We start from the raw sequence: 52,405 nt of genomic DNA on the forward strand, positions 1-52,405 counted from the left end.
ATAAACAATACAGTGACTGCAGGTATCCCCATCCTTATAAACAATACAGTGACTGCAGGTATCCCCACCCTTATAAACAAGAGTGGTATAACGACTGAAACCAACGACCAGTTTCATATGCACATACGGTGTGACCATTAACTAGAGTTACAGTGGTTATGTGCACTATTCACAGAGGATTGGGGAATGGTTGAGGTCACATCATTGTAAGATGGTTCATAACATTACCCTACAACAATGGTGACAGATGTACTCCCCCCCCCCCCCACTCGGTTCAGGGATGGTCGTTCCCTCTTCACATACTAGATGGCTTCTTTGACTCCTTGTAACCCTGTTCAAACTATCGTTCCTCCCTATCAAGGATGTGCACATCCTCATCCTTGAAAGGGTGGCCAATGGCCTGCAGATGGTGTAGACTGTGGAGTCCTGGCCTGTAGATGGTGTAGACTGTGGAGTCCTGGTCTGTAGATGGTGTAGACTGTGGAGTCCTGGCCTGTAGATGGTGTAGACTGTGGAGTCCTGGTCTGTAGATGGTGTAGACTGTGGAGTCCTGGTCTGACGTCTTAGCTCTCCTGTGTTGTGTCATCCTCTTGGCCAGCGTGTTTAGTTTCCCCAATTTACAAGTCACTGCAATCCTCCTGGCACTTAACAGCTACATTATATTGCTGTTTGTGTCGGGACCCGGTCCTTGGGGTGGACCAACTTCTGGTGCAGCGTAGTGTAATGTACACGAATAAGTAGACATGTTAGCCCTTGGCTAACAGGTCGGACCATTTAGTCGACTGGTTAACGCTGCCGCCTGCGGTGTGGGAGATACGGGTTTCCGTCCCGGCTGTGGCGGTTCCTGGACTGCCCCCCATAATTCGCTGCAGTATTTTGGGGTTTGAAAGCAACTGAGATGCAATGTTTGGAAAATAAACATCTCAGCTTTTCCGACACTGCCGCTACATACAGAACCATCCCTGGTTTACGCTTAGACAGCTGTGGTCCTTCTCATCTTCGATCAGCTGGTGCACTGTTTGGGGTCTTTCTGGCTTTGACAAACGCCCAGTTAGGATAACCACACTTAACCAGGGCCTGTTTAATGTGGGATTTCTCCCCTTCCCCGGCCCCTGTGTGGGTGGGGACGTTGTCAAAACCTCTCCAGAAGAAATAGTTTTTAGTATAACAAGTGTTTTTATGTAATCATATTGTAAATATAACTTTTGGTTTCACAATGTTTTGGGTAATAGTGTCACCTACTGGTCAGATAAGTGAGCTACGTTGAATAGGCGGAGATAATGGTCACGTGATCAGGATACCGGTCATGTGGTCAGGATAATGGTCATGTGATCAGGATGCCGGTCATGTGATCAGGATACCGGTCACGTGATCAGGATACCGGTCATGAGATCAGGATACCGGTCATGTGATCAAGTAACTCATTTGAGAGGAGGAAATGCGTCCTTTGGCAGAACCGTGTTAAGTTACACGCGGAGTAAAGTGTCTGCAGAAGAAGAGAATCAGCGCGACATTAAAAGACAGTAGTGACTCCTAAATGTCTGGCCAGGAGGCGTGTGATTGGTTGTGTAGTGGGAAATGCCTGGGGATGTACTTGGAATGTTGCACTGGGCTCGTGCAGCTAGAGGACCAATCACAGGTTAGCTCGCGCTGTCACAGACGCAACTATATTAGACACCGCGGGAGAGACAAAGCGCCAGAACTGTTTAGTAACCATATCGTAGACTGTCACCTTAGCGTGGGATAGAGCAGGGAAACCTAGCGTATCCTGGGCTGGACAGTAGATACGGTGGCTAGCAGTGGTAGTGTTAGCAGCAGACTGCCTCGGTACCTGTAGCTAGCTGACTACCCCCGAGAGCTTCCCCAGAGAGACTGAGAGAGACATTCACCCGGTCACACCGGAGCCAGAGTACAGAGAGAGAGAGAGACACGCACCCCGGAGAGCAGCCATCCATCTCCTGCCCCGCCTAGAGCTCAGCCGCCCTGTTCCATCACCAGCCCTGGTCCCAAGGTGAGCTTGCTAACCCATTAGCACACGGCTAACTAGCTAACTAGCAGGCTAGCCCTAGCATTGGCGCAGCTATCTAGCTAACGGTGGTGAAGCCCGGTTTGTCGCACCTAAAAGTCCCCGCCTCCATCCATAGTTATCCGGGCTATAGAAAAACCGCGACAAGTGGTGTCAGAAGTGGGATAAAAGGTTGGGATTCGCCATAATCTCAACACCGGAGGATCCTGCCCCGGTCACATGGCGGCATAATTCAGCCTGCACACTGTGAGCTAACCCAGCTAGCAAGAAGCCATTTTGTACTTCTTCGTGAAGTAGAACCCCAACGAAAAAAGTGAATAAGAAACTTCTTTATGAAGTGGAACCCAAACGTAAATCAGTGGAAAAATAAAAATGTCACAGGACAAAGAAAATGTAAAAGAACAGCCTGAGTTGAGTCTGGATGGTGCTGGTGTGGGGACAGAAGACCCCGGAGAGCACGCCTGGATGAAGCTCCTCCTGGCGCAGATGGAAACCATGAACCAGACCCAGGTTCAGATGCAACGCCAGATGGAAAACATGGAACGCCAGACCCAGGTTAAGATGCAACGCCAGATAGAGATGCAGATGGAGGCCCTCACGGCGCGTATCGATGGACTAGCGGACGCGGTGGCTAAGCGATCTCGTCCCCCCACACCTCCCATTCAGCGCACCGATTGGGCCCGTCATCGTTCAGATATCCAAGGTGAGCCTCCCGGTTTGTCGCCCATCGCTCAAGTAGTGAAGCAAGGGGTTTCTCCTAGTAGCCCTCAAAGCGATAGTGGTGTAGGGTCGGCAGGGGCTGTGCTCGGAGAACGAACTAGCAGAACGGTGCAAGACATGAGCCTACTCTCGCAGTTCACCCCGGCCCGGGAGAACCCAGGGGCCAGACAGCGAGACGGCGCTGATCACCTGTTGCCAGCAGCTATGGCCGCAGTGGCTAACTTGAGCGACCGGCGCAACGAGGAGACGCCAGCCAGGCCGAGCAGCAAAGCGGCCCCAGCAGCCCTGCGCTATACAGGAAATGGACCCAGTGAGCCCGCACCACTTACCAGCACTCCGATCGGTCATGGTGGAAAAAATGGAGCGACTGCAGTACCACCCCCCGACGGGATGCAGGGTGGCCAAATGTCCCTGGACAGCAACGGCGGCCGAAACCTGCTGGATGACAGCGTTGGAGGGCAGGCAGGTTCCTCTAGAGGTCAACAGAGCCAGACAGGAGACCTTCAAAGTCGGAGCGGCAACCGAAGCTCACAAGGTCCCGACCGAGGACACGAAAATGACATCAAGCTCCTCGCCACTTTTGATGGTAAGGGCGACTGGGATAGTTTCGTTGGACCATTCGAACGGATGGCGAGGAAGAGGGGCTGGACCGACGAGACCTGTTTGGACGCCTTGTATCTCCGACTGAGGGACAACGCCATGTCTTTTGTCATCGCGCAGCCGGCTCCGATAAAAGATGACTACCACGCGCTCATCACCCAGTTACGCCGCCGCTACGGTAAAGAGCTGCCTGAGGGAACTGCGCGCCGTAAACTCAGCGAGGTTAAGCAGGCCAGAGAGATGACCCTCTATGAGTTTGGCGAGGAAGTGAGGAGACTTGTCACACTGGCATACCCGCAGGTTGGTGTTACACTGCAGGAGGCCTACGCTGCAGAGGCCTGTCTGCGCGGGCTGAAGAACCAAAACATCGCGTATGAAGTCCTGGGGGCAGAACCCAAAACACTAGCTGAAGCAATCAGGAAGGTTGAGGCACGCGAGTATGACTTTAAAGCGACGCTGGGGCGAGAGGTTGAAGGAAAAGGGAGAATCCGGCGAGTAGCATGGGAAGACGAGCGGCGTCGCGATAGCTCTCCAAGTCCTCCGCCGGTAGGAGACAGCATGAGCACCCCCGAGCTCAAGACCCTGGCCAGTGGCATCGACAACATTAACAAGGTGAAGTTGCACAGGCACATCAGCCCAGACCACCTACTCCAAGTGTGTTCTAGAGTATGTCCACTGCTGGAGAAAGAGGTTCCTGCCAGCGTGCCTGGTCTCCACAGCATCCTGGGAGCCGGCAGGCAGAACCTCCTGCGTACCAACAAGAGCTGCAAGCATGTTGTGTGGAAGGGCTCAGCGCTGGCTGCTCTGCACTGTGGACGACCCCCAGAGCCTCCTATTATCTATGGGAGTCCACCCAATATCGTGGAGACGAGCAATGGGTGTCGGCTCAATGGCTCCTACTGTCTGCGCGAGCTACTGCCTACAGCTGTCTACCAGCACATGAAGATACACAAGAGGATTCTGGGATATCTCTCCTCTGTCTACTGTGTCACCTTCGACCGCACCGGGCGACGCATTTTCACGGGCTCAGATGACTGCCTGGTGAAGATCTGGGGCACAGATGACAGGCGCCATGCTCTGTTGTCTGCTCCAGCACCAGCCATAGGGCCGCAGGAAACACCTGAAGGAGGTCCTCCCGCTGCTGACATGGAGGAGCCGGGGGCGCAGAGAACAGAGGAGTACAAAGGAGTGACAGAGCAGGAGGAGATCGATGAAGACCTTGATCTCCGGCTGGAGGACCTGTTCCACGCAAACGACGATGGAGGACCCAGCACACCAGGCTCCCCGGCTCGGTTCCAGCCGCTCCAACACACTGCTGCCAGCTACTCTTCAGGCGAGTCGACAATCACCCAACGTCGTGGGGCAGCAGCCTGTGCTCCGGGCGGGCAGTCCAACGCCCCTGACCCAGAAGGAGACGAAGCCGACGCCGCTGAGTCCCATCTCCCGTACACCACCAGACGGGGCCGGCCAGTCCGGAGGCCCGCCTGGCTCCTAGACTAACTTTGACGGACGTGACTAGTTGACTTGGGGGTTACTAGGCTAGTCACAAGAGTCCAGTATGGATAGCGACCACCCACATTTGTTTGACGCCCTTTGTTCCGGGCCTAGTTCATTTCGCGGGTGTTCTGTCCCGTTTATCGTGTTAGATTAATCAGACTGATCTTTGTAGTCTGTTGTTCATTTATGTTGAAGGGACTCAACAGTGCTGGAGGGGGGCAGTGTAGTGGGAAATGCCTGGGGATGTACTTGGAATGTTGCACTGGGCTCGTGCAGCTAGAGGACCAATCACAGGTTAGCTCGCGCTGTCACAGACGCAACTATATTAGACACCGCGGGAGAGACAAAGCGCCAGAACTGTTTAGTAACCATATCGTAGACTGTCACCTTAGCGTGGGATAGAGCAGGGAAACCTAGCGTATCCTGGGCTAGACAGTAGATACGGTGGCTAGCAGTGGTAGTGTTAGCAGCAGACTGCCTCGGTACCTGTAGCTAGCTGACTACCCCCGAGAGCTTCCCCAGAGAGACTGAGAGAGAGATTCACCCGGTCACACCGGAGCCAGAGTACAGAGAGAGAGAGACACACGCACCCCGGAGAGCAGCCATCCATCTCCCGCCCCGCCTAGAGCTCAGCCGCCCTGTTCCATCACCAGCCCTGGTCCCAAGGTGAGCTTGCTAACCCATTAGCACACGGCTAACTAGCTAACTAGCAGGCTAGCCCTAGCATTGGCGCAGCTATCTAGCTAACGGTGGTGAAGCCCGGTTTGTCGCACCTAAAAGTCCCCGCCTCCATCCATAGTTATCCGGGCTATAGAAAAACCGCGACAGTTGTTAATCATTCTACCTTTGTGTAATTCATGTATTGTTTCACAAGTTAATGTGAATGGAGGTTTCAGGAGGGCACTGATGCTGGTTTAGTAGGTAAGCTACATGGCTAACAAATCCTCATGGACACCAGAAGGGATCCATCCGTTATCCAAACCGCTGATCCTGCTCCCAGGGTCGCGGGGTTGCTAAGAGATGGCTGTTGGCTAACAGAGACTGACAATATGACAACATGTCATATTTACTTCCTGTCTGACGTTGTGAAAGAAGAAGACAGTAAAACACTTGTCGAACATCAGCCGGGTGGTGGTTTTGTCTGTACCAGAAGTACTTTGGGACGGGCGCAGTTACAGGAACCCACAGCACACCCATGCCAACAACAGTAGTAGTAGTAGTAGTAGTAGTAGCGAGACATGAAGTAGTGCTACTGTTAGTATTATATGAAGTATTAGTAATCATATGTGAAGTAATGGTGGCAGTCCTAACAGTAGCAGCACAAGTGCATGAAGTAGCACTACAGTACTTTTGGCAGTACTACCTGCTCATTGACAACGGTTTCCAGGCGACGGAGACAGGCCAGGCAGTAGGTGTGGCCACAGTGAAGTCGCCGTGGTGACCGCTCGCTCAGGTCAAACACCCCGAAGCACACAGCACAGTCTCCACCCCCAGCTCCGGCAGGCCCTCCTGGGCCCTCCTCCTCCTCCTCCTCTTCATTAGGCCCCGCCCCCTCTGGCGGATCGTCCCGCAAGTGATCTGACATTTTATCTGCCAGGCACGTAGAGAGATGGACAGACAGTCGGATAGACGGACATAGAAATAGATGGACAGACAGTCGGATAGACGGACATAGAAATAGATGGACAGACAGTCGGATAGACGGACATAGAAATAGATGGACAGACAGTCGGATAGACGGACATAGAAATAGATGGACAGACAGTCGGATAGACGGACATAGAAATAGACGGACAGACGGTCGGATATATCAATAGATGGACAGATACAGGGCTGGGCAGACGGTCAGATGGATGTGCAACAGAGAAATTATGGATGACAGGTGGATAAACAAATAGGTAGACACATTGATAAGCGACAGACAGGTAGATGGATTGGTGGATGGATGGATGAACAACAGATAAGTGATTGATGGCCAGATGGCCAGACAGATGGATGACAGAAAACGAGGTAGACAGGTGATGGACTGATAGGTAGACAATCAGATAAATGTACAAACAGACAGGTAGATGGATGGACAGACGGCTGGAGGGACAGAGGAGCGACAGATAGCTGGACGAATGAATAAACAGACAAATGAATGGTTGGATAGATGGATGAATGGATGGAGGAATGAATGGATAGACGGACAAGTACAGATGAAGAGTTAGATGGATGATGGATATTCTACCTTTTTCTGAGTACCTTCAGGTTCACCTCGTGAACAGCGATGTTGTGACTTCCCGCATCTCTCCTCCCGTCCTTTCACTCCTGTCTTCTCTGTAGACCGTCTCTTGTCGTCTAGAGACTCTGTCTGTTCTGGTGACAGACCTGTCTGTAGACCGTCTCTCTCCTGTCGTCTAGAGACTCTGTCTGTTCTGGTGACAGACCTGTCTTCTCTGTAGACTGTCTCTCTCCTGTCGTCTAGAGACTCTGTCTGTTCTGGTGACAGACCTGTCTGTAGACCGTCTCTCTCCTGTCGTCTAGAGACTCTGTCTGTTCTGGTGACAGACCTGTCTTCTCTGTAGACCGTCTCTCTCCTGTCGTCTAGAGACTCTGTCTGTTCTGGTGACAGACCTGACTTCTCTGTAGACCGTCTCTCTCCTGTCGTTTAGAGACTCTGTTCTGGTGACAGACCTGTCTTCTCTGTAGACCGTCTCTCTCCTGTCGTTTAGAGACTCTGTTCTGGTGACAGACCTGTCTTCTCTGTAGACTGTCTCTCTCCTGTCGTCTAGAGACTCTGTCTGTTCTGGTGACAGACCTGTCTTCTCTGTAGACCGTCTCTCTCCTGTCGTTTAGAGACTCTGTTCTGGTGACAGACCTGTCTTCTCTGTAGACCGTCTCCCTTCTGTCTGTTCTGGTGACAGACCTGTCTTCTCTGTAGACTGTCTACTGTCGTTTAGAGACCCTGTCTGTTCTGGTGACAGACCTGTCTTCTCTGTAGACCGTCTCTCTCCTGTCGTTTAGAGACTCTGTCTGTTCTGGTGACAGACCTGTCTTCTCTGTAGACCGTCTCTCTCCTGTCGTTTAGAGACCCTGTCTGTTCTGGTGACAGACCTGTCTTCTCTGTAGACCGTCTCTCTCCTGTCGTCTAGAGACTCTGTCTGTTCTGGTGACAGACCTGTCTTCTCTGTAGACTGTCTACTGTCGTTTAGAGACCCTGTCTGTTCTGGTGACAGACCTGTCTTCTCTGTAGACCGTCTCTCTCCTGTCGTTTAGAGACTCTGTCTGTTCTGGTGACAGACCTGTCTTCTCTGTAGACCGTCTCTCTCCTGTCGTTTAGAGACCCTGTCTGTTCTGGTGACAGACCTGTCTTCTCTGTAGACCGTCTCTCTCCTGTCGTCTAGAGACTCTGTCTGTTCTGGTGACAGACCTGTCTTCTCTGTAGACCGTCTCTCTCCTGTCGTCTAGAGACTCTGTCTGTTCTGGTGACAGACCTGTCTTCTCTGTAGACCGTCTCTCTCCTGTCGTTTACAGACTCTGTCTGTTCTGGTGACAGACCTGTCTTCTCTGTAGACCGTCTCTCTCCTGTCGTTTAGAGACTCTGTCTGTTCTGGTGACAGACCTGTCTTCTCTGTAGACTGTCTCTCTCCTGTCGTTTAGAGACTCTGTCTGTTCTGGTGACAGACCTGTCTTCTCTGTAGACCGTCTCTCTCCTGTCGTTTAGAGACTCTGTCTGTTCTGGTGACAGACCTGTCTTCTCTGTAGACCGTCTCTCTCCTGTCGTTTAGAGACTCTGTTCTGGTGACAGACCTGTCTTCTCTGTAGACCGTCTCCCTTCTGTCTGTTCTGGTGACAGACCTGTCTTCTCTGTAGACTGTCTCCTGTCGTTTAGAGACTCTGTCTGTTGTGGTGACAGACCTGTCTTCTCTGTAGACCGTCTCTCTCCTGTCGTTTAGAGACCCTATCTGTTCTGGTGACAGACCTGTCTGTAGACCGTCTCTCTCCTGTCGTTTAGAGACCCTGTCTGTTCTGGTGACAGACCTGTCTTCTCTGTAGACCGTCTCTCTCCTGTCGTTTAGAGACTCTGTCTGTTCTGGTGACAGACCTGTCTTCTCTGTAGACCGTCTCTCTCCTGTCGTTTAGAGACCCTGTCTGTTCTGGTGACAGACCTGTCTTCTCTGTAGACCGTCTCTCTCCTGTCGTCTAGAGACTCTGTCTGTTCTGGTGACAGACCTGTCTTCTCTGTAGACCGTCTCTCTCCTGTCGTTTAGAGACTCTGTCTGTTCTGTTGACAGACCTGTCTTCTCTGTAGACCGTCTCTCTCCTGTCGTGTAGAGACCCTGTCTGTTCTGGTGACAGATCTGTCTTCTCTGTAGCCCGTCTCTCTCCTGTCGTTTAGAGACTCTGTCTGTTCTGGTGACAGACCTGTCTTCTCTGTGGACTGTCTCTCTCCTGTCGTTTAGAGACCCTGTCTGTTCTGGTGACAGATCTGTCTTCTCTGTAGACCGTCTCTCTCCTGTCGTTTAGAGACCCTGTCTGTTCTGGTGACAGACCTGTCTTCTCTGTAGACCGTCTCTCTCCTGTCGTCTAGAGACTCTGTCTGTTCTGGTGACAGACCTGTCTTCTCTGTAGACCGTCTCTCTCCTGTCGTTTAGAGACTCTGTCTGTTCTGTTGACAGACCTGTCTTCTCTGTAGACTGTCTCTCTCCTGTCGTTTAGAGACTCTGTCTGTTCTGGTGACAGACCTGTCTTCTCTGTAGACTGTCTCTCTCCTGTCGTTTAGAGACTCTGTCTGTTCTGGTGACAGACCTGTCTTCTCTGTAGACTGTCTCTCTCCTGTCGTTTAGAGACCCTGTCTGTTCTGGTGACAGACCTGTCTTCTCTGTAGACTGTCTCTCTCCTGTCGTCTAGAGACTCTGTCTGTTCTGGTGACAGACCTGTCTTCTCTGTAGACTGTCTCTCTCCTGTCGTCTAGAGACCCTATCTGTTCTGGTGACAGACCTGTCTGTAGACCGTCTCCTGTCGTTTAGAGACTCTGTCTGTTCTGGTGACAGACCTGTCTTCTCTGTGGACTGTCTCTCTCCTGTCGTTTAGAGACTCTGTCTGTTCTGGTGACAGACCTGTCTTCTCTGTAGACCGTCTCTCTCCTGTCGTGTAGAGACCCTGTCTGTTCTGGTGACAGACCTGTCTTCTCTGTAGACTGTCTCTCTCCTGTCGTATAGAGACCCTGTCTGTTCTGGTGACAGACCTGTCTTCTCTGTGGACTGTCTCTCTCCTGTCGTTTAGAGACCCTATCTGTTCTGGTGACAGACCTGTCTTCTCTGTAGACCGTCTCTCTCCTGTCGTTTAGAGACTCTGTCTGTTCTGGTGACAGACCTGTCTTCTCTGTGGACTGTCTCTCTCCTGTCGTCTAGAGACTCTGTCTGTTCTGGTGACAGATCTGTCTTCTCTGTATACTGTCTCTCTCCTGTCGTTTAGAGACTCTGTCTGTTCTGGTGACAGACCTGTCTTCTCTGTAGACCGTCTCTCTCCTGTCGTTTAGAGACTCTGTCTGTTCTGGTGACAGACCTGTCTTCTCTGTAGACCGTCTCTCTCCTGTCGTCTAGAGACTCTGTCTGTTCTGGTGACAGACCTGTCTTCTCTGTAGACCGTCTCTCTCCTGTCGTTTAGAGACCCTGTCTGTTCTGGTGACAGACCTGTCTTCTCTGTGGACTGTCTCTCTCCTGTCGTTTAGAGACCCTGTCTGTTCTGGTGACAGACCTGTCTTCTCTGTAGACCGTCTCTCTCCTGTCGTGTAGAGACCCTGTCTGTTCTGGTGACAGACCTGTCTTCTCTGTAGACCGTCTCTCTCCTGTCGTTTAGAGACCCTGTCTGTTCTGGTGACAGACCTGTCTTCTCTGTGGACTGTCTCTCTCCTGTCGTTTAGAGACCCTATCTGTTCTGGTGACAGACCTGTCTGTAGACCGTCTCTCTCCTGTCGTTTAGAGACCCTATCTGTTCTGGTGACAGACCTGTCTTCTCTGTGGACTGTCTCTCTCCTGTCGTTTAGAGACTCTGTCTGTTCTGGTGACAGACCTGTCTTCTCTGTGGACTGTCTCTCTCCTGTCGTCTAGAGACTCTGTCTGTTCTGGTGACAGATCTGTCTTCTCTCTAGACCGTCTCTCTCCTGTCGTTTAGAGACCCTGTCTGTTCTGGTGACAGACCTGTCTTCTCTGTAGACTGTCTCTCTCCTGTCGTTTAGAGACTCTGTCTGTTCTGGTGACAGACCTGTCTTCTCTGTAGACTGTCTCTCTCCTGTCGTTTACAGACTCTGTCTGTTCTGGTGACAGACCTGTCTTCTCTGTAGACTGTCTCTCTCCTGTCGTTTAGAGACTCTGTCTGTTCTGGTGACAGACCTGTCTGTAGACCGTCTCTCTCCTGTCGTTTAGAGACCCTGTCTGTTCTGGTGACAGACCTGTCTTCTCTGTAGACCGTCTCTCTCCTGTCGTTTAGAGACTCTGTCTGTTCTGGTGACAGACCTGTCTGTAGACCGTCTCTCTCCTGTCGTTTAGAGACCCTATCTGTTCTGGTGACAGACCTGTCTTCTCTGTGGACTGTCTCTCTCCTGTCGTTTAGAGACTCTGTCTGTTCTGGTGACAGACCTGTCTGTAGACCGTCTCTCTCCTGTCGTTTAGAGACCCTATCTGTTCTGGTGACAGACCTGTCTGTAGACCGTCTCTCTCCTGTCGTTTAGAGACTCTGTCTGTTCTGGTGACAGACCTGTCTTCTCTGTAGACTGTCTCTCTCCTGTCGTTTAGAGACTCTGTCTGTTCTGGTGACAGACCTGTCTTCTCTGTAGACCGTCTCTCTCCTGTCGTTTAGAGACCCTGTCTGTTCTGGTGACAGACCTGTCTTCTCTGTAGACCGTCTCTCTCCTGTCGTTTAGAGACTCTGTCTGTTCTGGTGACAGACCTGTCTTCTCTGTAGACCGTCTCTCTCCTGTCGTTTAGAGACCCTGTCTGTTCTGGTGACAGACCTGTCTTCTCTGTAGACTGTCTCTCTCCTGTCGTTTAGAGACCCTATCTGTTCTGGTGACAGACCTGTCTTCTCTGTAGACCGTCTCTCTCCTGTCGTTTAGAGACTCTGTCTGTTCTGGTGACAGACCTGTCTTCTCTGTAGACCGTCTCTCTCCTGTCGTTTACAGACCCTGTCTGTTCTGGTGACAGACCTGTCTTCTCTGTAGACCGTCTCTCTCCTGTCGTCTAGAGACTCTGTCTGTTCTGGTGACAGACCTGTCTTCTCTGTAGACCGTCTCTCTCCTGTCGTTTAGAGACTCTGTCTGTTCTGTTGACAGACCTGTCTTCTCTGTAGACCGTCTCTCTCCTGTCGTTTAGAGACTCTGTCTGTTCTGGTGACAGACCTGTCTTCTCTGTAGACCGTCTCTCTCCTGTCGTTTAGAGACTCTGTCTGTTCTGGTGACAGACCTGTCTTCTCTGTAGACCGTCTCTCTCCTGTCGTTTAGAGACCCTGTCTGTTCTGGTGACAGACCTGTGTGTAGACCGTCTCTCTCCTGTCGTTTAGAGACTCTGTCTGTTCTGGTGACAGACCTGTCTTCTCTGTAGACTGTCTCTCTCCTGTTGTTTAGAGACCCTGTCTGTTCTGGTGACAGACCTGTCTTCTCTGTAGACCGTCTCTCTCCTGTCGTGTAGAGACCCTGTCTGTTCTGGTGACAGACCTGTCTTCTCTGTAGACCGTCTCTCTCCTGTCGTTTAGAGACTCTGTCTGTTCTGGTGACAGACCTGTCTTCTCTGTAGACCGTCTCTCTCCTGTCGTTTAGAGACCCTGTCTGTTCTGGTGACAGACCTGTCTTCTCTGTAGACCGTCTCTCTCCTGTCGTTTAGAGACTCTGTTCTGGTGACAGACCTGTCTTCTCTGTAGACCGTCTCCTGTCGTTTAGAGACTCTGTCTGTTCTGGTGACAGACCTGTCTTCTCTGTAGACTGTCTCTCTCCTGTCGTTTAGAGACCCTGTCTGTTCTGGTGACAGACCTGTCTTCTCTGTAGACCGTCTCTCTCCTGTCGTTTAGAGACCCTGTCTGTTCTGGTGACAGACCTGTCTTCTCTGTAGACTGTCTCTCTCCTGTCGTTTAGAGACCCTGTCTGTTCTGGTGACAGACCTGTCTTCTCTGTAGACCGTCTCTCTCCTGTCGTTTAGAGACTCTGTCTGTTCTGGTGACAGACCTGTCTTCTCTGTAGACTGTCTCTCTCCTGTCGTTTAGAGACCCTGTCTGTTCTGGTGACAGACCTGTCTTCTCTGTAGACCGTCTCTCTCCTGTCGTCTAGGGACTCTGTCTGTTCTGGTGACAGACCTGTCTTCTCTGTAGACCGTCTCTCTCCTGTCGTTTAGAGACTCTGTCTGTTCTGTTGACAGACCTGTCTTCTCTGTAGACCGTCTCTCTCCTGTCGTTTACAGACTCTGTCTGTTCTGGTGACAGACCTGTCTTCTCTGTAGACCGTCTCTCTCCTGTCGTCTAGGGACTCTGTCTGTTCTGGTGACAGACCTGTCTTCTCTGTAGACCGTCTCTCTCCTGTCGTTTAGAGACTCTGTCTGTTCTGGTGACAGACCTGTCTGTAGACTGTCTCTCTCCTGTTGTTTAGAGACCCTGTCTGTTCTGCTGACAGACCTGTCTTCTCTGTAGACCGTCTCTCTCCTGTCGTTTAGAGACTCTGTCTGTTCTGTTGACAGACCTGTCTTCTCTGTAGACCGTCTCTCTCCTGTCGTTTAGAGACCCTGTCTGTTCTGGTGACAGACCTGTCTTCTCTGTAGACCGTCTCTCTCCTGTCGTTTAGAGACCCTGTCCGTTCTGGTGACAGACCTGTCTTCTCTGTAGACCGTCTCTCTCCTGTCGTCTAGAGACTCTGTCTGTTCTGGTGACAGACCTGTCTTCTCTGTAGACTGTCTCTCTCCTGTCGTGTAGAGACCCTGTCTGTTCTGGTGACAGACCTGTCTTCTCTGTGGACTGTCTCTCTGCTGTCGTTTAGAGACTCTGTCTGTTCCGGTGACAGATCTGTCTTCTCTGTAGACCGTCTCTCTCCTGTCGTGTAGAGACTCTGTCTGTTCTGGTGACAGACCTGTCTTCTCTGTGGACTGTCTCTCTCCTGTCGTGTAGAGACCCTGTCCGTTCTGGTGACAGACCTGTCTGTAGACCGTCTCTCTCCTGTCGTTTAGAGACTCTGTCTGTTCTGGTGACAGACCTGTCTTCTCTGTAGACCGTCTCTCTCCTGTCGTTTAGAGACTCTGTCTGTTCTGGTGACAGACCTGTCTTCTCTCTAGACCGTCTCTCTCCTGTCGTTTAGAGACCCTATCTGTTCTGGTGACAGACCTGTCTGTAGACCGTCTCTCTCCTGTCGTTTAGAGACCCTATCTGTTCTGGTGACAGACCTGTCTGTAGACCGTCTCTCTCCTGTCGTTTAGAGACCCTATCTGTTCTGGTGACAGACCTGTCTTCTCTGTAGACTGTCTCTCTCCTGTCGTCTAGAGACTCTGTCTGTTCTGGTGACAGACCTGTCTTCTCTGTAGACCGTCTCTCTCCTGTCGTCTAGAGACTCTGTCTGTTCTGGTGACAGACCTGTCTTCTCTGTAGACTGTCTCTCTCCTGTCGTTTAGAGACTCTGTCTGTTCTGGTGACAGACCTGTCTTCTCTGTAGACTGTCTCTCTCCTGTCGTTTAGAGACTCTGTCTGTTCTGGTGACAGACCTGTCTTCTCTGTAGACTGTCTCTCTCCTGTTGTTTAGAGACCCTGTCTGTTCTGGTGACAGACCTGTCTTCTCTGTAGACCGTCTCTCTCCTGTCGTTTAGAGACTCTGTCTGTTCTGGTGACAGACCTGTCTTCTCTCTAGACCGTCTCTCTCCTGTCGTTTAGAGACCCTATCTGTTCTGGTGACAGACCTGTCTGTAGACCGTCTCTCTCCTGTCGTTTAGAGACCCTATCTGTTCTGGTGACAGACCTGTCTGTAGACCGTCTCTCTCCTGTCGTTTAGAGACCCTATCTGTTCTGGTGACAGACCTGTCTTCTCTGTAGACTGTCTCTCTCCTGTCGTTTAGAGACTCTGTCTGTTCTGGTGACAGACCTGTCTTCTCTGTAGACCGTCTCTCTCCTGTCGTTTAGAGACCCTGTCTGTTCTGGTGACAGACCTGTCTTCTCTGTAGACCGTCTCTCTCCTGTCGTTTAGAGACTCTGTCTGTTCTGGTGACAGACCTGTCTGTAGACCGTCTCTCTCCTGTCGTTTAGAGACCCTATCTGTTCTGGTGACAGACCTGTCTTCTCTGTGGACTGTCTCTCTCCTGTCGTTTAGAGACTCTGTCTGTTCTGGTGACAGACCTGTCTGTAGACCGTCTCTCTCCTGTCGTTTAGAGACCCTATCTGTTCTGGTGACAGACCTGTCTGTAGACCGTCTCTCTCCTGTCGTTTAGAGACTCTGTCTGTTCTGGTGACAGACCTGTCTTCTCTGTAGACCGTCTCTCTCCTGTCGTTTAGAGACCCTGTCTGTTCTGGTGACAGACCTGTCTTCTCTGTAGACCGTCTCTCTCCTGTCGTTTAGAGACTCTGTCTGTTCTGGTGACAGACCTGTCTTCTCTGTAGACCGTCTCTCTCCTGTCGTTTAGAGACCCTGTCTGTTCTGGTGACAGACCTGTCTTCTCTGTAGACTGTCTCTCTCCTGTCGTTTAGAGACCCTATCTGTTCTGGTGACAGACCTGTCTTCTCTGTAGACCGTCTCTCTCCTGTCGTTTAGAGACTCTGTCTGTTCTGGTGACAGACCTGTCTTCTCTGTAGACCGTCTCTCTCCTGTCGTTTAGAGACTCTGTCTGTTCTGGTGACAGACCTGTCTGTAGACCGTCTCTCTCCTGTCGTTTACAGACTCTGTCTGTTCTGGTGACAGACCTGTCTTCTCTGTAGACCGTCTCTCTCCTGTCGTTTAGAGACCCTGTCTGTTCTGGTGACAGACCTGTCTTCTCTGTAGACCGTCTCTCTCCTGTCGTTTAGAGACTCTGTCTGTTCTGTTGACAGACCTGTCTTCTCTGTAGACCGTCTCTCTCCTGTCGTTTAGAGACTCTGTCTGTTCTGGTGACAGACCTGTCTGTAGACCGTCTCTCTCCTGTCGTTTAGAGACCCTATCTGTTCTGGTGACAGACCTGTCTTCTCTGTAGACTGTCTCTCTCCTGTCGTGTAGAGACTCTGTCTGTTCTGGTGACAGACCTGTCTTCTCTGTAGACCGTCTCTCTCCTGTCGTCTAGAGACTCTGTCTGTTCTGGTGACAGACCTGTCTTCTCTGTAGACCGTCTCTCTCCTGTCGTTTACAGACCCTGTCTGTTCTGGTGACAGACCTGTCTTCTCTGTAGACCGTCTCTCTCCTGTCGTCTAGAGACTCTGTCTGTTCTGGTGACAGACCTGTCTTCTCTGTAGGCCGTCTCTCTCCTGTCGTTTAGAGACCCTGTCTGTTCTGGTGACAGACCTGTCTTCTCTGTAGACCGTCTCTCTCCTGTCGTTTAGAGACTCTGTCTGTTCTGGTGACAGACCTGTCTTCTCTGTAGACCGTCTCTCTCCTGTCGTTTAGAGACTCTGTCTGTTCTGGTGACAGACCTGTCTTCTCTGTAGACCGTCTCTCTCCTGTCGTTTAGAGACCCTATCTGTTCTGGTGACAGACCTGTCTGTAGACCGTCTCTCTCCTGTCGTTTAGAGACCCTATCTGTTCTGGTGACAGACCTGTCTGTAGACCGTCTCTCTCCTGTCGTTTAGAGACCCTATCTGTTCTGGTGACAGACCTGTCTTCTCTGTAGACCGTCTCTCTCCTGTCGTTTAGAGACCCTGTCTGTTCTGGTGACAGACCTGTCTTCTCTGTAGACCGTCTCTCTCCTGTCGTCTAGAGACTCTGTCTGTTCTGGTGACAGACCTGTCTTCTCTGTAGACCGTCTCTCTCCTGTCGTTTAGAGACTCTGTCTGTTCTGGTGACAGACCTGTCTTCTCTGTAGACCGTCTCTCTCCTGTCGTTTAGAGACCCTGTCTGTTCTGGTGACAGACCTGTCTTCTCTGTAGACCGTCTCTCTCCTGTCGTTTAGAGACCCTGTCTGTTCTGGTGACAGACCTGTCTTCTCTGTAGACCGTCTCTCTCCTGTCGTTTAGAGACCCTATCTGTTCTGGTGACAGACCTGTCTTCTCTGTAGACCGTCTCTCTCCTGTCGTTTAGAGACCCTATCTGTTCTGGTGACAGACCTGTCTTCTCTGTAGACCGTCTCTCTCCTGTCGTTTAGAGACCCTGTCTGTTCTGGTGACAGACCTGTCTTCTCTGTAGACCGTCTCTCTCCTGTCGTTTAGAGACCCTATCTGTTCTGGTGACAGACCTGTCTTCTCTGTAGACCGTCTCTCTCCTGTCGTTTAGAGACCCTGTCTGTTCTGGTGACAGACCTGTCTTCTCTGTAGACCGTCTCTCTCCTGTCGTTTAGAGACCCTATCTGTTCTGTTGACAGACCTGTCTTCTCTGTAGACCGTCTCTCTCCTGTCGTTTAGAGACTCTGTCTGTTCTGGTGACAGACCTGTCTTCTCTGTAGACCGTCTCTCTCCTGTCGTCTAGAGACTCTGTCTGTTCTGGTGACAGACCTGTCTTCTCTGTAGACCGTCTCTCTCCTGTCGTTTAGAGACCCTGTCTGTTCTGGTGACAGACCTGTCTTCTCTGTGGACTGTCTCTCTCCTGTCGTTTAGAGACTCTGTCTGTTCTGTTGACAGACCTGTCTTCTCTGTAGACCGTCTCTCTCCTGTCGTTTAGAGACTCTGTCTGTTCTGGTGACAGACCTGTCTTCTCTGTAGACCGTCTCTCTCCTGTCGTTTAGAGACTCTGTCTGTTCTGGTGACAGACCTGTCTTCTCTGTAGACTGTCTCTCTCCTGTCGTTTAGAGACTCTGTCTGTTCTGGTGACAGACCTGTCTTCTCTGTAGACCGTCTCTCTCCTGTCGTCTAGAGACCCTGTCTGTTCTGGTGACAGACCTGTCTTCTCTGTAGACCGTCTCTCTCCTGTCGTGTAGAGACTCTGTCTGTTCTGGTGACAGACCTGTCTTCTCTGTAGACCGTCTCTCTCCTGTCGTTTAGAGACCCTGTCTGTTCTGGTGACAGACCTGTCTGTAGTCCGTCTCTCTCCTGTCGTTTAGAGACCCTATCTGTTCTGGTGACAGACCTGTCTTCTCTGTAGACCGTCTCCTGTCGTTTAGAGACTCTGTCTGTTCTGGTGACAGACCTGTCTTCTCTGTAGACCGTCTCCTGTCGTTTAGAGACTCTGTCTGTTCTGGTGACAGACCTGTCTTCTCTGTAGACTGTCTCTCTCCTGTCGTTTAGAGACCCTGTCTGTTCTGGTGACAGACCTGTCTTCTCTGTAGACCGTCTCTCTCCTGTCGTGTAGAGACTCTGTCTGTTCTGGTGACAGACCTGTCTTCTCTGTAGACCGTCTCTCTCCTGTCGTTTAGAGACCCTGTCTGTTCTGGTGACAGACCTGTCTTCTCTGTAGACCGTCTCTCTCCTGTCGTCTAGAGACTCTGTCTGTTCTGGTGACAGACCTGTCTTCTCTGTAGACTGTCTCTCTCCTGTCGTTTAGAGACCCTGTCTGTTCTGGTGACAGACCTGTCTTCTCTGTAGACCGTCTCTCTCCTGTCGTTTAGAGACTCTGTCTGTTCTGGTGACAGACCTGTCTTCTCTGTAGACTGTCTCTCTCCTGTCGTTTAGAGACCCTGTCTGTTCTGTTGACAGACCTGTCTTCTCTGTAGACCGTCTCTCTCCTGTCGTCTAGAGACTCTGTCTGTTCTGGTGACAGACCTGTCTTCTCTGTAGACTGTCTCTCTCCTGTCGTTTAGAGACCCTGTCTGTTCTGGTGACAGACCTGTCTTCTCTGTAGACTGTCTCTCTCCTGTCGTTTAGAGACCCTGTCTGTTCTGGTGACAGACCTGTCTTCTCTGTAGACCGTCTCTCTCCTGTCGTTTAGAGACCCTGTCTGTTCTGGTGACAGACCTGTCTTCTCTGTAGACCGTCTCTCTCCTGTCGTCTAGAGACTCTGTCTGTTCTGGTGACAGACCTGTCTTCTCTGTAGACTGTCTCTCTCCTGTCGTTTAGAGACCCTGTCTGTTCTGGTGACAGACCTGTCTTCTCTGTAGACCGTCTCTCTCCTGTCGTCTAGAGACTCTGTCTGTTCTGGTGACAGACCTGTCTTCTCTGTAGACTGTCTCTCTCCTGTCGTTTAGAGACCCTGTCTGTTCTGGTGACAGACCTGTCTTCTCTGTAGACCGTCTCTCTCCTGTCGTTTAGAGACTCTGTCTGTTCTGGTGACAGACCTGTCTGTAGACCGTCTCTCTCCTGTCGTCTAGAGACTCTGTCTGTTCTGGTGACAGACCTGTCTTCTCTGTAGACCGTCTCCTGTCGTTTAGAGACTCTGTCTGTTCTGGTGACAGACCTGTCTTCTCTGTAGACTGTCTCTCTCCTGTCGTTTAGAGACCCTGTCTGTTCTGGTGACAGACCTGTCTTCTCTGTAGACCGTCTCTCTCCTGTCGTTTAGAGACCCTGTCTGTTCTGGTGACAGACGATGTGAGGGTGCCACCGAATGGAAAGAAATAATAGATTAGAAAGTCACAAGTGGACTCCACTTGTTTAAAGTTGGACCTGTCCTTCTCTTCTCTGCCTTTCTCTCCTGTCCTGTGTGTTCTTCTGTTCTCCTCTCTCCTCCCCTCTTCAATAATTCAGCGTGGCCGCTCACCGGAGAGAAACAATGGACAGAGAAAGCCAGAGACACCGACAGAGAGATCAGCAGAGAGACACCAGCAGACATAGAGAGAGAGAGACTAAAGGAACGATAGAGAGCCGCGGAGGCAAGTTAAGACAGTTTCTTGTACAGCACTTATCAGCAACAAGACACCTGAAGTACTTCACATACAACATGAAAGGCAAGAAAATGACATTTAAAAGAGTAAAATTGATCTGATGACGTCACATGTGTGTACCATTGAGCACGCACACACTTGGTCGCCATTTCTATAACTGCACTTTATTTGCAGGTCTCTGCACCTAGTACATACAGGCAGTAGCTGTATAGCGCCCCTACAGGCCACTATCGGTACATCTCCCTTTTTCTAAAGATTAAGATAAAGTTGATCGTGTTGCCACTCTTGGTAAGTACCTCATACGATCTTGGAGCAGTCTCCGTGAAGACTTGTGCGACTGGTCTGGTCTGACTCTCAGTAGGTCCTCTCGTTCCAGAGGTCTTGAGGGCCGTGCTCTTTTGTCATAGGCATGTTTGGACCTGTGCTCTCTCAGTGTGCGGTGGTCAGCGCGCTGGAGCAGGTGCTCCGCCGACGGCAGCTTTGTCTTGAGCTTCCTGTTCATCAGCAACTCTGCTGGCGAGCGGCCACATTCCAGCGGTGAAGCTCTGTAGTTGAGGACGGCCAGGTACGGGTCCTCACCCGCTTCCGCTGCTTTCTTTAGCAGCCGTTTGACGATTTGCACTCCCTTTTCCGCTAGACCATTTGACTGCGGGTACAGTGGGCTGGAGGTTACATGCTTGAATCCATACTGTTTAGCGAAGTCTGCGAACTCCTGACAACTAAACTGCGGCCCGTTACCACTTACTAAGGTTTCTGGAATACCATGCATTGCCAAAATGGACTTAGAATGAGTGATCACTTGCTTTGCTGGAGTATCAGACCACAGCGCATATTCCGGATAGTTTGATTGGTAGTCAACTATGATTAAATGGTCTCTCCCTTTCAGCTGAAATAGGTCTGCACCTACTTTTCTCCATGGCTCGGTCGGTTTGCTATGAGGCAGAAGCGGCTCGCTAGGCTGCATATACCTATGCTGTTGGCATGTCTCACGTCGTTGTACTAGAGTCTCAATATCTCTGTTCATGTATGGCCAACACAGTACTTCACGAGCCCGCCTCTTGCTTTTCTCGATTCCTAAATGGCCCTCACGTGCTAACTTAGCCATCTCTGATGTCATGGAGCTGGGAACTGCTATTTTTTTTTACCTTTTAGGAGTACCCCGTCGATCACTGACAGCTCATCTCTGGTGTGGCGATACGGACTTGGCAGTATCCTGGCCTCATGTCCGGGTGAGAGGATGGCTGCTATGACATCCTGCAGCTCTCTGTCGCTTGCCGTTTCCTGCGTGAGCTGGGCCCATTTCTCCTTTGATGCGGGCAAGTTTAGAGAGTTTAGAGAGAAAGGAAACAGTTCCGTGATGTGTTCTACTTGAAAGGGGCGATGTGGTATAATCTGTATACCCCCCCCCCATCAGATTCAGTAACGGTTTAGCCCATGCAGGGAATTCTGGGCCGGGCTTGAGCCTCGATCCTTTTGATTACTTACCTGCGTGGAGTGAGTTATACTGAATAAAGAGTACTGACCTGTTGAAAATATAAAGTTGTGTAGCATTACATCACCCATGCACACACAATTAAACCAATAACACGACACTGATGATCTACACACTGTACAGCCTAACATGCAGAGCAACAAAATGATATGTGATACCCTTTACATATGATAAATAACACATTCTCACAGTCCCATTTATTCTCTGAGTTTCTGAGCTAATTTATTTTCCTTATTATGGAAATTATCTTGCTGGAGCACCGTGAAGGAATGGCCGACTAGTGGAGAGAGACACTTATTGTACATGTGGTGTCTTTCAGTTGTGTTTGATTAGTCACTTTCCAGTGTGCTATATCCAGGCTGGCTAGGTTTCCAGTGTGCTATATCCAGGCTGGCTAGGTTTCCAGTGTGCTATATCCAGGCTGGCTAGGTTTCCAGTGTGCTATATCCAGGCTGGCTAGGTTTCCAGTGTGCTATATCCAGGCTGGCTAGGTTTCCAGTGTGCTATATCCAGGCTGGCTAGGTTTCCAGTGTGCTATATCCAGGCTGGCTAGGTTTTCAGTGTGCTATATCCAGGCTGGCTAGGTTTCCAGTGTGCTATCCAGGCTGGCTAGGTTAGAATTATGGTTAGGGTTATTAGGGAAAGAGTAATAGAAGCTAGGTTAAGAGGAGAGGTGATGATCAGTGAGCAGCAGTATGGTTTCATGCCCCGAACGAGCACCACAGATGTGATGTTTGTGTAACCTGCACGACAGGGGAATGGGCCTATGCTTGCCAGGGACAGTTTACAGTCTAATTTCGAAGTTCAGTGGAGATTGGTGTAGATTTTTTTTCTAGACCAGATTCTAGTACTCACCCCAAAGACAACACACACACTCGTGGGTATAGTTTACAATAAAAAAAACAATTTAGGGTTGCCAAGAAGCATTGTTACAACAAAGAAATAATCTACCAAACACACATATCCTTACTTTTGGTGCTAAGTTTATATATATAATATTTGATGCCAACCTCAGTTTGGACAATCAAATCAAACAAGTTGTTCAGTCTTGCTTTTTCCAATTCAAGCTAATCTCCAAAATTAGGTCATTTTTATCAGTTGTCTATTTGCAAAAAGTTGTACACGCTTTTATCTTTTCTCGACTCGCCTACTGTAATGCACTTTATTCCGATATCAGCAAGGGCTCCTCCCTCCACCGTCTGCAGCTGGTGCAAAACACCGATGCTCGGCTCATTACGAGGGCAAGGAGGCATGACCACGTCACTCCCGTGCTTGCCTCCCTCCCTACAGTGGCTTCCTGTTATATTTCGAATTGATGTTAACATTTTACTGCTCACTTTTAAGGCTTTAAGTGGTATTGCTCCTTCATGCATTTGTGATTTATTGACTTGGTTTGTCCCCCTCGACCATTAAGGTCTGCAGATGAAGCCCTGCTGGTTGTTCCCAGGGCTCGGTTGGTTACAAAGGGTGACTGGGCTTTTGCTGTTAGAGCCCCACACTAGGGACCTCTCTTCCTGCTGAGCTAAGACGAACTAAGTCTCTAGCTTCCTTTAAATCTCGTCTTAAAACTTTTATTTTTATTAAAGCTTTTACAAATGTTTGATATTTTTTTTTATTTGTACTGTTTTTATTCCTACTCTCATTTGATCTTATTCCTGCCTTGTCTGGATTATCTGTATTTGATATTTTTTTGTGAAGCACTTTGTAACATTGTTTTAGAAAGGTGCTATACAAATAAATTATAAATTATATATATATATATATATGTATGTATATATGTATATGTATATATATATAAGAACGAACACTTCCCCTGAACGGTCTTTTGCGTCATGACGTCAGAGGTTGACGTTTTCGTACGCCGCACACACGCTGTGCGGAAGCGGAAGTGCTTGAATCAGTCCTATTGTAAGGACGCGACAGATGAATTTGGTTTGGTTTATCTGGATTGTTGATGATGATGATGACGAAGATGGTGTATACCGTTTTGTTGTAAAACAGCTGGAAGAGGAAGTGGACGTTTATCCCCGTCACCGGATATGTGTCAGGTAAACTTTTGACGATTGTTTTGAATTTGTTAGCATCCAAATTAGCCTCTGACATTGTACAAGACGACGCGAGCCTTAGCATTAGCATGAGGCGACCATTAGCATGAGGCGACCCGGGTCAGACTAGGGTCGCCGGTTTGCTGAGATGTCCAGTCAAGTTTCCCGTGCGGTCATTTGCTTCTTCGGAGGGGAGAATTTCCTGTTTGAAACACAACCAAACAAAAACCGGTAACCCCCCCCTCCCCTCCTGGACGGCGGCACGGTGCCGCCTTCGCTCCACAGCAGGAGGTCCTGGGTTCGAACCACGAGGTTGTTGGGGTGACCTTGGGGGTCGTCCCGGGTCGTCCTCTGTGTGGAGTTGGCATGTTCTGCCCGTGTGTGTGGTGGGTTAGGGCTAATGCTGGAGTCAGTACTGCTGTCTGGTCCCCTGGCCGAGGCATGGCGAGGCGGACTGGAGGTGGTCTCCGGGCGCTGCACGGCGGCTGCCCGCTGCCGCTAGCTGCACAGCCAGGACGGCTCCATGCTGAGCCTGATTTCCCCACGGGGATCAGGGAGGTATCTCCAAATCCTGGTCCACGTAGTGTCAGCCGTTCACTCTGCAAACCACTGTCGAAAGGAGTCGCGACATTAGACATGGATTTTGTTGATTGATAGATGATCGATCGAGTATCAGTAACGATCGATTGGATGAATATAATCCAGCAGTTGTTAGCAGTGGGTGGTAGAGTTGGTTAGCACGTAACGCTAGTCTGTCTCCCTTAGTGTGGAGGCTTTATTGGCGTGACTGCAGTGTTGCTAAAGCACACTGCAGAAGGGAAAATGATTAGAGTAACTCCACATGTTATTAACTATACATATATATATATATATATATATATATATATATATATATATATATATATATATATCAACAATATGACGTGATGTAGCACTCACACAACATGGCGTAATATGACGGTAAAAGGTGCAATAAAGACAAACAATATGAGAGGAGTTGCAGATAACAATATCCATTTTACAAAGAGATACCCGTACATGTCGCACCCTGTCTTTCTCTCTTCACCTCTTTCCTTCTTCCCTTTAACTCTTGTTGGTACTCTTCTGTCACAAATCACTCCTGATACTCTTCTCCACCCACTCCACACCTTCTTCTCCACTCCTCAGGCATCCTCTCACTTTCCACAATTGTGTTAAACAATCTAGTTAAAAACCCCACTGCCATCTCTCCTAAACACCTCCATGCCTCCACAGGTATGTCATCAGGACCAACTGCCTTTCCACTCTTCATCCTCTTCATAGCTGCCCTCACTTCCTCCTTGCTCATCCACCGCACTTCATGATTCACTATCCCTACATCATCCAACCTTCTCTCTCTCTCATTTTCTTCATTCATCAGCCCCTCAAAGTACTCGTTCCACCTTCTCAGCACACTCTCCTCACTTGTCAGCACATTTCCATCTCTATCTTTGATCACCCTAACTTGCTGCACATCCTTTGCAGCTCGGTCCCTCTGTCTAGCCAATCGGTACAAGTCCTTTTCTCCTTCTTTAGTGTCTAACCTCTCATACAACTCACCATACACCTTTGCCACCTCTCTCTTCACTTTATGCTGCATTTCCTTGTACCCTTGTCTACTTTCTGGTGAAGAAGAGAGTGCAGGCAGGGTGGAGTGGGTGGAGAAGAGTGTCAGGAGTGATGTGTGACAGAAGGGCACCAGCAAGAGTTAAAGGGAAGGTTTACAAGATGGTGGTGAGACCAGCTATGTTATATGGTTTGGAGACAGTGGCACTGATGAAAAGACAGGAGGTGGAGCTGGAGGTGGCAGAGGTGAAGATGATAAGATTTTCACTGGGAGTAATGAAGAAGGACAGGATTAGGAACGAGTATATTAGAGGGACAGCTCAGGTTGGACGGTTTGGAGACAAAGCAAGAGAGACAAGATGGAGATGGTTTGGACATGTGTGGAGGAGAGATGCTGGGTATACTGGGAGAAGGATGCAGAATATGGAGCTGCCAGGGAAGAGGAGGAGAGGAAGGCCAAAGAGGAGGTTTATGGAGGTGGTGAGGGAGGACATGCAGGAGGCTGATGTGACAGAGGAAGATGCAGAGGACAGGAAGAGATGGAAACGGATGATCCGCTGTAGGGCTGCCAATGAGTGGACATGGGGGTGGGGACAGGAGGGTGGGAGGTAACGGCTATTTCACTATATCACTGTTACCACCATCACTGCCACAGGGTTTTGTTTGGTTTTGCTTGTTGTGTACATTGATGTGTAGCATTGTGGAATATATGTGCCCAACCAACCCTGTTCATTTTTGGTAAAAATTTAATAGGAATATTTTGAAAAGAAAGAAAATTAAATGCAGGTCAAGCTGAAGAAGTGAATAGTTCAACCACAACCGTGTGGTAAAGATAGCAGAGAGTTCACAACCCAACTCTGCAGCAGACCGAGTGACTTTCACTCTGGACAATCTGAAAAGTCCCATGTGGAAATACTTCAAAATACTTCAGATTTTGGTCAGAAAACGGAAAAATTGCTACAGTTAGCTAACATACCGTTATCTAACATACAGGTAGCTTACATACAGTTAGCTAACATACAGGTAGCTAGCATACCGTTAGCTAACATACAGGTAGCTTACATGCAGTTAGCTTACCATTCCACCACGAATAACCTGAGGACACATCTCGAAAATAACACATCAATTATGAATCATTCATCTCACTCCGAGACAGCATGTTGTCATTTCTCACTCCAGCACCAACCACCACACAGAGAGAGAGAGAGAGAGAGAGGGAGAGACAGAGAGAGAGACAGAGAGAGAGCGAGAGAGTGAGAGACAGAGACAGAGAGAGAGAGAGAGAGAGAGAGAGAGAGAGAGAGAGAGAGAGAGAGAGAGAGAGAGAGAGAGAGGGAGAGACAAAGAGAGAGAGCGAGAGAGAGGGAGAAAGAGACAGAAAGACAGACTGAGAAGCAGAAAGAGAGACAGAGAGAGAGACAAAGAGAGCAAGAGAGCAAGAGAGACAGAGAGAGAGCGAGAGAGTGAGAGACAGAGAGAGACAGAGAGAGAGGGAGAGACAAAGAGAGAGAGACAAAGAGAGAGAGCGAGAGAGAGAGAGAGAGGGAGAAAGAGACAGAAAGACAGACTGAGAAGCAGAAAGAGAGACAGAGAGAGACAGAGAGACAAAGAGAGCAAGAGAGCAAGAGACACAGAGAGAGAGTGAGAGACAGAGAGAGACAGAGAGAGAGAGGGAGAGACAAAGAGAGAGAGGGAGAGAGAGAGAGAGGGAGAAAGAGACAGAAAGACAGACAGAAGCAGAAAGAGAGACAGAGAGAGAAAGAGAGAGACAGAGAGGTCTATGGTTTTAAATGAAGTTTTAGGTATAGGACATTGTTTCATTTGTTTATTTTTTTAATGTGTAGGTATGTAGATCCTTTAAAAGACAAGTTTACTTGGATATAAATAAACCTATACAAGTACTCATGTCTCTCCTATTGAATTGCCCTCTCATGGACATCATATATTCAACAATATATTCGAATGGGATCAAACCCGTGTGTTTTCTTTTTTTTTGAAGGAATAATCTAATGTAATTTTTGGCCAATTTTTGCAGTAGAAGTAGAAGTAGTAGTAGTAGTAGTAGTAGTAGTAGTACCAAGTCCAGTTGCACTTGATTAAACTCCTTTGGATAGTAGTAGCAGTACTTGTTCATCCTTTAAACCATCCATCCATCCGTTATCCAAACCACTTATCCTGCTGTCAGTGTCATGGGGATGCTGGAGCATATCCCAGCAGTCATTGGGTGGCAGGCAGGGAGACACACTGGACAGCCCGCCAGGCCAGTCCTGGCTATAAACCTGTGAGCTACTGACAACCATACAGTAGGATCAGATAGTGTGAGAACCATACAGTAGGATGATGTGGTGTGAGAACCATACAGTAGGATGAGATAGTGTGAGAACCATACAGTAGGATGAGATAGTGTGAGAACCATACAGTAGGATGATATAGTGTGAGAACCATACAGTAGGATGAGATAGTGTGAGAACCGTACAGTAGGATGAGATAGTGTGAGAACCATACAGTGGGATGATGTGGTGTGAGAACCATACAGTAGGATGAGATAGTGTGAGAACCATACAGTAGGATGAGATAGTGTGAGAACCATACAGTGGGATGATGTGGTGTGAGAACCATACAGTAGGATGAGATAGTTTGAGAACCATATAGTAGGATGATGTAGTGTGAGAACCATACACTAGGATGAGATAGTGTGAGAACCATACAGTAGGATGAGATAGTGTGAGAACCATACAGTGGGATGATGTGGTGTGAGAACCATACAGTAGGATGAGATAGTGTGAGAACCATACAGTAGGATGAGATAGTGTGAGAACCATACAGTGGGATGATGTGGTGTGAGAACCATACAGTAGGATGAGATAGTGTGAGAACCATATAGTAGGATGATGTAGTGTGAGAACCATACAGTAGGATGAGATAGTGTGAGAACCATACAGTAGGATGAGATAGTGTGAGAACCATACAGTAGGATGAGATAGTGTGAGAACGATACAGTAGGATGATGTAGTGTGAGAACCATACTTTAGGATGAGATAGTGTGAGAACCATACAGTAGGATGAGATAGTGTGAGAACCATACAGTAGGATGAGATAGTGTGAGAACCATACAGTAGGATGATGTGGTGTGAGAAACATACAGTAGGATGATGTAGTGTGAGAACCATACAGTAGGATGAGATAGTGTGAGAACCATACAGTAGGATGATGTGGTGTGAGAACCATACAGTAGGATGAGATAGTATGAGAACCATACAGTAGGATGAGATAGTGTGAGAACCATACAGTAGGATGATATAGTGTGAGAACCATACAGTAGGATGAGATAGTGTGAGAATCATACAGTAGGATGATGTGTTGTGGGAACCATACAGTAGGATGAGATAGTGTGAGAACCATACAGTAGGATGATATAGTGTGAGAACCATACAGTAGGATGATGTAGTGTGAGAACCATACAGTAGGATGAGATAGTGTGAGAACCATACAGTAGGATGAGACAGTGTGAGAGCCATACAGTAGGATGATGTGGTGTGAGAACCATACAGTAGGATGAGATAGTGTGAGAACCATACAGTAGGATGAGATGGTGTGAGAGCCATACAGTAGGATGACATAGTGTGAGGACCATACAGTAGGATGAGATAGTGTGAGAACCATACAGTAGGATTATATAGTGTGAGAACCATACAGTAGGATGACATAGTTTGAGAACCATACAGTAGGATGGCATTGTAAGAACCATACAATAAGATGACATAGTGTGAAAACCATACAGTGGGATGATGTAGTGTGAGAACCATATAGTAGGATGACATAGTGTGAGAACCATATAGTAGGATGACATAGTGTGAGAACCATACAGTGGGATGATATAGTGTGAGAACCGTATAGTAGGTTGACATAGGGGTTAGCAGAGCCATACTCTTTGTGCACTTTAGTCTGTGTGGTTTTTTACTGTTACTGACTGGAGATCAGTGTGTGTGTGTGTGTGTGTGTGTGTGTGTGTGTGTGTGTGTGTGTGTGTGTGTGTGTGTGTGTTTGTGTGTGTATGTATATATATATATATATATATATATATATATATATATATATAATGTCAACACGGATGATACAGGAAAACAGATGTTAATGCATGGCAGTACAGGCCTGTTTGGTGCGTCTGGCGCTCATCAGCTGCTGATGTTTTTTCACAAAGAATCCTACAGTTACGCTGCCCAGCGCCACGCCCCTAGTGTTGGCTGGACAGCGACCAATCAGATGAGGAAACTTTCAGATTATAACAGCCAATGGGTTAGGCACTTATGATGCACAGCAACCAATGGAGGGGTAGAAAACATTACAACCAATGGGACTGGGGTTTGTTTTGAAAAATATATATAACAAGGTAATTTATGTGATTATATATTGGGGTGGTGTTGGGGCACAGTTGGGAGGACAGGTAGTTTAAGAAAAAAAATATTTAAAAAGAAATACTGATACACACATGTACATACATATACTATGTATGTATGTGTGTGTATGTGTGTATGTGTGTGTGTGTATATATATATATATACATACATACATACATACATACATACATACATACATACATACATACATACATACATACATATATCAACCCAGATACAGGAAAAAAGGTTTTACTACATTGCAGTGTGAGAACCATGCAGTAGGATGGTTCAATGTATTAAAACGTTTTTTTGAAATGTATGCAAATTCAGTCTAATATGTATTAGAGTATTCTAATAGGTTTGCAATGTATTAAAACTTATTTCCTGTATCTGTGTTGATATTCCGCTCCTTATTAGTTGAGCACTTATAACGCCATTGCCCGCTTCGGAAAAAAAACCGCCATATGTATGTATATATATATATATAGCAATACAGATGTAGGAAAAAAACTTACTACATAGCAGTACAAGCCTGTTTCGTGTGTCGCACACTCATCGGCTGCTAATGTGGTTCAACAGAGAATCCTACAGTTACGTTGCCCAGCGCCACGCCCCTCATTTCAGTGGACAGCGACCAATCAGATGGGGAACATTCAAACTATAACAACCAATGGGGTCGGTACTTATGATGCACAGCAACCAATTAAGGGGTAGAACACATTACAACCAATGGGGTAAGGGACTGGGGTTTGTTTTGAAAAGCATTTAAAGGACCAGGGCACTGTTGAAGTGGCCTACATTTAAATATAACAAGGTAATTTATGTAAATCATATAGTGGAGGGGTGTTGGGGCACAGTTGGAAGGGCAGGTAGTTAAATATAAAAATACACAACATCCAACATCTAATAAATGTCACATGTGTATCATCTAATGGGGGAGGGGGGGAGAATAATAAAGACATTTTACTTGTAATCTTTATTATTACAAAAAACGAGGGGAAACGCATACTGTGTTTTCTTTGTTGATCCTCATTAGCAGCTGATGAGTGTGCGACGCACGAAACAAGCTTGTACTGCTATTTATCAAAATATGTATTAAAAGTTTCCCCCCTACACATACATATATATACACACATATATATACACGTATATATACACACATATACACACACATATATATATATATACACACATGTATATATATACACGTGTATATATACACATACACGCACACATATATATACACATATATACACATATACACACATATATACATATATACATACATATACATATACATACATAACACACACACACACACACACACACACACACACACATATATATATATATATATATGTGTTTCGGATGATCCGCTGTGGCGACCCCTAACGGGAGCAGCCGAAAGTAGTAGTAGTGTGTGTGTGTGTGTGTGTGTGTGTATACACATACATACGTACATACATACATACATACATACATACATACATACATACATACATACATACATAGCGTTTTTTCCCCAAAACCGTCAATGGTGTTGATAGAAGTGCTCAACTAATGAGGAGTGGAATATCAATGCAGATATAAGAAAAAAGTTTTAATACATAGCAGTACAAGCTTTGTACTGCTATGTATTAAAACTTGTACTGCTATGTATTAAAACTTTTTTCCTGCATCTGTACTGATATATATATATATATATTAAAATGGTGCAAGTGGATTGTGATATAATTAACCCTTGTATTGTTCAGTAACTTGCAGACTATACTTAGAAAATTACTTTGGAAAAGGAAACTTGTGATCATGTCGTGGACTCTGATATTGTCTTAAAACATTTTTTATTTTTTTTTGTTTTTTTTAATTTTTATTTTGAGATACTTTATTGATCCCCGTGGGGAAATCCTTTTCTGCATGTAAGCCATCGTAGCTGTGTAGCTAGGAGCAGTGGGCCGCTGTCGTGCAGCACCCGGGGACCACCTCCAGTTCATCTCGCCATGCCTCGCGAGGTCAGGGGTACAGACAGGAGTATTAACCCTAACATGCATGTCTTTTTGATTTTGTGATAAAGTTTTTTCCCATACTAAAATATGTCCAAATAAAAACAAGACTGCATATTACAGCTGAATTGAAAACTGAAGCAGCTAAATTCTTTTGTTAGATTTGATCAGGATGTGTTATTGAATTGTTTACAAATGCCAAAAACCTTTGGTGGCCACTATTATACATGTTTTGAAAGTGTTATTTCTCCTCCTCAACTGCTCCTTTCCTATTGTGGCATAAGCAGGGAGGATGCTACTTAATTTTCATAAGACTAAGTATTCATTGCTGTCCCTTGCTCTGTCTTCATTATACATGGCTTTGGGGATTTAAAGTCATTCATGTTTTGCTCATATTAACAATGACTAACTGATAGAAAATGTATGAGCTCTAAAGTGATTGTACTGACAAAGTTGCAGTTTTTGGCTTACTCTGTTGAAGATGGATCTTTAACAAACCCCCAACATAGCCATTAGATTAATAATTGGAGCTTTTGCTTCAAGTAGCACTTCTACTGGTGAACTGAAACACAGCAGGCAAGCCTAGGTAGTATCTCAGCATGTATTACCAAGAATATAAACAAGCATGTTTTGAATTGAATATATTTTTTTCATATATACAGTTTTTAAAATATTGTGTCCAAAAATTCACCAAGTTGGTGTGAGCTCTCATCTAAAACATTGTTTTTCCCTTTCAGTTCAGCAAGTGGATGTCTACCTTTGTCCTCCATCGACGAGTGGCAAGACAGTGCCACCTCCTCTCAGGCTTAAATAAAGAATTCCTACAGATCCAACACCTGCACAAGGCCTATGGCAAACCAAAGGCTGAAGCCAACAAGCGAGAGGGAGAGGAAGTGGTGTTACAGAGCCCGGATGTTGTCCCAGTCCCAGAGAGCTATAGACTCCACTATAATCCCTCCTCATATTATACCACCTGGAGTATGCTTATGTCAACAGCATGTGTAAGCAAAAGAGAAAGTGAAGAGGATGAGCATTATCTAATCAGACCTACATGTTCGTTTAGGCAGAAGAGAAACCACTACAGTGTGAGTTCTTCACGGCGTCTTTCCAGCACCAAAACTACACTGCTTGAGCTAGCTTTGAATAAAGGCTCAGTGGCTAAGGCACAATCAAAATACTGCAGAGATTATCCACCAACTGATATTAAAGTGTCCTCACGCGCCTTTCAAAAGTGTCGCCCAGAATATGCCTCTATGTCCTTAGATCTTACCCAGAAGCCTTCTCCTGTTGAAGCTAAACAAGCCCTCCTGCTACTACACAAAGTGACTGTTCTGAAGTGTAGCATGACAACATCGGATTTGGCTAAATTCTTCACAGAGCTCAGCCATCTTTATGACAGCAGTACAGTAGTGAAGAGTGACACACGCTTCATCATGCTTCTCCGATACTCAGTGGAAAACCTGCATCACTTTACCCACTCTGAGTTGCTGGAGGTGTTGAAGTCTTTTGTGTGGCTAGACCTTCCCTCCACTCATAGTGTTCTTGGGTTATATGAGGCTGAGCTGAGATGCAGAGCCAGCCAGATGAGTTTCCATCAGCTGCTATTAGCTGCAGACCTCTGGCGCTGCCTGAGGAGGCAGGTTCCTCGTTTTCTAGAGCATCTCTATGATTCTGTCAAGTTGGATGTAGAACAGATAAGTGTCCCCGAGATGGTTCAATTATTGTACATCATTGGAGAGAGTAGGCACTGCCCATCAAAGTTAGTTCATCCCATAGAGCAGATACTTCTACATAATCTGGACAGACTTCAGCCTGAGGAGGTTGGTGCCGTATGCTTAGCGTTATTCAAATCCCAGACGTCACTTTCTGAGAGTACAGTAAAATACTTAGTGGATAAAGCCTACTCTCTTGCTGAGGAGGTGAGTGACTTTGCTATGGTGAACGTGCTGAAACTGCTGCGTTTTAGTTACTTAGATCATAGGGGATGGCTGCAGGTCATGGTACAGGAGGTGCCTCGACGGGCCCCTAGAATGGATGTCCAGGGGCTGATGCATGTGGCACTGGCCTGCTCTGCATTGCATTATCGCAATGACTGCATTCTTCTTGCTATAGCAGAAAGAATTCCATCTTTGGCACCCAGCTGCAGAAGTAAAGACTCCTCCAAGCTCCTGTGGGCCTTTGGCACATTGGGTGTCCTGCCTAGCCAGTGCACAGACTTCTATCCCAGCCTTACTGAGGCCCTGAGACAGAGGAAATCAGAGTTCCAGCGCTACCCTGAACATCTTTTATCAGGCCTTCTAGGGCTGGCCTTTGTCTCCCAGTTTCCGGAGGATCTGCTAGCATTTGCTTTGAGTCCTGAATTTGTCAACTTATCAATCAGAAACTCACAGCTGGAGTTAAAAAAAGACTTGTTCACCTTAGATGAGACTGTAGCTCTGGAGCTGCCTCACTTTACTGGCCCACGGTTAAGTTCTGAACTGTGTGATGAGGTGACAAAACTGCTGTGGAATTATGCCCAATCAGATGTATGCCAGAAACCGGAGGTTTTGCAAGCAGAATGTTCACTGCAGGAACTACTGGGAGGAGAGGAATTTGTAGTAAAACGAATGATTCTTCCACACACCCGGTCTATTGACTTGGAGGTGCATCTTGATTCCAGTGGAGAGCCAATACCTGTGAAAAAACCCATTCAAGATGCATCCTCTTCAGGAAAGAAGCCTTATACCAGTCGCCTTAATGGAGGCTGGGAAAGAGTAAACTTAGAGGTAGCACTCACTGAGGAGCTCCTTGCACAGTTAACAAATTCCAAAGGAACTATGGACCATTTTACCCCACCTTCTGCATATCATTCATCACTTCTTCACAGAAAAGATCTTGATAAAGCATCAAGGCTACTGGGTGCAGAGTTGGACCCGACTAATGGCTTTTCAAAAGTGTATAAGCAACCCAGCACCCATAGGATCTTGCACAAAGCCACAGTTAAGTTAGCTATCCAGGTTTCTAATAGGAACCATTACTGTTACCAATCTCAGCAGCTGCTTGGCCTTCATGCCATGAAGAGGAGGCAGCTCAAGGTGGCTGGCTACAGGGTATTGGAGTTGCCTCCCTGGGAGTGGTTTCCACTGTTGAGGAAGAGCCGTGCTGAGAAACTAGCATATCTGCACTGTAAGATTTATAGCAGTCTTAATTCAGCTTAAGTCTGTCCCTCAAGAGAGATCACTGTAAATATCTGCTTTCCCCCGTCATAAAAATTTAATTGCAAATAAAGCATTTCTGATTTTTGTCACTGTGTTGTCAATAATCAGTGTGTATGTGACTGGTTGGCTTGAGTATATGCAAAGCATCAAAGAAGCTGTTAAGTGTTTAAGAGGTAGAAAGGGAGATGATCAACTGTAGCAAACACTAACATTTTACTTCAGTTGCAGTGATGAAGGCTTGTCATGTACTTACCTTTCACAGGCTGGCTACATGAGTGTTCCTGGGACACTTGTTACTCAAAAGTAAGTGGATATGGTAATATGACTGTACAGGTTATAAAGTAAAAAAAAACAATTGAAAGATTGGCCAATATCATGTGTACTTCATTGACCATCTTAAGATGACGGTGCATATCTGCCTTTCACGTTAAAGATTATTATTTACCAGATTATCCATTAAATATTTCATACATCCTCGTGATCTTTATTTTCCTAATGACTCCAGTGCGTTAGTAGAATGAGAGATAGGACTTCCTCACTTCCCTACATCGACTTCTGCCCACGCTGCTTGGTCAGATATGCGTGTAAATGTTGCTTTTAGGTGATGCATGCAGGCAGCTCCCCTGTCCTTCATTGTTTCAGAGTTGGATTTAAAGAGTGGATCATGGGCTCTGATAGGAATTTCACATGTCCAGTTTGTGATGGACTGCATCCGAAGGAATGTGGATCCATGCAGACTGCATCTGAACTTTCATACAATCAGCTTGAATTCCCCACAGCAACAACCAGAAAGAGCACCCGCACTTGCCAATTGCTATCATTAGATCAGTTTTATAAATATGGATGCGTACTGATCCCAGGAATTTTTCCAAAACGCCAAGTCAAGGTGGAGATTTTTGTGTGTGCAAAATGTTCCATTAATCACTACTGCCCATGTAGCTAGAGAACTGCAGGGGAAGGCGTGATCCTCCAGTTGGTGGGATCGCATGGTGAACGATATCCGTAGCTAGAGAGACTGGCAGGAAAACGTCAGGAAGTGTCAGTTCACTTGAGTTTATATGCAACAAGCTATAATGTTAAAGGTTTTCATAGCCCTGTCAAGAGAAAGAAAGTTCTAGACCAACTGAAACAAGCGAAGTGTCAGGTAGCATTCCTACTGAACACAGACATCACAGTTGCACAGTTTCTGCAGCATTTATTTGAGTGTGCTGGGTCATTTAGCCACTATTTCTGGTGTCTTTGGTGGTTTTCTGGTGTTTTTTGTTTTGTAACTTCCTTTTGTTAAGTTATCTGTAAACCAATCTGTAAGGCAGTTGGAGGATACAATAAGGGATTTAGAAAAACAACATAAATGAGCCGCCTCACTTAGTCTTACTAGAACTCTTGATGCAGTCCGTAGAGAACTTAACCGCTTGTTATCAGAGAAGACAGAGGGAAGCTTAAGATTCACTAACCAGCAATATCATGGATATGGTAACAGAGCAAGTAGATTATTGGCATATAGACGGAAAAAACAGTAATCATCTAACATAGTGCATAGAATAAAATCCATGTTACTGTAATCATGATAGTACCTGCTCTTTACTGCCTAAATAATCATGATGACATTTGAAATAATCATGATAACAGTTGAAAATCAATTCCCTGTCTATGAGGCCTTTTGATGCCGGAGGCTGTTTTTATTAGACTGAATTATTTTTATCAGACTGGATTATTTTTATTAGACTGAGTTGTTCAATTAAACTGAATTATTTTTATTAGACTTAATTATTTTGAGCAGACTGAATTATTTTTATTAGACTGAATTGTTTTTATTTGACTGAATTGTTTTTATCAGACCGAATTATTTTTATTAGACTGAATTATTTTATTAGACTGAATTATTTGTCTTAGACTGAATTATTTGTATTAGACTGAATTATTTTTATCAGACTGAATTATTTGTATTAGACTGAATTATTTTGAGCAGACTGAATTATTTTTGTCAGACTGAATTATTTTTATTAGACTGAATTATTTCATTAGACTTAATTATTTTTATTAGGCTGAATTATTTTGAGCAGACTGAATTATTTTTATCAGACTGAATTATTTTTATCAGACTGAATTATTTTTATTAGACTGAATTATTTTATTAGAATGCGACCCGACCCCGGAAAAGCGGGAAAGAGTCTAGACGAGATGAGATGAATTATTTTATTGGACTGAATTATTTTTATCAGACTGAATTATTTTTATCATACTTAATCATTTTCATTAGACTGAATTATTTTTATTAGACCGAATTATTTTTATCAGACCGAATTTTTTTTATTAGATTGAATTACTTTTTATCAGACCGAATTATTTTATTAGACTGAATTATTTTTATTATAGATTGAATTATTTGTATTAGACTGAATTATGTTTATTAGGGTGAATTATTTTGAGAAGATTGAATTATTTTTTACCAGACTGAATTATTTTGTTAGACCGAATTATTTTTATTATACTAAATTATTTTATTAGACTGAATTATTTCATTAGACTTAATTTTTTTTATTAGGCTGAATTATTTTGAGCAGACTGAATTATTTTTAACAGACTGAATTATTTTTATCAGACTGAATTATTTTATTATACTGAGTTATTTCTATTATACTAAATTATTTCATTAGACTGCATTATTTTTATTAGACTGAACATTTTTAACAGACCGAATTATTTTATCAGACTTATTTTTTCATCAGACTGAATTATTTAATCAGACTAAATTATTTTTATTTGACTGAATTATTTTTATTAGACTGAATTATTTAATCAGACTTAATTATTTTATTAGAATGAATTATTTTATTAGACTGCGACCCGACCCCGGAAAAGCGGGAAAGAGATGAGACGAGATGAGATTAATTATTTTATCAGACTGAATTATTTCTGTTACACTGAATTATTTTTATCAGACTGAATTATTCTATCATACTTAATCATTTTCATTAGACTGAATTATTTTTATTAGACCGAATTATTTTTTATCAGACCGAATTGTTTTTATTAGACTGAATTACTTTTTATCAGACCGAATTATTTTATTAGACTGAATTAGTTGTATTAGACTGAATTATTTTTATCAGACTGAATTATTTTATTAGACTGAATTATTTCATTAGACTTAATTATTTTTATCAGACTGAATTATTTTTATTAGACTGAATTATTTTTATCAGATTGAATTATGTTTATTAGACTGAATTATTTTGAGCAGACTGAATTATTTTTTAACAGACTGAATTATTTTATTAGACTAAATTATTTTATTAGACTGCGACCTGACCCCGGAAAAGCGGTAAAGAGACTAGACGAGATGAGATGAATTATTTTATCAGACTGAATTATTTTTATTAGACTGAATTATTTTTATCAGACCGAATTATTTCATCAGATTGAATTAATTTTATTTCACTGAATTATTTTTATCAAACTGAATTATTTTATTATACTAAACCATTTTCATTAGACTGAATTATTTTTATTAGACCGAATTATTTTTATCAGACCGAATTGTTTTTATTAGACTGAATTACTTTTTATCAGACCGAATTATTTTTATTAGACTGAATTACTTTTTATCAGACCGAATTATTTTATTAGACTGAATTATTTTTATTATAGACTGAATTATTTGTATTATACTGAATTATGTTTATTAGAGTGAATTATTTTGAGAAGATTGAATTATTTTTTACCAGACTGAATTATTTTGTTAGACTGAATTATTTTATTATACTAAATTATTTTATTAGACTGAATTATTGTTATTAGACTGAATTATTTCATTAGACTTAATTTTTTTTATTATGCTGAATTATTTTTAACAGACTGAATTATTTTATTAGACTGAGTTATTTTTATTATACTAAATTATTTTTATTAGACTTAATTTATAACAGATCGGATTATTTTATTAGACTGAATATTAGACTGAAGTTTTTTATCAGACTGAATTATTTAATCTGACTGAATTATTTTATTAGACTGAATTATTTTATTAGACTGCGACCCGACCCCGGAAAAGCGGGAAAGAGATGAGACGAGATGAGATGAATTATTTTATCAGACTGAATTATTTTTATTAGACTGAATTATTTTTATCAGACCGAATTATTTAATCAGATTGAATTAATTTTATTAGACTGAATTATTTCTATTACACTGAATTATTTTTATCAGACTGAATTATTTTATCATACTAAATAATTTTTATTACACTGAATTATTTTTATTAGACTGAATTACTTTTTATCAGACCGAATTATTTTATCCGACTGAATTATTTTTATTAGACTGAATTATTTTGGTCAGACTGAATTATTTTTATCAGACTGAATTATTTTATCAGACTAAATTATTTCATTAGGCTGAATTATTTTATCAGACTGAATTATTTTTATTAGACTGAATTATTTTTATCAGACTGAATTATTTTATCATACTAAATAATTTTCATTACACTGAATTATTTTTATTAGACTGAATTACTTTTTATCAGACCGAATTATTTTATCAGACTGAATTATTTTTATTAGACTGAATTATTTTGATCAGACTGAATTATTTTTATCAGACTGAATTATTTTATCAGACTGAATTATTTTATAAGACTGAATTATTTTGATCAGACTGAATTATTTTGATCAGACTGGATTATTTTATTGGACTTAATTTTTTTGATTAGACTGAATTATTTTGATCAGACTTAATTATTTTTATTAGACTGAATTATTTTGATTAGACTGAATTATTTCTTATTAGACTGAATTATTTTTATCTGACTGAATTATTTTTATTAGACTGAATTATTTTTATCAGACTGAATTTATATCTCTGACTGCTTAGTGGTGATTCCTCTGAGTGCAACAGCCCAGACAGGAGTTTTCGAGGCAGGCTTTGTTTAGGGCACCTTTTCCAGCTACTTCCCCAGCTGGGGTGAGCAGAGTGGATCCTAAATAGGGCTGCTCAGTCGTGGGTGCAGCTGCCGAAAAGCTCTTTCTGCCTCAGCCCAACAGCTTACTGACTGAATCAGGCACCCACCGCCTGTGCGTCAGGTTGTGGCTAGAAGCTGCCAGACTTCACGGTCCTGCTTCCGTCACCACTTTGTCCGGGATGTTAAACGGTCTTGATTCCCTTTCGGAAGGATGCCTGTGCGTGGAATCTTTTAATGTGGGGAGGCTGGTGCACAGACAGCCTCCACACAGTCCTTGGCATAGAAAGGCCGGGATCCAGTGGCATGGAAACCAAGACAACTGGGGGCCCTTCTTTGCTGCAGCCTTTTTCCGCCTTTGCGGCCGTTGTGGTGCTCCTCACAGCCACCATCATCCACAGTACAGAAAATGACAGATGCGCTGGCTGGACGTCATCTTGTCCTCCCTCTCACATTGTATTTGTTCACCCATCACCTGCATTCAACTCACCATCACCTGCATTCAACTCACCTGCAGCTGCATTCAACTCACCATCACCTGCATTCAACTCACCTGCACCTGCACCTGCACTCAACTCAAATGCACCTGCATTAAACACATCACCTGCATTCAACTCACCATCACATGCATTCAACTCACCTGCACCTGCATTAAACTCACCATCACCTGCATTAAACTCACCATCATCTGCATTCAACTCACCATCACCTGCATTAAACTCACCATCACCTGCATTCAATTCACCATCACCTGCATTCAACTCACTTGCACCTGCATTAAATTCACCATCACCTGCATTCAACTCACCTGCACCTGCATTAAACCTGCATTAAACTCACCATCACCTGCATTCAACTTACCATCACCTGCATTCAACTCACCATCACATGCATTCAACTCACCTGCACCTGCATTCAACTCACCTGCACCTGCATTCAACTCACCTGCACCTGCACCTGCATTAAACTCACCATCACCTGCATTCAACTCACCATCACATGCATTCAACTCACCTGCACCTGCATTCAACTCACCTGCACCTGCATTAAACTCACCTGCACCTGCATTAAACTCACCATCACCTGCATTAAACTCACATCACCTGCATTCAACTCACCATCACCTGCATTCAACTCACCTGCACCTGCATTCAACTCACCATCACCTGCATTCAACTCACCTGCACCTGCATTAAACTCACCATCACCTGCATTAAACTCACATCACCTGCATTCAACTTACCATCATCTGCATTCAACTCACATCACCTGCATTCAACTCACCATCACCTGCATTAAACTCACCATCACCTGCATTAAGCTCACCTGCACCTGCATTAAACTCACCATCCAGTCTGTCCCTGGCTAGTGGATGTTGACATTTAGAGTCTGTGCTGTTTGATTAAAATAATAGTAATGATGTATTGCAGCAGTGACATTTTCTTCATGTTGTGTCCCTGCCTAATTCAGGATCATGGGGTTGCTGAAGCCTATTACAGTATGCACACCAGGAAACATGTATAGTTGAGTTTTCCAGTCATGGAAAACTACTTGAAAAACGATAAAATTGAGTGTCCTGGAAGTATTATCGAGGTCATGGAAAATGATAAAGCTTGGTTATAGAACCATATTTTAGCCGGTGAGCTGTCACGCCAAGGTTTGAAGTTTGGGCGCCGTGTTCGGTGACCAGCTAAAGTCACACAGTCTGTGTAGAGACTACTGAGATGTTTAATACTGCATGATACGTTCTTCTGTCAGCAACACTTATCATGGACATCCAAGCACGAGTCATGGAAAATGCCCTGGAAAAGTCCTGGAAAATGATTTCCTAAAAAGAATGGAAATCCTGAGCAGGGAGGTGTATTGATGAGAGGTCGACCTTTGACCGGAGGACCTGGGTCAAAGGTCACTCTACTGATGTGCCTTTGCGCTGGCATTAAACCCTTACCAGCTCTAGAGAAACTGTTTTATATCTCACCATGCCCTTTGACCCCCCCTCCCCCTGTGGTTGGGGTGAGGGGGACGATCATCTCCCTGAAAGCTACAACAAATGACCCCAGGATTAATCTCAAAATAATTTCAGTAATTCCAGGCTGAGTAGAAGTGACTCGTAGCTTCACTCAGCAGAAAAAATAAAAATAATTCAGCATGTACCAGTATGGACAGCAGAGGGCGCTGTGCAGCTTACAAACGTTTCCGCCTCATGTGTGAGGCAGCGTGTGGGAGGGAGATGGGGAGCAGCCCAGTGGGCAGTAGAGGGCAGTCTAGAGTCATCACACCGCTGGCTGAGGACCACAGAAGAGACCCAGGACCTGCAGAGGCAGGGACGGCAGGAGAGAGCGCGGGAAAAATGAATAAAAACAAAAAGACGTCCTGACCAGAGGGGGCAGTGTTGTCACGCTGTTGGTTTGCATGGAGTACAAAGTGAGAGGAATGAATGAAGGAGAGTTCAGCGGCTGTTTGACTGAGGAGTCAGTTCAGAGGTCAGCGTGTGGGAACAACAGAGACACGTGACAGGGATACGCGACTTGAAAGGCGGCACACACACACACACATACACACACACACACACACACACACACACATATATATATATATATATATATATATATATATATATACGTATATATCCTTCTTTCAGCTTTTTCCCTGTTTTTCAGGGGTCGCCACAGCAGATTTTACAGTTTCCACCAGGACCCTGTGAGGGCACAGTGCCAATGACCGTTGTTCGATCTGGTATGGTCTTGTCAATCTGCATATTGATTTGGCAAAATTTTACGTCGGATGCCCTTCCTGACACAACCACTAACCCTATGGACGGGGGCACAGGTAAAGCGCTGGATGCCATCCCAGTATTCATGGACTTGCGCCCATGCCTGTCGCTATACACACACACACACACACACACACACACACACACATATATATATATATATATGTGTGTGTGTGTGTGTGTATGTATGTATATATATGTACATGTGTATATATACAGTGCATCTGGAAAGTATTCACACCCCTTCACTTCCCCCACATGTTCTTATGTTACAGTCTTATTCCAAAAAGGATTAAATTCCTTTCTTTCCTCATCAATCTCCACACAATACCCCATAATGACGAAGTGAAAAAGGTTTTGTAGAAATTTTTGCAAATGTATTAAAAATAAAAAACTGAAATATTGCATGTACATAAGTATTCACAGCCTTTACTCAGTACTTGGTTGAGGCACCCTTGGCAGCGATTACAGCCTCAAGTCTTCTTGGGTATGAAGCTACAAGCTTGGCCCACCTATATTTGGGGTATTTCTCCCATTCTTCTCTGCAGATCCTCTCCAGCTCTGTAAGGTTAGATGGGGAGCGTTGCTGCACAGCTATTTTCAGGTCTTTCCAGAGATGTTCAATGGGGTTCAAGTCTGGTCTCTGGCTGGGCCACTCAAGGACATTCAGAGACTTGTCCCGAAGCCACTCCTTCGTTGTCTTGGCTGTGTGCTTAGGGTCGTTGTCGTGTTGAAAGGTAAACCTTCACCCTAGTCTGAGGTCCTGAGCGCTCTGGAGCAGGTTTTCATCAAGGATCTCTCTTTACTTTGCTCCATTCATCTTTCCCTCGATCCTGACTAGTCTCCCAGTTCCTGCCGCTGAAGAACATCCCCACAGCATGATGCTGCCACCACCATGCTTCACTGTAGGGATGGTATTAGCAAGGTGATGAGAGGTGCCTGGTTTCCTCCAGACGTGACGTTTGGCATTCAGGCCAAAGAGTTCAATCTTGGTTTGATCAGACCAGAGAATCTTGTTTCTCATGGTCTGAGAGTCCTTTAGGTGCTTTCTGGCAAACTCCAAGCGGGCTGTCATGTGCCTTTTACTGAGCAGAGGCTTCCGTCTGGCCACTCTACCATAAAGGCCTGATTGGTGGAGTGCTGCAGAGATGGTTGTCCTTCTGGAAGGTTCTCCCATCTCCACAGAGGAACGCTGGAGCTCTGTCAGAGTGACCATCGGGTTCTTGGTCACCTCCCTGACCGAGGCCCTTCTCCCCCGATTGCTCAGTTTGGCTGGGCGGCCAGCTCTAGGAAGAGTCCTGGTGGATCCAAACTTCTTCCATTTACGAATGATGGAGACCACTGTGCCCTTCGGGACCTTCAAAGCTGTAGACATTTTTTGTGCCCTTCCCAGATCTGTGCCTCGATACAATCCTGTCTCGGAGGTCCCCAGACAATTCCTTTGACTTCATGGTTTGGTTTCTGCTCTGACATGCACTGTCAACAGTGGGACCTTATATAGACAGGTGTGTGCCTTTCCAAATCATGTCCCATCCATTGAATTTACTACAGGTGGACTCCAATCAAGATGTAGAAACATCTCAAGGATGATCAGTGGAAACAGGAGGAACCTGAGCTCAATGTTGAGTGTCATAGTAAAGGGTGTGAATACTTATGTACATGCAATATTTCAGTTTTTTATTTTTAATAAATTTGCAAAAATGTCTACAAAACCTTTTTCACTTCATCATTATGGGGTATTGTGTGTAGATTGATGAGAACAAAAAGGAATTTAATCCATTTTGGAATAAGGAAGTAACATAACACCATGTGGGGAAAGTGAAGGGGTGTGACTACTTCCCGGATGCACTGTATATGTCTATATATATATATATGTGTGTGTGTGTGTGTGTGTGTGTGTGTGTGTGTGTGTGTGTGTGTGTGTGTGTGTGTGTGTGTGTGTGTGTGTGTGTGTGTGTGTGTGTGTGTGTAGTGGTGTTTACAGGGCAGTAGTTTTCCATTACAGTGGTAATAATAAGTTTTGACTGCATGGCTCATGTCACGTGGTGTTGTACTTGCAGGCCTGGTGGTCCCGTGCAGATTGCTGTCCTCCATTAAGTCTCAAACCTAGACCAGCAAACACTCAACAAGACAACATGTCCTACTGTCTGTGAATGTTCTCATTCATCCAGGTCATGGTTATCCAAAGGAGTTTTAATCAAGTGCAACTGGACTTGGTATATATCCGTGAAGACGTTGGGCCTGAGTGCTGCACTCAGGCCCAACGAGAAGAACACAAACACCTGAGGGGAGCTTTAAAAACCTGCAGCTACCCCAGTTGGACCTTTGTGAAACCTGCAACAGGTTCCAGAAAGACCAACCAGGTGAGCGATGAGGAGAAGAGGAACAGAAGGAAGAGCACAGTCATCCCGTATGTTTCTGGGTTCTCCGAGAAACTCAGGAGAATTTCCAACAAACACCACATCCCGGTATACTTCAAACCCAGCAACACACTCCGACAAAGACTGGTTCATCCCAAAGACCGTGTACCACACACCCGGAAAAGCAATCTGGTGTATGCTGTACAATGCCATGAGGACTGCACTGACCTATACATAGGAGAAACCAAACAACCACTACACAAACGGATGGTCCAACACAGAAGGCCAGACTCCTCAGGACAAGACTCAGCAGTCTATCTACACCTAAAGGAGAAGACACACTCCTTCCAGGACAGCAACGTACACATTTTGGACAGAGAAGATAGATGGTTTGAAGGAGGGGTGAAGGAAGCCATCTATGTGAAACTGGAAGAACCCTCCCTCAACAGAGGAGGAGGTCTGCTACACCACCTATCTCCCACTTACAATGCCGTCCTTTCATCTCTACCCAGGAGACTCAAGACTAGCCTCCAAGAACAACAGTCGCTCACTAACGGCTCCAACCACTCTCATGACCACTGAACAAGGAAGTCCAGACTAACACCCCCAACCACCGTCGCTGCTAAACAAATGCAAATCAATAGCTGCGATGGCGACGGGCGCGGCCAAACATCGGTACACAAAGAGCCACTCATCTATATGGCTCTGACAACGACTCCTAGAGGATAAATGCTGAGTCTCATCAGCAGCCGGTCAGACTAGCTTGGTCTAGTCAGACTAGCTTGGTCTAGTCAGACTAGCTTGGTCTAGTCAGAAAGGCAGAACTGAGGAAGCCTCTTGGATGAGAGGCGACACGTCTTCACGGATATATACCAAGTCCAGTTGCACTTGATTCAACTCCTTTGGATGACATATCATACTCTTCATGATGGCCGATGGTGTTTTAAACCCCCAACTAGTCTTCAAGGCAGCGCTGCATGGAAGGCACTCCCCGCCCCCTACAGTTTCAGCCAATCACAGCACTGGCGCTAGATTTCAACTTTTTCCCTCCTTCTGCAGTCAAGGAGTTCGACTCAACGTTGGTAAGGTAATGGTAATGGTAATGGTAAGGTAATGGTAATCGTAATGGTAAGGTAATGGTAATGGTAAGGTAATGGTAAGGTAATGGTAATGGTAATGGTAAGGTAATGGTAATGGTAATGGTATGGTAATGGTAATGGAAAGGTAATGGTAAGGTAATGGTAATGGTAATGGTAATGGTAAGGTAATGGTAAGGTAATGGTAATGGTATGGTAATGGTAATGGTAAGGTAATGGTAAGGTAATGGTGAGGTAATGGTAATGGTAAGGTAATGGCAAGGTAATGGTAAGGTAAGGTAATGGTAATGGTAATGGTAATGGTAAGGTAATGGTAATGGTAATGGTAAGGTAATGGTAATGGTAAGGTAATGGTAAGGTAATGGTAATGGTATGGTAATGGTAATGGTAATGTAATGGTAAGGTAATGGTAATGGTAATGGTAAGGTAATGGTAAGGTAATGGTAAGGTAATGGTAATGGTAAGGTAATGGTAATGGTAATGGTAATGGTAAGGTAATGGTAATGGTATGGTAATGGTAATGGTAAGGTAATGGTAATGGTAATGGTGAGGTAATGGTAATGGTAAGGTAATGGTAAGGTAATGGTAATGGTAATGGTAAGGTAATGGTAAGGTAATGGTAAGGTAATGGTGAGGTAATGGTAATGGTAAGGTAATGGTAAGGTAATGGTAAGGTAATGGTAATGGTAAGGTAATGGTAATGGTAAGGTAATGGTAATGGTATGGTAATGGTAATGGTAAGGTAATGGTAAGGTAATGGTAATGGTAATGGTAAGGTAATGGTAAGGTAATGGTAAGGTAATGGTAATGGTAATGGTAAGGTAATGGTAATGGTATGGTAATGGTAATGGTAAGGTAATGGTAAGGTAATGGTAAGGTAATGGTGAGGTAATGGTAATGGTAAGGTAATGGTAAGGTAAGGTAATGGTAATGGTAATGGTAAGGTAATGGTAAGGTAAGGTAATGGTAATGGTAATGGTAAGGTAATGGTAAGGTAAGGTAATGGTAATGGTAATGGTAAGGGTAAGGTAATGGTAAGGTAATGGTAATGGTGAGGTAATGGTAATGGTAAGGTAATGGTAAGGTAATGGTAATGGTAATGGTAATGGTAATGGTAAGGTAATGGTAAGGTAAGGTAATGGTAATGGTAAGGGTAAGGTAATGGTAAGGTAATGGTAATGGTGAGGTAATGGTAATGGTAAGGTAATGGTAAGGTAATGGTAATGGTAATGGTAATGGTAATGGTAAGGTAATGGTAAGGTAAGGTAATGGTAAGGTAATGGTAAGGTAATGGTAATGGTAATGTAATGGTAATGGTATGGTAATGGTAAGGTAATGGTAAGGTAATGGTAAGGTAATGGTAATGGTAATGGTAAGGTAATGGTAATGGTAATGTGTAGGGACCCTGACAATACTACGAGCAAAGTGCCATGTTGTGTCGAGCCTTCTGAGTATTTTCAGAATAGCGTTTTCATGTGTACTAGCAGTAGAGCCAGTAGTGCCCCTAGCGCATCATTCGAAAAGCCATTTCTCCCGAAAACAAAACAAACGTCCACCTTAAAAGTGCAGCATTTGACGTAAATATCCTTTTAAACCAAAGTTTGACTCGTGTACATTCCCAGAAAGAGCCCAGCTTGCATTTTGGCGACAGTTGTGCTTTAACTTACTTTGGGTGGTTCTGAGAGCGACTGAGCAGTGCTGCTGCTGCTGCTGCTGTGCAGCTCGGCATTCGCCGGTGTCTGCCAGGCCGCTTATCTACACCACTGCGGGGCAACCCGGATGTCAGGGAGCTGCACCAAGGCGTGGTTGAGTGGGTGTCTTCCCAAGCTCCTCCAGGCATCCAGCTGGCGCTAGGTAAGTTGGAAGACATCTGGACATCGCAGCCAAGTAAGTTAAAGCACAACTGTCGCCAGAACGCAGGCGAGGCTCTTTCTGGGAATGTACACGAGTCAAACTTTGGTTTAAAAGGATATTTACGTCAAACGCTGCACTTTTAAGGTGGACGTTTGTTTTGTTTTCGGGAGAAATGGCTTTGTAAGCGAGGGTTTGCAGATGTCGCCTACACGGTACGAGACTATAAAATAACAAATACGGAGGCTCCACTTTCCCACGAGGCCCACTTGATTTGGATGCTTCCCCAACAGAACTCCACAGCAACGACACTGCGTACAGCACTTCCGCTCTCTCTTTGGCCTTCAAAATAAGAGCTCACGGCATATACTGTGGCGACAGCTTATAACAGGAACTTAAACTCACTAACAGGCAAGTCCAGAAAAACCGGTTACATACCTCCCCTCCTACAAAAAGAAACGTCCTCGTTTCAAAACCGTAACACTGTAAGGGCAAAACCACAGGCGTGTCCAAAACATTATCAACCTGTCCTCCTCAATAGACATATATAAAGCAGAAAACACTCCCTGAAATAAAAAAAAGTGCATATCAATCTGCGAACCCCAGAAGGAACCCAACACCATAAAACAAAAGCTTAACAATAACATTATGCATGTTATTCCTCACCCCACTGCACAGTCTCAATAAAGTATGCCACACTATTCCCCACGTACACCAGCTAGTTCTGATACACCATAGCATCCTGACATACTATAAACACATGAGAAGAAGAAAATGTACCATCACAGTAAAAAAAAAACATGTCAAGTGACCTCGACAAACATTCAACAGAAATTCCACCAGTCATATTGACTTGTCTGTGATGTTTGTTTTTTTGTTTTTTTCACAAACAGCTAACCAAACGTGACAAAGTCCTTGAAACGAACTGGTTTTCTCCCAGTCCTCCCAGAACGAGAAACAGTCTATAGTGGCTCACTGGTGCCTGTAATCCGAACAGTCCCTGTGTCACCAGAGGCCAGCGGCTCCTCAGCCACAAAGTCCCTCTCTGGCGACCCCTCGTCCAGCAGCGAGGGAGCAGGAAGAGGAGAAGCCGGCAGGCTACCTGAAAAACCAGCAGCCACCGGTAGTGTGTATGGTTTCAGTCTATCGTAATGGATGACCTGCCCCTGTCCATCAAAGTCCAAAGGGCTGCCAATATGATAGGTGAGTCCAGGTTTACCCTCAGAGCCCAACACAGACAGGAACCTGTAGGGCCCCTTCCAGTGGGGAGCAAGTTTCATACGGTCCTCTGTCGGATTATGCAGCCATACCAGATCCCCTTCTGCATACGGCTGGTGACGGACCGTTCCATCATAGTACAACTTCTGCTTCTCGTGAGCGTCAGCGCCACCCTGCCTGGCACCAGCCAAAGCAGTCTCCAGCCTCTCTGCCAGAGAGGCCACAAAGTCAGCATGAGAAAGAGGTAAGTCCGAACGCACCAACTGAGATGGCACCAACACATCCGACTGAGATGGCACCAACACATCCACTGGAACACCAGCCTCCCGTCCGTGAGTTAGATAATACGGAGGGTAGTTGGTGCAGGCAGGAACAGATGTGTTATAGGCGAAAGCCACCTGTTTCAGATAATCGTCCCTCTCACCACCACAGGTGAGCAATGATTTGGCCAGCTGGTCAATGAGGGTGCGATTAAAGCGTTCAACCATTCCGTCCGACTTGGGATTATAAGGTGTAGTGCGTGTTTTCTTAATTCCCAGGAGCTGACACAGTCTTTGAACCATCTCAGCTTCAAATTGCCGGCCCTGATCACTGCGGACCACTTCAGGAACGCCATGCACCAGCACATAGTCTTCAAACAAACACTGTGCTACTGACTGGGCCGTTTGGTTGGGGAGAGCATACAGATTCACTTACTTGGTAAAGTAGTCTTCCACTACTAACACATACCTGTTTCCCTTAGAAGTCACTGGCAGTTCAAGGATGTCAGTTGCCACTCTCTGGAATGGCCGAGTTGCTCGGACGCTCCCCATCGGTGCACGATGCTTAGGCACCGGGGCCTTGCGGGTTTGACATGGGATGCACTGCTCACACCACCGTTGAATATCTTGAACATGGAAGGCCAGTAGCAAGTTTTCCTTGCACGTTCCCACACTCGTTCCACTGAGAAATGTGCCGATGCAGCGCCCCCATGCAGATGCTGCAGCACATCAGGGACCACCGAGGAGGGCATGACAACCTGACACAGAGCATCTCCGGTGAGAGGAGAGTTCACCGCCCTGCAGAGTAGTCCATTAACAACAGAGAGGCGGGGATATTCAGTCCATAATTTTCTAAGCCACCGGGAGCTACCTCTCATCCACCCCCTAGGTGGCCGAGAACCACTCCTCTCCATCCAGTTCAATACTTGCCTAATATCTGGGTAAGCCCGTTCTAGCTCCCTCATTTCCGTTCCATCATGTGACAGTGCTTGGATGAAAGACAAATCCTGCGTCTCACTGCTCCTCTCCACACGCTGTTCCCCGGCGTCGAAGTCAGAGGTCTGGGGGTTCCCGTGGGTGCTTGAAGCAGCTGAGTGTCTGTTTGGGGAACACTTGGCCCTTCCTCCGAGCCTATGACATTCACTTGTTTTGGCTGCCGAGTGGTGACATTTACCACCCTGGGCTCGGGGTCCTGAGGACGCCGTGAGAGTGCATCAGCATTAGTATTCTGTTGCCCGTCCTTGTGCCGTATAATCCAGTTATAAGGGTTCAGTTCCAATACCCATCTCGCTCTGTGTCCCTTGGGATCCTTGTCAATAGACATGCCGCGCAGGCCCAGCAGAGGCTTGTGATCAGTTACGATGGTAAAGGCAGCTGATCCAAAGTAATGTCTGAATTGGCGTATAGCCCACACTACAGCCCACAGTTCTCGGTCAAATGTAGACCAACGCCGTTCCGGGGAAGTGAGCGATTGGCTAGCGTATGCCACCACTCGCTCCAGTCCGTCCCTGTCCGGAGCCAATACAGCCCCAACTGCTTCCATGGAGGCATCCGTGTACACTTTAAAGGGGATGTTAAAGTCAGGCATGGGGACGACCGGAGCAGATGAAAGCACCCCTTTCAGGGACTCAAAGGCTGTGTTACACTCCGTTGTCCATCTGAAAGGTGCGTCTTTGCAGGTGAGGCGGTGCAGAGGAGCTGCACGCTGGGCAAAGTCCTAACAAAGCGTCTGTAGTAAGAGCCAAGGCCCACAAATGCTGCCACTTCGGTTGGATTCTGTGGTGTGGGCCAGGTTCTGACTTTATCAGGAACACTACATGATCTCGAGCCCAACAGAACTCCACAGCAACAACACTGCGAACAGCACTTCCGCTCTCTCTTCGGCCTTCAAAATAAGAGCTCAAGGCATATACTGTGGCGACAGCTTATAACAGGAACTTAAACTCACTAACAGGCAAGTCCAGAAAAACAGGTTACAGCTTTATGAATGGATGCGCTAGGGGCACTACTAGCACTACTGCTAGTACACATGAAAACGCTATTATGTAAATACTGAGAAGGCTCGACCCAACATGACACTTTGCTCGTAGTATTGTCAGGGTCCCTATACATTACCATTACCATTACCTTACCATTACCATTACCATTACCATTACCATTACCATTACCTTACCATTACCATTACCTTACCATTACCATTACCATTACCATTACCTTACCATTACCATTACCATTACCTTACCATTACCATTACCATTACCTTACCATTACCATTTACCTTACCATTACCTTACCATTACCATTACCTTACCATTACCATTACCATTACCATTACCTTACCATTACCATTACCATTACCATTACCATTACCTTACCATTACCAGTACCATTACCATTACCATTACCTTACCATTACCATTACCATTACCTTACCATTACCATTACCTTACCATTACCTTACCATTACCATTACCTTACCATTACCATTACCATTACCATTACCTTACCATTACCTTACCATTACCATTACCTTACCATTACCATTACCATTACCATTACCATTACCTTACCATTACCATTACCATTACCTTACCATTACCATTACCATTACCATTACCATTACCTTACCATTACCATTACCATTACCATTACCTTACCATTACCATTACCATTACCTTACCATTACCATTACCTTACCATTACCATTACCATTACCTTACCATTACCATTACCTTACCATTACCATTACCATTACCTTACCATTACCATTACCATTGCTATTACCTTACCATTACCATTACCTTACCATTACCATTACCATTACCTTACCATTACCATTACCTTACCATTACCATTACCATTACCTTACCATTACCATTACCTTACCATTACCTTACCATTACCTTACCATTACCATTACCATTACCTTACCATTACCATTACCATTACCATTACCTTACCATTACCTTACCATTACCATTACCATTACCTTACCATTACCATTACCATTACCATTACCTTACCATTACCATTACCTTACCAATACCTTACCATTACCTTACCATTACCATTACCATTACCTTACCATTACCATTACCATTACCATTACCATTACCTTACCATTACCTTACCATTACCATTACCATTACCTTACCATTACCATTACCATTACCTTACCATTACCATTACCATTACCATTACCTTACATTACCATTACCATTACCATTACCTTACCATTACCATTACCATTACCTTACCATTACCTTACCATTACCTTACCATTACCATTACCATTACCATTACCATTACCTTACCATTACCATTACCATTACCTAACCATTACCATTACCATTACCTACCATTACCATTACCTTACCATTACCATTACCATTACCTTATCATTACCTTACCATTACCATTACCATACCTTACCATTACATTACCATTACCTT

General features: G+C 45.5%; 1 protein-coding gene across 2 annotated transcripts; it reads left to right on the forward strand.

The window, feature by feature from the left end:
- Positions 1 to 5,460: 5,460 nt before the first annotated feature.
- LOC130122050 (FAST kinase domain-containing protein 5, mitochondrial) lies at positions 5,461 to 34,500 on the forward strand. 2 transcript variants are annotated; one of them, XM_056291073.1, is made up of 2 exons: positions 5,461 to 5,509; positions 31,975 to 34,500. In XM_056291073.1, exon 2 carries the CDS (start codon positions 31,987 to 31,989, stop codon positions 34,432 to 34,434), a length of 2,448 nt encoding a protein of 815 aa, XP_056147048.1. In that variant the 5' UTR covers positions 5,461 to 5,509; positions 31,975 to 31,986; the 3' UTR covers positions 34,435 to 34,500. The 2 variants fall into 2 exon arrangements, with proteins under 2 accessions (XP_056147048.1, XP_056147046.1); XM_056291071.1 differs by lacking the exon at positions 5,461 to 5,509 and adding an exon at positions 23,093 to 23,256.
- Positions 34,501 to 52,405: the final 17,905 nt, after the last annotated feature.

This window comes from Lampris incognitus, chromosome 12 (assembly GCF_029633865.1).
Source record: "Lampris incognitus isolate fLamInc1 chromosome 12, fLamInc1.hap2, whole genome shotgun sequence".
Lineage (NCBI taxonomy): Eukaryota > Metazoa > Chordata > Actinopteri > Lampriformes > Lampridae > Lampris > Lampris incognitus.